The sequence below is a fragment of the Polypterus senegalus genome, chromosome 1 (genome assembly GCF_016835505.1).
Source record: "Polypterus senegalus isolate Bchr_013 chromosome 1, ASM1683550v1, whole genome shotgun sequence".
NCBI classification, from domain to species: Eukaryota; Metazoa; Chordata; class Cladistia; order Polypteriformes; family Polypteridae; genus Polypterus; species Polypterus senegalus.
In genome coordinates, this window is record NC_053154.1 from 69,757,650 (window position 1) to 69,818,829 (window position 61,180).

Sequence of the window (61,180 nt, forward strand, 5' to 3'; positions counted from 1 at the left end):
TATAGCACATTTTCATACAAAAAGTAGCTCAAAGTGCTTTACATAATGAAGAAAAGAAAATAAAAGACAAAATAAGAAATTAAAATAAGACAACATTAGTTAACATAGAAAAGGAGTAAGGTCTGATGGCCAGGGTGGACAGAAAAAACAAAAAAAAAAACTCCAGACGGCTGGAGAAAAAAAAAAATCTGCAGGGGTTCCACGCCATGGGACCACCCAGTCCCCTCTGGGCATTCTACAGTACCTAACATAAATTAAATAGTCCTCTTTGTAGTTAGGGTTCTCACGGAGTCACTTGATGTTGATGATCATACAGACTTCTGGCTTTTAATCCATCCATCATTGCTGGAACATCACGGTGCTTTGAGTATATGGTGGTGGCACAAGCCACCACCAAAAAGACACCGGAAAAGGAAACAGAAGAAAGAGTAGGGGTTAGTACAGATTTTAGAGCCACCATGAATAGTTATTAAAATGAGTTGGATATACAGAGTATCAGGATTTTAATTACAGTGAAGTTATGAGAAGGCCATGTTAAAGTAATGTGTTTTCAGCAGTGTTTTAAAGTGCTTCATCGTATGAGCCTGGCGAATTCCTATTGGCAGGCTATTCCAGATTTTAGGTGCATAACAGCAGAAGGCCGCCTCACCACTTCTTTTAAGTTTAGCTTTTGGAATTATAAGGAGACACTCATTTGAAGATCTAAGGTTACGATTTGGAATATAAGGTGTCAGACATTCTGATATATAAGATGGGGCGAGATTATTTAAGGCTTTATAAACCATAAGCAGAATTTTAAAGTCAATCCTGAATGACACAGGTAACCAGTGTAGTGACATCAAAACTGGAGAAATGTGCTGGATTTTCTTTTCCTAGTTAGGATTCTAGCAGCTGCGTTCTGCACTAGTTGCAAACGATTTATGTCTTTTTTGGGTAGTCCTGAGAGGAGTGCGTTACAGTAATCTAGTCGACTGAAAACAAACGCGTGAACTAATTTTTCAGCATCTTTCAATGATATAAGATGTGTAATTTTTGCTATGTTTCTTAAGTGAAAAAATGCTGTCCTAGTGATCTGATTAATATGCGATTTAAAATTTAGATTACAGTCAACAGTTACCCCTAAGCTTTTTACCTCTGTCTTGACTTTTAATCCTAATGTATCCAGTTTATTTCTGATAACCTCATTGTATCCATTATTGCCAATCACTAAGATTTCAGTTTTCTCTTTATTTAACTTGAGAAAGTTACTATTCATCCATTCTGAGATACAAGTCAGATATTGTGTTAGTGAATCAAGAGAATCAGGGTCATCAGGTGCTATTGATAAATACAGCTGTGTGTCATCAGCATAGCTGTGGTAGCTCACGTTCTGCCCTGAGATAATCTGACCTAACGGAAGCATGTAGATTGAGAAGAGCAGCGGGCCCTGGATAGAGCCTTGTGGAACACCATATCGGATATCATGTGTCTTTGAGTTGTAATTACCACAACTAACAAAGAATTTTCTCCCTGCCAGGTAGGATTAAAACCAATTTAAGACCAATTTAAAGGTATAAAATATCTGGCCATTTCGGTACACTTGAAAGTAACAACCAAACAATTCAGCGGCAGCCATCAACTCACATGCAGAACCATAAGTGAAGGGCTTAAGCATTTCACTCTTCTAGTGCTCCTGTGTAGAATAATTATCTCCTCTACCGTCATCAGTCCACACCTTGAACTTGTCCCAGTCATTCAATACATAAGACACAATGTTCCTCCGGATATCAAGAGTGAGCCTGATATGGCCGTGCAATATGTAACAAAGAGAATGGAAAAGGTAGGTGCCATCTCCGGGCATGGAAACCACTCGGTAAGTGACAGTTCTTTGATCGATAGTGGTCATCTCGATAGACATGGTAATGGGGGTTGGAATGATAAAGGAAATGGGTACCTGAACAATGTAAAGTAAGTGTAAAATACCTATACAATAACTAAATTGTAATAAACAAATGGCAGAGAAGCCGTGGATTAAACAAAAAGGCCGTAGTTATCAGTAGGGAGACTTGAATCCCATGGCGAAGCAAGGAAGGGAATGTAGAGACCAGAGCGAAGGACGTTCTTATATAGGCAGGCAGCCAACAACGTGGGATGCGTTGGGATGGGGGACCCAATGCCACCTCACACGGTGACCGAGGTGCAGGCTATGGACGTATATATGTACGTAAGTAGGATTCAGTTAGCGTTGGGAACCTGTGTACCAAATTTCTTGAAGATGGGCCCATAGGTAACAAAGACTGTTGAAAAGTTCAATATGGCGGCCGACAGTGGCATCATACCACCGAAATAAGTACGTACATTGGTTTCGGTTAGTGCAGGGAAGCCGCCTACCAAATTTCGAGAAGATGGGGCCATAAATAAGAAAGTTCAACATGGCGGATGTTGTTGACCGTTATGACAGTTACGCGTAGAATTTCAAAATGAAACCTGCTCAACTGTTGTAAGTAAGCTGTAAGGAATGAGCCTGCCAAATTTCAGCCTTCTACCTACACGGGAAGTTGGAGAATTAGTGACGTTGGAAAGTTCAATATGGCAGCCGACAGTGGTGTCATACCAACGAAATAAGTACGTACATCGGTTTCCGTTAAAAGTTCAATATGGCAGCTGACAGTAGCATCATACCACCGAAATAAGTACCAAATTTCAGCCTTCTACCTACACGGGAAGTTGGAGAATTAGTGACGTTTGGAAAATTCAATATGGCGGCCGACAGTGGCATCATACCATCGAAATAAGTAAGTACATTGGTTTCGGTTAGCGCAGGGAAGCCTCCTACCAAATTTCGTGAAGATGGGGCCATAAATAAGAAAGTTCAACATGGCGGACGTTGTCGACCATTATCGACCGTTATGACCGTTACATGTAGAATTTCTAAATGAAACCTGCTTAACTTTTGTAAGTAAGCTGTAAGGAATAAGCCTGCCAAATTTCAGCTTTCTACCTACATGGGAAGTTGGAGAATTAGTGATGAGTCAGTGAGTGAGTGAGTGAGGGCTTTGCCTTTTATTAGTATAGATGTGTGAACCTCGGTGGTCAGAATTGCTGCCTCACAAATCCATAAATCTATCAATTCTTGTCTGAGCAGTGTCTATGTGGAGTTTTATTTTTCATCTTTTATCTCCACATTTTTTCTTCTCCTGATGTTCACTTTCCGTTTTGCATCTTACAGATGTACACATTAAGTTGACTGCTTACTCTAAATTCACCCTGCATGGGAGAATGTGGGTGGGTGCAATGATGAGTGTGCTCATGGAGTGGTGCCTTGCCCGGGCTTGGTTCTAGCATTACTCCTTTGGTCTACTCCTAAAATCAAATCGGAACTACAACCTTTAAAATATATTTTACATACTGTATATCCCATTTTGAGATATTGGGAAATTAATATAAGATGTTTGAAAATATGTTTTAGGTGGCACAGTAGTGCTGCGGGTAGTGCTGTTGCTACGTAGATCCAGATTCATTAGTTGGGCTCCTATGTCCATACATAGTCCATGTATAGTTTGCACATTCTCACTATGCCTGAATGTTTTTTTTTAATACTCCACATTCCTAAATATGTGCAGGTTAAATTATTTGGTGATTCCCAACTGAACTGTGTGAGTGAGTGCCCCTTCAAATAGACTGGTGCCCTACCCTACACTATTTTCCTAGCTTATATCCAGTGTTGCTCAAATAACTTCCAGTCTCTTGTGACCCTTAATTGGCTCAACTGGGTTTGAGAATGATATAACATGATAAAAATGTGATTTAGAAATCTCAAATGTATGTTTATGTAAAGATATTTTACATTGCATTTTAAGATATATTGATTTGATTTCAAAATGCCTTGAATACTGAATACTGTGTGCAGTTTTTGTTCTCCAGGCTACAAAAAGGACATAGCAGCACTAGAAAAGGTCCAGAGAAGAGCAACTAGGCTGATTCCAGGACTACAGGGGATGAATTATGAAGAAAGATTAAAAGAGCTGAGCCTTTTCAGTTTAAGCAAAAGAAGATTAAGGGGTGACGTGATTGAAGTGTTTAAAATTATGAAGGAAATTAGTACAGTGGATCGAGACTGTTATTTTAAAATGAGTTCATCAAGAACAGGGGGACACAGCTGGAAACTTGTTAAGGGTAAATTTCGCACAAACATTAGGAAGTTTTTCTTTACACAAAGAGCGATAGACACTTGGAGTAAGCTACCAAGTAGTGGGGTTGACAGTAAGACGTTAGGGACTTTCAAATGTTTTTTGGAAGAAATAAGTGGATAGGACTGGCGAGCTTGGGCTGACTGTTTAGATTGTTCTAATGTTTTAAAATAACAAACCATTTTGAGATATCTCACTATGTACATCTGGACAGCTTAAAATTACAAGATGCCCTCCTGAACAAAATTTATTTATATAGAATATTTTCATACAAGCAATGTTCTTTACAAGATGTCAAAAATAATGTCACAAGAGAAGAAAAACAAATAAGATTAGGTAATAATATTAAAGAATAAGTAACAAAGAAAAACAAATTATCAATATGACCTTAAAAAACAGATAACTATTAAGTACTAAAAAACCCGGGAAATTTAACAATGGGTTTCTGATAAATCACAGTAACAATTTTAGACAATCTTGAAATGTATCTAAGATATTTGAAAAGATGTTGATATTTTGAAATAACCATTCTATCAGATATCTGTAATGGATTTTTAAGATATCATAAAATTAATTTTGAGGTATTGGAAAATATTCACAGCGCTTGCCATACCAGTTAAAATCAAGTATTTACTTTTATTTTACATAATGTGTAAACTTTTTTAAAACCTGGCAGGACCTCCTGGGTGGAGGTTGAATTGAACTTAGTCATGTTACGTTTGACTTGATTGTATGGAATGTTACTTGCTTTTAATAAAATCAGTAGTGAGTAAGTAACTAAATAACTAAATAAATAAACAATGTTCTTAAAATGTACCAGCATACAGTACCTATGAAACCAAAGTGATTACAGAGTTGGAGAAAAGGGTAAATGAAGATTGAGATCAAGGAGTCTAAAGAGAAATACAGTAGGGAACTGGGGGGTCAATCTAGAGCAAAACAACAAGTGGGAGGCGTTGAAAGGAAAGAAAAACACCACAAGCTTTAAACAGTTCAATTGAAGATGATATGTAGGAAGTACACAGAGGACTAATGAGATAAACCAATTCTTTAACAGGCTTGACGGTGGCCTTCCTGCTCACAGTTTAACCACTCAGATGCCTTGGCAACCAGTGAGGTCTAATTCTAACTCCCCTTGTTCTTCCTCTCTAGTTCACATTACTCTACAAAACCACGTACCACAGTCCACACAACCTCCCCCCTTTTCACTTTCTATTTATACTTCTGCATAGCAAATGCCAGTGTCTCTGTCCTCATGCACCAGATACAGCAACTTACACCTGACATTCCGCCAGCCTCTCAGCTAACCAACACTGACCTTCACAGAGGACCATGTGACAAAAGAACTTGGAAAATTAAGGCAAGGCAAAGCTGTCTGACCTCATGGTGTTAATCCTAAAATACTGAAAGAGGGTGCTGGGCATCTATGTTACATTTTTCAGCATATCTTCAATATGAACCTGATGCTACAAAGGGTTCCAGCTATATTAAAACAAAGATTGTGTGGTCCCAGTCCCCAAGATAGTGCAGCCAAACTTCTTAAATGACTACCAATCTGTGGCTCTGCCTTCACACATTATGAAAACTTTGGAAATGCTAATATTAGATAGATAGATAGATAGATAGATAGATAGATAGATAGATAGATAGATAGATAGATAGATAGATAGATAGATAGATAGATAGATAGATAGATAGATAGATAGATACTTGGCTCACTTGCAACCCTTGATCAGAACAGCACTGTAAATTCTGCAGTTTGCCTACCAGGACTTCATAGGACTGCTGAATAGAGTCTATTCCCATCTGTTAAAACAGGGTAGCAGGGTGAGGATATTGTTTTTTGACTTCACTAATCATTCAACATCATAAACCCAAACCGCTTGTTGTGTCCCATGCCTGCAGACTTTTAGTTCAAAAGTGTAACAGAAATTAAAAGATACAAAGAATTAAAGTGTTTAAAGTGCTATAGTGCTTCAATAAATGATCCTTCTTTAAAAAAAAACAAATTGTGCCTTTAAAACAGTGTCTTGGGATACTCCAGTAAATAAATAAAACAAATAAATAAATACTTAAAAATATGTACAATCTTTAACTAAGTATTCCCTTTTTCTTTCATCGGGACATCAACTCGAATCTTCCTCACACAGCCCACCCCATCCCAGACTAGCACCTCTGCCAGTATCCACAGACTAGAACTGCCACCTCAGCCGTTCACTTTAGTTCCCCAGGACGCTTTCCCATATAAACAGATGCTGCCACGCTGTGGATCCGCCTATTGGTATTTTGTTTCCATGACCTCACTTATTCCTCATTTGCTCTACTACTCAAACATCACCAGGCCTTGGAACCTATATACCAGCCCTATCCATCAGTTCTACTCCCTTTACAAACCTCAACAGAAGTCAATCAGGAAGCTGCTTGCTATCCTGGACAATGACTCTCAGCCCCTGTATGATGTCTTGGCTAAACAGAGGAGTCCATTCAGTAACAGACTGAGACAACTGTGTTGCTCCAAGAAACACTATACGAGGTAATTTCTACCCTCAGCCATCAGGTTCTATAATTCACTATTCGTGTGATGAATACTGAGCTAGTCTAGCAGACATCTTAATAATGACACACTGTGCAATATACTGCTCTAATGACTGACATCCTGTACTGTGAAACTGTAACTGATAATTATGTGCAAATAATTATGTGTAAATAACTTTGTTAATATGCATATAGACAGTTCTTGTTATATGTGTTTTTGCACCTTGTTAACATACTTAATATGATAGTTCTTGTTACATGTACTGTACAGTATATTCATTCCTTTTTTGTGTGCAGTAGTAACCTTGTAACTTCCTTCGGGATTAATAAGATTTCTATCATCTATCAAGTGATGTTGCGTATTTGCTGCAATGGATCAGCTTCCAGTTGTTGTGCAGTATACACTGTTGTACTCCTAGACCCTATCCAGCTATGCATTGACTTAAACTAGTACAGCATGTATGTGTTTTGGGCCAACTCTGTGTATTTAATTTGGCACTGAACTTGTTAAGACTCTCCATAAATATCAGTCAGACAATTACAGTGGGTAAAGAAAAGAATCACCCTCTTCAAAATATTCACATTTTGTTGCTTTGCAGCCTGAAATGAAGGCAGACATAAACAAAATTCCAGCTGTATTTTCTCAATGCAGCTTATAACAGCGAAGTGAAAGATATAATAACAACAGTTCAGAAAAAATAAAAAAAAAACAAAATCACTGAAATGGTTAAAGGATCACCTCCCTGTGTTAGTACTTTGTGGTTTCACCTTTTACTTTCATTATATGAGTCTGTAGGGATACTTCTCTACCAACTTAGCACATCTAGACTGTGCAATATTTCCAAACTCTTCTCTACAGAACTGTTCAAGCTCATTCAAATTGGATGGCGACTGTTAGTGGACTGCAGTCTTTAAGTCATGTCACAGATTTTCAATAGGGTTTAAGCTTGGGCTCTGTCTTGGCCACAATAGGACATTCACATTTTTCTTCTTCAGCCACTGTGTGGACGACTTTGCTGTGTGCTTCTGGTCATTGTCATGTTGGAAGGTGAACCTTCTTCCCATTGACAACTTTCTGGTAGAGAGCAGTAGGTTTTCCTCAAGAATTTGCCCCATCCATTTTTCCTTCTGTCTTGACAAGTGCCCCAGTCCTGCCGCAAAGAAACACTCCCACAACAGGATTCTGCCACCTCCATGCTTTACTGTAGGTATGGTGTGTTTTGGATGGTAAACTGTATTGGCTTTCCGCCAGATACACTGTTGGGTGTTAAGGTCAAATAGTTTGATTCTGGTCTCATCTGACCATAACACTTTTTTCCATTTGGCCTCAGAATCTTAAAGGTGCGTTTTGGCAAAGCTTAATCGAGACTTCACATGGTCTTTCTTGAAGAATGACCTTTTCTCTTGCAACCCTCACATACAAGCCACATTTGTGGAGCATTAGTGATATTATTGTCACATTCACACAATGACCACTCTTTGGCAAAAATTCCTGTAACTGCTTCAAAGTTGCCATAGGTCTCTTGGTAGACTCTCTGACCAATTTCCTCCTTACTATTCCATCCAGTTTGGAGGGATGACCTGATCTGGAAAGGGTCCTGGTAGTACCAAACACTTCTTACTTCTTGATTATGGACTTTACTGTTCTCCTTGGGATTGATAAAGGCTTTGAGAGTTTTTGTATCTATCTCCTGACTTATGTCTGTCTACGACTTTATCCCTGAGATCTTTTGAAAATGCCTTGCCACCCATAGTTGATTGTTTGCTTTCTGTTGCATTTCCAAGCACTGGAATGCTCCAGGAATAGCTGGTGTTTATGTTGAACTAATCAGAATGATTACAATTGATCACAAGTGGAAGCCAATTTGCTCCGTGTGCAATGGCGAACGAGATTAGTTACACGCGCCTGAGTGTTTTTAGCAGAAGGCGCTCTTTAACCATCTCAGTGATTGTTTTTTATTTATTTTTTAACTGTTCCTATTATATTTTTCACTTGGCTGTTATAAGTTGCTTTAAGTAAATATTGCTGGGAAGATATTTTATATGTGTCTTCATTTCATGCTGCAAAGCAACACAATATGAATATTTTGAATGGGGGGTGATTCTTTTCTATACCCACTGTATACGCTCTCATTTTACACTTTCATCTCTAAGCCTAGCCTGATATTAAGCAATGGACGTTGCACCCTGATACTTATTCTCTTATTCCAATGTCACTACAGTATGTCACTAAAAACGATGTAGCTGTAAGGTTTGCCGATATATTTTCCTCTTCACAATGTAAGTAAATGAAACAAGGAATACAGCTGCTAGGAAATACATATAAAGTGAAAAATGATAATTATCTTTATCTTAAAAAGGGACAGGGTCAAACAACGCCTTGTGCTTACCGCTCGTATTGCCTTTTCCGTGTTTACTACACACACACTGCACAGTGCACAGAAATCAAGCTGCGCGCGCTGGTCCCTACCGGCCGCTTCTGTTTCGAAGGCGCTCTTCTGTGACGTCACACGCTGTCTTTGAGGTTTGCCGAGGAAGGGTCACTCTCACAGTGTCAACGCGCAGTAAACACACAGTTGGGGATTACCTTCGTGCTCATATATATATATATATATTACTTTGTGTAATACGAAAAAATACAAATGGAGAAATTTGTTCGGGATTGTTCATCCGATTTACAGGTATGAGACGACATGTATCATGATTATATTTCGTTCACGTGCTTATTTTTGACGTCTGCGTGGATACTTTGGGTGCATGTTTGCCGACGATGCTGAACTCCCTTAACTGGGAAAGTACAGCTTAGCACACGGGAGTAGATGGCTCCGTAAGAAGAGAAGTCGATCACGAGCTAAGCACAAAAACAAAACGTGTTTGTATTTTTCATAAATACTTTAGTACGTTGTAAATAGTGCATACAGATCTGTCTGCGATTGTGGCGGCGATCCCTCTGAGACGCGACTCTTAACTGTCAACATGTGCACATGTCTATTGCGCAGATGATTACAGCGGTTTTCGATCTGAGTCGTAATACGAATAAAGTATTTTAGCTGCGTGTTTGTAAAAAGCATGAGACTCGCTGTAGCAGTCACGTGTGTCTTTCTCGGGAGTTAGGAAATGTGTTCCAGTACCGTTTGAATTATTCATTAGTTCTTCGCATGCACTTGGTTTATGTACCAGAAAATAACCTAAGAAGTTTGTGAGCAAGGCTAAAAATATTTGTATATGACTCATTGTGGTAAATCATAATAACAGTAGTACATAAATACGCATTGGTGGTGTTTAGAAATTCAAGAAAATTCTAAATTCAATGGGATGTTGCTTGCATGCGTTCACAGGCACATGCTGGATTTGCTGCTACATTCATATGTGTAGTTCATTCATTCAAATCCTTTTTAACACATTCTTCTTTTACTCAGAGTGATGTATGCAATTCATATATTCACCTGAAATTTTCTGCAATTTTGTAGCTTTTAATGCCAGAACCAAAGCATTTTAAACCACTTTCTTTAATCCTGTCAGTCTGAAAGTTTACAATTGAATTTGTTTTGTTTGGGAAGAATTTTACTTTATTTAAAAACAAAAAATGCATGAAAAACTTCTTTAAACATCCAGGTGTTTGAAATCATTTGAAAATACAAACAACACTATAATAATTGTTTTGTCTCTTTTAGCTGATTTTTATTGTATTCTTAGAAAGACTAAAAAAAATAGCATTACAATTTATCCTTACAATACAAATTAATAACAACAATATAATTAAGCATACTTTACAACTATAACGTAATAATGGTAATTTATAAAACTTACATTAACATGCATAACCACCCAAACTACATTATACACAGTCAGACAGAGCAGTTTCAGTTTGATTAATGTAAACAAATCATCACATTCTAAAATTAATTTTAGCTAAGATATGACTAGCTGAAAAATTATTCAAAATTATTTAAAAGAAATAGTTTTATTACCAATGCCAGCTGGCTGAATACACCCTTATGGGTATTCTGCAAAAATACTTGATGTCGATAATAGGAGTCATGTTTTGGTTAAACTTCCAAAAAATTTTGAAACGCCCATTTGGCTTCAGTTGTAACCTGTAAAAATTAAGTTTATTTTTCAGTAATGTATTATCATTCACAATGTATGAACTTACATTTTCAAAGCTGCATTTGCACTGTAATTTCATAATGCTGCAATGGCCAGAGCTATGTACAGCTTCAGCATAACTGTGGTACTGTAACTAGGACTGATTTAAGTTGATTGTGTTGTATACAAAGTGTAGCTGAACATCATTTCATAAATTATTATATTCCTGGTTTCATTGTTGTTTTCATTGAGCTATTTCACTTTTACCATCCCAGTATCAGCATCATCCTTTTGATCACTCATGGTGGCATACAGTTGTGCTTGAAAGTTTGTGATCCCTTTAGAATTTTCTATATTTCTGCATAAATATGACCTAAAACATCATCAGATTTTCATTCAAGTCCTAAAAGTAGATAAAGAGAAACCAGTTAAACAAATAGGACAAAAATATTATATTTGGTCATTTATTTATTGAGGAAAATGATCGAATATTACATATTTGTGAGTGGCAAAAGTATGTGAACCTCTAGGATTAGCAGTTAGTTTGAAGGTGAAACTCGAGTCCGGTGTTTTCAATCAATGGGATGCCAATCAGGTGTGAGTGGGCACTCTGTGTTATTTAAAGAACAGGGATCTATCAAAGTCTGCTCTTCACAACAAGTTTGTGGAAGTGTATCATGGCATGAACAAAGGAGATTTCTGAGGACCTCAGAAAAAGGTTACAAAACCATCTCTAAAGAGTTTGGACTCCACCAGTCCACAGTCAGACAGATTGTGTACAAATGGAGAAAATTCAAGACCATTGTTACCCTCCCCAGGAGTAGTCGACCAACAAAGACCACTCCAAGAGCAAGGCGTGTAATAGTCGGCGAGGTCACAAAGGACCCCAGGGTATCTTCTAAGCAACTGAAGGCTTCTATCACATTGGCTAATGTTCATGAGTCCACCATCAGGAGAACACTGAACAGCAATGGTATGCATGACAGGGTTGCAAGGAGAGAGTCAATGCTCTCCAAAAAACACATTGCTGCTCGTCTGCAGTTTGCTAATGATCACGTGGACAAACCAGAAGGCTATTGGAAGAATGTTTTGTGGACGGATGAGACCAAAATAGAACTTTTTGGTTTAAATGAAAAGCGTTATGTTTGGAGAAAGGAAAACACTGCATTTCAGCATAAGAACCTTATCCCAGCTGTGAAACATGGTGGTGGGAGTATCATGATTTGGGCCTGTTTTGCTGCATCTGGGCCAGGACGGCTTGCCTTGATTGATGGAACAATGAATTCTGAATTATATCAGAGAATTCTAAAGGAAAATGTCAGCACATCTGTCCATGAACTGAATCTCAAGAGAAGGTGAGTCATGCAGCAAGACAACGACCCTAAGCACACAAGTCGTTCTACCAAAGAATGGTTAAAGAAGAATAAAGTTAATGTTTTGTAATGGCCAAGTCAAAGTCCTGACCTTAATCCAATCGAAATGTGGAAGGACCTGAAGCGAGCAGTTAATGTGAGGAAACCCCCCAACAACCCAAGAGCTGAAGCTGTTCTGTACGGAGGAATGGGCTAAAATTCCTCCAAGCCGGTGTGCAGGAATAATCAAAAGTTACCGGAAACATTTAGTTGCAGTTATTGCTGCAAAGGGGCTTCACACCAGATACTGAAAGCAAATGTTCACATACTTTTGCCATTCACAAATATGTAATATTCAATCATTTTCCTTAATAAATAAATGACCAAGTATAATATTTTTGTCTCATTTGTTTAACTAGTTTCTCTTTATCTACTTTTCGGAGTTGAGTGAAAATCTGAAGATGTTTAGGTCATATTTATGTGGAAAAATAGAAAGATTCTAAAGGGTTCACAAACTTTCAAGCACAACTGTAGCTTTCAGCTCCCTACAACCCTGAGCTGAATTAAGATTTAACAAAAATGTATAGCTTTATGCACACTTTGTTTCTGTTCTTTACTAAAAATGACAGTCATGCAAAGAAAAATAGTAGATCATTATAATTAAAATATTTGAACAGAATACTTAAAGTAATTTGAGATTGCCAAGTTCAGGTGTTAAAATGTTAAGTGCTGCAAGTATTTGGTGAATATGTGAATGATATCTGAAAGCAAAGGAAATTATCCATGTACTATATGTGCTAGATTGAGTTTGTCAGTGCAGACAACATATATATGTGAATGAAGTCTACATTGCATTGCAAAAGTACACAAACCCTTGGAAATTTTTTAGATTTTTTTGCATTCTGCTCACGTGTTCAAATATTAATGTTTCATATGCAAAATAAACACATTACACTATTAGGTGGTAATACCAAGAGTAACAGATGATGACCTCAAGACAGTTGTACTGCCACTATAGCTATAAAACTATTTATTATTTTTACAGACAATTAAGTAAATTACAGAGAAGTCCGGTTGTTTAATGACATATTAGTCTATCCAACATACCTTGGCACAACATCCGCTGTGCCGATTTAACAGTGAGAAGGTGCTGGATGTGGTAGTTAAGTGCTACCCATTGAGAACAATTTTATAGTTGTGTCTATTGAGAAGGATTTCACTGCACTTACATTTATGTTTTGTACCAGACCTGCAATGGTCACACAATGACCTTATATCCATATACTCTAGCATTCTGTCATCTTGTGATACAATCTGCATCTAACTTGTGAAGAATAACTAATATTTTAAACTGGCAACACTGGGAAATCTAGTACAATGCAAATTTAACATTCTTCAATAACAAGGTGCCAGAACAGAAGGTGTCATGTGGGGATGTCATTGTTTACATTAACCTAACTGCTCTGCAACAGTACTTGTTACAGGAATTTTGTCTGTAAGTACGTCATTTTAAGAGCTTTTGCTGCAGCCCTGCCTGGTACCGTTTTTATACAGAAAAATGCCTGACTTCATATATACCATATGCCAAGAATGCCTACATGATTTAACCAACTTTCTTGTCTCCTAGAATGTATATGTAGGATGTTGTGGGGTGCCAACTACAGTCTGCTCTGCTTACTCAGCAAACAATTGCCAGCCTGGAGAAGCACATGCTCAGAGCTTGCTAAGTGCAAGAAAAAAACATGCCGTTAAACTGTAGGGATTGTTGTGCAGTATATGGTGCATAGAACAGTATTGGGTTGGTACCATGTATAAATGTATTTTAGATGTTCAGAGATGTGCTTGCTGTTGTGGGGTTTCAGAGGCAAGTTTATTAATACTTTATGCTGCAACAATAACTAAGTTTATTACACTTTTGAGGTCAGTACCTTTTTCTAATGTATTTTTGTATAGTTAACTTGTGATTCTTTGAACAATTAGTTGTATAAATACTACATACAGGGACTAATGCACCGAGACTTGAATTTCAGCCTGGTTTTTAATTCTAATTGGTTAAATGTAAGTGGGAAAATCCTCCTGCTGTTTCCAAAGGCAAAAAGGACAATTATTATGGCCGTTTATTTCCCACTATGCAATTAGTTCAGAAATAAAAATATGTGATTCATGCATTCCTTGAGAGCACGATAATGTGACCAATCACTGGTTAAAAATGCTAGAGCAAGAATAAACACTTGTTTATCTTCTGAGTCTAATGGATAGGGCTACTGTATGTCCAAAAATCTGTCAGTTTACTAACAGCCTTATTCAATTTGGGGTCATGGAGAGTGTTATTAATTGGCTAATGTCTTCTCCATACACTGATGCAAACATAAATCCCAAAACAGGAAAGGTCACAAACTTGGCAAAGTGACTTGTTGACAAACCGTCTTTTAATGTGTTTTGTTACAAAAGAAGAAGGTTAGGAGCATGTGCTGATAGCGTGTTGCTGTACCCACTACACAACAAACCACCTGGATTGGGAACCAAGTGCAATGGGTGATACCTCAGCACCACACTGGAACAGTGTGAGGTTTTTGGCGGTGGGTGGAGTGCCAGTCCTGCTATCAGCCCCCAAGTTTTCCCTGTAAGTTGGAGGACCTGCTTGCAGGGCAGAATGCAGATTAACATCATACCTAGGACGAAACGATTGCAAGTTAAGGGCCATGTTCAAGGGCCCAACAGAGAAGAGTCACTTCTAGCGTTTACGAGATTGTTTACAAAAGCATTATTAAAAAGTTTGTGTAATGAAAATAACCTGAATAATGTTCGTAATGTGAAATTTTATTTTTTTTGTTCTGATTTTAAGTTGTATTTTTCAGTTAGTGAGCAAAACTTGTCATTGAAAAAATGTAGTACTTACAACGAAGGCTTTGCATTCATCCTCCAGTTGTTATGAACATAGCTACAGTTGAAGCTGGGCTATATGGACTAAAACTGATCTTGGAATTATTTTGTCCTAAAATGCAATATTCAGTATCTCTTGAGATGTTCTCAAAACACTTTAAAGATTGAACATCAGCACTTTATATACATGTTTATGCATGTTCTCTATCCATAGTTCAAAGACTGGTATATGTTCTCACAAAATGTAACAATCTAAAAATTAGCTGTATCTGAACGAAACAGCTCAAATGTGTTCACATAAAATGTATGAAGCATAAATTGTGATAGACAAATTTTGTTGAAATGTGGCACACTTATTCTTCAAGGAAATTTGTTGAGACAGTTCCATTTTCATTGAGATATCTTGAACAGATCAAGTTGTACACAGTTTTAAAATTTCATAATCTCCCATTGAGAAGTATTGGTGATTTTTCTAAACTAGTCTAACTTTAAAAGGGCGAAATGTTCTGTGAAATATGAAATAGTTCACTGTTGCAGTTTTATTTTGAGAGTGGTTACACCATCTTGTATATTTTCCATATTTTCCTCATTGTCACCTTTGATAGACGCTACTGACGGTAAGCAGATCCCCAAACACAAGTTAATAAAAAAGTGGAAGGTTGAATGCAAAGGGTAAGAAGTTGCTTCCACTTGTTGCTTGAGCAAGTGTTGTACTGCAGTCTTCTTACTGCAGTCCACCTTGGTCTGCGCAGAAAGCTCCACGTGCATCTTCCTCATCCTGATGTTTCTATTAGTAGAAAGTAGCTAAATATCTTACTAACTGTAAAAGTATAACATGCAAAAAAGGAAAAAGTTATCTACAGTACATACCAATGAAATACCCTGTGGGTGTAAGCCATTGTGCACAGAGCAAGTAAACATTTAGTCAGTACTATTTACCTTACACTAAACCAAGCATTACGTTTGCATTATGCACACATTATATTGATTCACCATTTCAATGTTACTATAATTTACTTGGTTGGCCAGATGTCCAGGTGACAGGTACAGGCCCTTGTGGTAGATAGGGGGCGCTCTCGCTCCCTTGAACCCCTGTCCACAATTCCAAACACCAGGTAAAAGTCCTCAAATTGACTTTATTTAATTGCCACAGTGGACAAAGCACACTCTTCTCCACAATACTCATATACTACACAATAATCACTAACAAACCAATCCTCCAGCTCCCAGACGCGTTGCCACCCCTCCACCCAGCTTAGCTCGCCGTCTGGGAGCTCCCACAGTCCTTTTATATATCCTGACCCGGAACTGTTCCCAATCCCCAGTCCATGTGATTCTCAATCACTTCCAGGTCAGGTAAAAGTTTTTTTCTTCAACCCGGAAGTCCGTCGTTCTTCCTATGACGAACTTCCAGGTCATAGGGTGCAAATGAGTCTTCGGTCCTCCCTGCAGCACCCTCTTGCGGCCCCTAAGGTATCCAGCAGGGCTGAGGATAAAAACTACATCGCCCATGATTCCCTGCTGGTCTTCGGGGCACCTCCATACTGCAGGGAGGGCTCCATCTGGCGGCCTGGGGGTATTGGCCAGGATGATAAGCCAGCCAAATATCACAGTACTCCTCCCCCAGCGGAAAACCGTGGTTTTTCGCGGCGTGTCCCCCGAGGGACATCTCCCCCCAAGGTGATCCAAAGACCGGGTCCCGTCGATACAGTTGACACTCCCGTGCAAACCTAGGAGGAACAGTATAAGTATAACTATTGCGACTTCCTGCCCTCCTAGGACAACCTTTCTACTCGTGGCCCGGTCTGCGGCATTCATAGCACAGCCGCGGTCCCCTTGGTAGTCTCTCTCGTCGGGACACGAAGCACCTGGGCACTTCTGGCTCCGCCCTTGTCTCCGCGGAGGAGAATTCCCCGGCCACCTTTGCGCTCTTATGGCCCTTTTCCACATTGTCAGTAGACCTCTGTTTTATTTGAGAAGCCTCCTGTTTCCTCTGGGACTTATATACAGTCTGGGTCTCTCTATTGCAAGCAGAGAGCCCTTTTACTGTTTGCACCCCTTTACTTTTACCCATGACCGGTGGCGGCGTCTTGAGGGCTGCCTCGCTCCGGGAGTCAGCACTGTCTAGCTGCCCCTGATCAATTAGCCCTTCCGCCGACCACTCGGTTAATGTACCGACCTCACTTGTAGGGCACATAGTGTACTGGCACCCGCTATTTATTAAAAGCGGGCCCGGTTTACACTGCGTCCCTTTTGTTTTATATACGGTACGGGTTTCACATACCTGTACCGCCACATCAAGATACACGGGAGGCTCTCCACCAAACCGCCGCACGTAATCCCTCAGCTTCTCCAACGGCGCTTTGGCTGCAGCTCCTAACTCCCCGACAATCTTTTCAGTGCTCGTCAGGACCTGTAGAAAACTACTTACGGGCTCGATCAAGCGCTCGAGTTCCCGCAAGTCAATCTTATTTACTTCGGTCGGTATAAGACTTACTTCCACGTCTGTCTTACCTTCTGGCCGGGAGCCAATGAGCACGCCCGCTTCTGGCACGTGCTCTGACAGGTCTCGCGGAGGCTTCTGGGACTTGGAGTTCTCTAAAGCTGCAGTCGAGGATCGGGTTGCTTCCTTCAGCAGACTGTGGTCTGCCCTTTTCCCTTTTATGACATCCCGAACAGCCATTTCCCGACCCTCCTTACCTTTTTGAGCGGTGAGGAGTGCTCCGCTTGCCTCCCCCTTCCCCTTCGGAAAGACCGAGTCCGTTCCTCCGAGCTCGAAGGCGCAAACAGCGGGACGCAGACCTCCTCCTTCCCAGAAAGCACCGGGTTTGCTGCCGTCATGCGGAAGTCTTTTCCCCTGTGCTCAGGTTCCGACAGGAGCGCGCCGTTGTCTCCAGGGCAGTCTTCCTTTCCCTGCGGAGCCTCCAGGTGATCTTCTCCGATGTACATGCATGGGACAAAGTGAGTTATAACAAAAGGTTTCTCTATAATGTTCCCAGCACGTACCTCAGAGCGCTCGTTGAATCCTGGAGGTTTCTCCGGACTTGAAAGGCCGCTCTTTAACTCCTCCCAAGCGTCGGCCATTACACACAGGTCACTCCCGCTGGTGATATTACTCTGCTTGCCCTTCCTCTTCCCCATTTTGGACTTGGCTTTCTTTATGGGTTCTGGCGATGCTGTGGTGATTCCTGACGCCGTTGTCTGTGCAGGGTTCGTTTACCACAGAAATTTTTGTTTCAGGTCCTCTGCAAACGACGCCAGAGTATCCTGTCGGCTACGCCACTTTGGTAGATAGGGGGCGCTCTCACTCCCTTGAACCCCTGTCCACGACTCCAAACACCAGGTAAAAGTCCTCAAATCGACTTTATTTAATCGCCACAGTGCACAAAGTACACTCTTCTCCACAATACTTATATACTATACAATAATCACTAACAAACCAATCCTCCAGCTCCCAGACGCGTTGCCACCCTTCCACCCAGCTCAGCTCGCCGTCTGGGAGCTCCCACAGTCCTTTTATATATATCTTGACCCGGAAGTGTTCCAATCCCCAGTCCATGTGATTCTCAATCACTTCCGGGTCAGGTAAAAGTTCTTTTCTTCAACCCGGAAGTCCGTCGCTCTTCCTATGACGAACTTCCGGGTCATAGGGTGCAAATGAGTCTTCGGTCCTCCCTGCAGCACCCTCTTGCGGCCCCTGAGGTATCCAGCAGGGCTGAGGATAAAAACTACATCGTCCATGATTCCCTGCTGGTCTTCGGGGCACCTCCATACTGCAGGGAGGGCTCCATCTGGCGGCCTGGGGGTATTGGCCAGGATGATAAGCCTGCCAAATATGACACCCTATTTCTGGGTATCTGGTCCAATAAATAACTGAGAAATATCAAAATATTTTTTAACATACTCCCTGTTTTATGAAGTGTTGCTCCACAGAAGCTAACATCCTTAAGATATGTTTAGAACAGTGCATCCAAAACTCTAAAACCCCAATTTGATGTAATATACAGTACATCTAATAACTTGTGTTAAACTTGAACAGCATTGCGAATACGATCAAAAATTGGAGACAAACCAACAGTACTACCACTTATTACTTTCCACTTCAGGCACTGTAGAATCATATGTGTTGATTTGTGAAGTTTTTTTTAAATAATTTTTGGCCATATTTCCCATCACAGTGCCACTTTCACTTGATATCTATAATGACTAATTGCTGCAATAAAGTTTGCCTTTCACTTCTGTTATTCCCTAACAGTTGTCATAGCTGAAAAGCTTTGCAAAGCATTTCATGAAAACTACTACAGCCAGGCATGCTCAAGCAAATAAGGACTTAATTACAGAGATTTTTTTTTTTTTATAGGTTATGTTAATTGCCAAATGCAAATTGTCAGTGTGTATGAATATGGTGTATGTTTGTGTTTATGGTTATATGTGTGTGAGTGTGGACTTTGTGGTGGACCTGTCCAGGCCTGTTTTCAGCCTATTTTCCCAATCCTGATGAGAGTCTGTAAAGGGATATTCTGCAAAAGAATATGTTGGGGCAGATTTAAGTCTTGCAAATTTCGAAACTGGGAAGTGTATCTGTGCTGGTGTCAAGCTTAATCAAAATACCAGAAATCAAAAAAATCCTGGAAATCCAAAGAAAACAAAACCGTACATTGAAAACAGAACATTGGTAAACAAAATGCACTTACCACTAAATAGTTTTATCCATGTAGTTTTTTGAACACTGGCAAAATATACAGTGCATCCGGAAAGTATTCAGAGCGCATCACTTTTTCCACATTTTGTTATGTTACAGCCTTATTCCAAAATTGATTAAATTCATTTTTTTCCTCAGAATTCTACACACAACACCCCATAATGACAACGTGAAAAACATTTACTTGAGGTTTTTGCAAATTTATTAAAAAAAAAAAACTGAGAAATCATAGCCTTTGCCATGAAGCTCAAAATTGAGCTCAAGTGCATCCTGTTTCCCCTGATCATCCTTGAGATGCTTCTGCAGCTTAATTGGAGTCCACCTGTGGTAAATTCAATTACATGGACATGATTTGGAAAGGCACACACCTGTCTATAAAAGGTCCCACAGTTGACCGTTGTCACGCACGCGCGCATGGGAGGCAGCTAAAGGGCTCGGGAGAAGGCAGTTCTGAGGCACGCCGGGATGTGGCAGAGTGCACTAACTCTCTTTCTCACTTCCCTGTAGACCAAACCCGGGAGGCTCCACCTGGCTCTCTTGACATCATTTCTGGGACCGAACCAATGGAAACAGACCTTACCAGCTCCGGCCCCCCTGATGTCACATCCGGGCCTGATCCAAAGAATAATGAACACGTGCCTGATCCTTATGACCTCATTTCCTGTCATCCCCTTTAAAAGCCTACCCTTTTCCCTTCTCCTGCAGTCTGGTTTTGGACTCCATTGTATGCACTTCAGTGCTAGTTACTTAAAAGAACGACTTTTGCAGCCAGGATACCAAATTATATGGATACTGCCCCAAACCTTTATCTGTCTTTGTCTCGTTTTGTGACAGTGGCGTAGTCGGCAGGATGGAGAAGTCCCAGAAGAGAAGGGGACAGGACATGCAATACACCCAGGCGGGAGCGTACCGGGGCCGAGTATTCAGGCGGGAAGGGTGCCCCATGGTTCGGCGAGACCCGGTGCGGGCTCCGCTCCCAGCACGCAGAACTAGGCCACCTAGAGAGGCCAGGGAGTGTGCGGGTGAGGCTCACAGAGTTGGGCTGCCCTGGAGGGGGGAGGCAAGAGGGACTCGGTATGCTCTCTTGGGGGAGAGTGCCTGCCTCCCTGTGAAACCAAAGCCCCATTTACCACCTAGGGGTGCCCCAGACTGGCAGGTGAGTGAAATAAAAAAATGGAGGTTGGACCCTGAGCGGCCGACCAGTAAACAAGCCTGGTCCTTATGGGCAAAGGTATGGCAGTGGCTACGGCTGCTAGAAAACAAGCCCTACCAGGTAATAGAGCAGGTAGCTTACTATCTGCTCCTGAAAGCGCTTTCCCATGGCTTCACCCAGCCGGTTTGGGGCAAGCAGTTTACGAACATGTCAGGGCTCATAGAGCTTCTGGAGACACAGAGGGCGGCCTCACACTCTGGGAGAGCAGAGCCGTCCTTCTGTCAAACTCAGCCGGGGTACGTCCCAAGACCTAGCCCCTCCCTGTACAACCCGGAGCTCGTATCGGCGTCCGCGGTGCCGTGGATGCGCAACCCGCTTCGAGACAACGAGGAATGCAGGTGGAGGGGGAGGAGGGGTTGGTGTGCTCTGACAAACCCGTTGACGGTCCCACAAACAGACGTGGTGATCGTTTACAGGTTTAAAACTTCCGCTCTGCTCGATTCCGGCAGCAGCATTTCCATTGCCCGCCGTTTTGTGCTACCGCGACAATGGCTAAAGTTCAAGACCAGTATAACCTGTGTCCACGGGGAAACCCGCTGGTACAGGACCGCCGCTTGTGTCATCAGCTACGGAGGATCTGCCCAGAAAGTAACTGTAGCAATCCTTCCTGATCCTCCACACCCGGTGATACTGGGGCGGGACTGGTCTGAAATTAAAAGCGGTGAGACACATACCACTCCCGGGGTTAATTTGGGCCTCGTTATGGATGGAGATGAGCCGTCTCAAGCTGCCTCCACGCCGTGTAATCAGCCGGCAGAGAGAGACGAAGCGGCCGTCCTAAGTGACGTGGCAACTCCCGGGCCGTCGCAGGCTGACACGTCATCCACCAACGCCGCGGCGGAGCGGGAGGAAACCACGCCCATTGATGTCGACGCTGACCCTCTCTCCATGTTGTGATTTCAATTTAAAAGGACGCTGGCTTCTTTTAGAAGGGAGCAATGGAACAACGACTCCCTGAAGTTTGCAAAAAATGCAGTGGTCCTTGTCGATGGCCAGTGCACTGATCAGTCGATGCCACAGAGCCCCTACTTTGTGTTAGATAATGACCTCCTTTACCGTGTAGCAATGCATGACGGGCAGGAGACGAGGCTGCTGCTAGTGCCGTGTACCTTCCGGCGGCAGGTCTGCGAGGTAGCACTCGCCCACCTCCTAGGTGGCCACCTGGGCACCGAGAAAACTCTGGAGCGGATAAAGCTCCGTTTCTACTGGCCGGGAATCAACGAGGAGGTTCGTCGCTTTTGCGCTTCCTGCCCGGAGTGTCAACTGCGACAAATTCCTAGGAAGGACCGTGGTCCTCTCGTTCCTATTCCCTTGATTGATGTTCCCTTCCACAGAATCGGGGTCGACCTAGTTGGACCCCTAGAGCCCTCAGCCCGAGGACACAAGTACATTTTAGTCCTCGTGAATTATGCTACATGATACCCCAAAGCTGTTCCATTGCGCTCAGCTACCTCTAAAGCCATCGCACGGGAATTACTAGGGGTATTTGCGTGTGTGGGGATCCCCAAGGAAGTCTTGACGGACCAGGGGACCCCTTTCACCTTGGAGACGTTCAGGGAGACTGCCAAGTTACTGAAAGTAAAGCATTTAAAGACCTTGGTGTATCATCCTCAAACCGACGGGTTAGTAGAGAGGTTTAATCAAACTCTCAAGCAAATGCTGCGTAAGGTGGTCAGCGAGGATGGAAGGAACTGGGACCAGCTCCTCCCCCTCATCCTTTTTGCCTATCGGGAAGTCCCACAAACTTCCACGGGGTTCTCCCCTTTTGAACTACTGTATGGGCGCGACCTCGGGCATATTAGATATTTTGAAAGAAGGGTGGGAAGAAGAGGCTCTTCCCTCTACAAATATACTAGAATATATCGCGCAGTTACGCGATAGATTTGGAAAGATTCGGCCTCTCCTTAAAAGTCACATGGAAGAGGCTCAAGCAGCACAAGCCCGTTACTACAACCGCGGCACGTCTCTTCGGGAGTTCCGCCTGGGAGATCGAGTCATGGTCCTAGTACCTACCTCCCACTCTTAAGTTGCTTGCCCACTGGCAGGGCCCCTACGAAGTTAAGGAGAGGAAGGGACTGGTCGACTATTTGGTGAGTCAACCCAATTGTCGGCCGAAGGAGCGGGTTTATCATGTGAACCTGCTGAAACCGTGGATGGAGTTGGAGGTTCTGCAATGACTTCCGTTGGCTTAATCAAGTCTCCCAATTAGATGCCTATCCAATGCCACGCATGGACGACCTCCTCGAGAGGCTTGGACAAGCTCAATATCTGACCACGCTTGACATGACAAAAGGGTACTGGTAGGTTCCCTTAACAGACTCCGCAAAGGAAAAAAACGCGTTTAGTACCCCTAGCGGACACTGGCAGTATCGTGTTCTTCCATTTGGGTTACACGGGGCTCCAGCCACCTTCCAGCGTCTGGTGGACAAAGTGCTAAAGCCTCATAACTCATATAGTGCTGCCTACCTGGATGATGTGGTCATCTATTCCAGCACATGGAGGGAACACCTACAGCATGTCCAAGCGGTATTACGGACACTTGGTGAGGCCGGGCTCCGGATTAATCCCAAGAAGTGTTTCTTTGGATTAAGCGAGGCCAAATATTTAGGCTACCTGGTGGGCCGAGGTACCGTAAGGCCACAGTGCTCCAAAATTGATGCCATTTTGAAATGGCCCCATCCGCGAACCAAGTGGCAGGTACAAGCCTTTCTCGGGTTAGCCGGGTACTACCGCCGGTTTGTACCCCGGTTCTTGGAGAGTGGCGCCCTTGACTGATTTAACAAAGAAGAGGGCCCCGAACATTGTGGTATGGACTGAAAAGACAGGCACTGCATTTGGTGACTTGAAGCAGGCCCTTACGTCCACACCTATTTTGATGGCACCTAACTTTTCTTTGCCTTTCATCCTCCAGACGGACGCTTCGGACACAGGCCTGGGCGCCGTGCTGAGCCAAAGTGTCGATGGTGTGGAACACCCCGTCATGTTCCCGAGCTGGAAACTGTTGGACCGGGAGACCAGGTATGCAGCGGTGGAAAGGGAGGCTTTGGCGATTAAATGGGCAATTACTCAGCTGAGGTACTACCTGTTGGGCCGGGAATTCACCCTTGTCACGGACCATGCACCTCTGCAGTGGATGGCCCTGCACAAGGAGTCGAATCCACGGGTCACCCGGTGGTTTCTTGACCTGCAGCCGTACAAGTTTTCGATCGTTCATCGTCGGGGTGCTCTCCATGCCAACGCTGATGCTCTTTCTCGGGTTCAAGACCTCTCGGTTAGAGTCGCCCGACCCGACGGGTCTGGGCTGAGGGGGGGGGCCTTGTCACGCACACGCGCATGGGAGGCAGCTAAAGGTCTCGGGTGAAGGCAGTTCTGAGGCACGCCGGGATGTGGCAGAGTGCACTAACTCTCTTTCTCACTTCCCTGTAGACCAAACCCGGGAGGCTCCACCTGGCTCTCTTGACATCATTTCTGGGACCGAACCAATGGAAACAGACCTTACCAGCTCCGGCCTCCTGATGTCACATCCGGGCCTGATCCAAAGAATAATGAACACGTGCCCGATCCTTATGACCTCACTTCCTGTCTTCCCCTTTAAAAGCCTACCCTTTTCCCTCCTCCCGCAGTCTGGTTTTGGACTCCATTGTATGCATTTCAGTGCTAGTTACTTAAAAGAACGACTTTTGCAGCCAGGATACCAAATTATATGGGTGGCTGCCCCAAACCTTTATCTGTCTTTGTCTCGTTTTGTGACACCGTTCATGTCAGAGCACAAACCAATCATGAAGTCAAAGGAATTGTCTATAGACCTCCGAGACAGGATTGTCTTGAGGCACAAATCTGGGGAAGGTTACAGAAAAATTTCTGCTTTTTTGAAGGTCCCAATGAGCACAGTGGCCTCCATCATCCGTAAGTAAAAGAAGTTCAAAACCACCAGGACTCTTCCTAGAGCTGGCTGGCCATCTAAATTGAGTGATCGGTGGAGAAGGGCCTTAGCCAGGGAGGTGACCAATAACCCGATGGTCACTCTGTCAGAGCTCCAGAGGTCCTCTGTGGAGAACCTTCCAGAAGGACAACCATCTCTGCAGCAATCCACCAAAAAGGCCTGTATGGTAGAGTGGCCAGACGGAAGCCACTCCTTAGTAAAAGGCACATGGCAGCCCGCCTGGAGTTTGCCAAAAGGCACCTGAAGGACTCTCAGACCATGAGAAACAAAATTCTCTGGTCTGATGAGACAAAGGTTGAACTCTTTGGTGTGAATGCCAGGTGTCATGTTTGGAGGAAACCAGGCACCACTCATCACCAGGCCAATACCATCCCTACAATGAAGCATGGTGGTGGCAGCATCATGCTGTGGGGATGTTTTTCAGCGGCAGGAACTGGGAGACTAGTCAGGATAAAGGGAAAGATGACTGCAGCAATGTACAGAGACATGCTGGATGAAAACCTGCTTCAGAGCGCTCTTGTTCTCAGACTGGGACGACGGTTCATCTTTCAGCAGGACAACGACCCTAAGCACACAGCCAAGATATCAAAGGAGTGGCTTCAGGACAACTCTGTGAATGTCCTTGATTGGCCCAGCCAGAGCCCAGACTTGAATCCGATTGAACATATGTGTAGAGATTTTAAAATGGCTGTGCACCGATGCTTCCCATCTAACCTGATGTAGCTATAGAGGTGCTGCAAAGAGGAATGGGGCAAAAATGGCCAAGGATAGGTGTGGCAAGCTTGTGGCATCATATTCAAAAAGACTTAAGCAAAGGCTGTGAATACTTATGTACATGTGATTTCTCAAGTGTTTTTATTTTTAATAAATTTGCAAAAACCACAAGTAAACTTTTTTCACGTTGTCATTATGGGGTGTTGTGTGTAGAATTCTGAGGAAAAAAATGAATTTAATCCATTTTGGAATAGGGCTGTAACATAACAAAATGTGGAAAAAGTGATGCGCTGTGAATACTTTCCAGATGCAGTGTAATTAGTTTTAGGGCGCATGTTAAGTAGGCAGTGGTGTGTTGTGCAATACGGTGTGAGTGAATAGAGGGAACCATCAATGGATAACATAGCTCTTTGTAAATGAACAAACTAACATTATAGTAGAGTAAACAGATAAAATGCCCTAGATGATTTAAGAAGTTACTGTCATGTGCCCAGGAAGACTTGTCAGTTGTCATGTAAACAGTTTTCCATAAAAAATAAGAGCTGAACTTGAGATATTTAAGGACAAGAATGTAGTAGAAATGAGACTTTTATTTGGGTAGGTCTATTTGGCCAATGATGATTGATTCAGCCAATCAGAGTGTATGCAAGGAAGTGAACCAATCAGAGTAAGCATTAATTCAGCACTGTTATGCAAATTCAGTTATCTACTGTATAAGAATAACTCTCTGTCTTTGTTCTGTGACCATTTTCTGACAACTTCTGCACAGTACTCTGTCCCCTAGTAGATTGCTGTGACAGGGCGCTCCTTCTTCGTAAAGAGAAATTACAGACACACTGAACAAGTTTCCTTCTGTATCGTTCCTCACTCAAAGTGGTCCTAGTTTAGGACATATTTCATTTTTTAATAATATATTTCCAAATTTATTTCTTTTACTTAAGTCACTTCAGCTGTTATCTTCTTCCACCTGCTGCTTGTCCTCTATTATAGCATACAACAGAACTGCAAACATTTTATGGAACTTTGCTTACTGGGAATTTGTTTTGTTGGGGCAGCAGGAGATTATGTTGCAGGTGCAGCACTGACTTGCCCGAGTGACCGCTCCATATGCAGTAACATGTTTTATATTAAGATATTGTACTGCTTCAGTTGTCATCTCAGGTAAAATCAGTAACAGTACTAACCATACCTGTTCTAAATGATTCCTCTTCTGATCCTTACTCAGTTTTTTACTAAACCTCATCACTACCATTTATCATTGGTGGAACTGACGTACACAGGCTTAGAAAGAGTGCTGAGGATTTTGTGGAATTTTATGTAACTTTCAAAAGAAGTACATCACGATATTGGCTTTTGTATATTGATTCTTATTAAATATTGAAAATTCAATATATTGCCATGTTCTAGCTGCAGTTGTCCATTCAGTCCTCTAACGTGCTTATCCAGTTCAGTGTCTCTGGGAGATGGTGCTCATTGCAGCTGCACTGGGCCCAAGACAGGATCCAACTTTGGAAGGGCATTACCTTTGCTTAAAACAGTGACAAATTTATTTTATTAGTTTTAGAAAGCTTCCACATTGGCCAGATATTTTTTGTTGCTCAGCTCATAATACTTTGAAGCATGAGAAAAATCCTTCCATTTACAATATAGGGCATTGTGTTAATGGAAGCACATAATCAAAGAGGTACACAGTTAGAGGGGATACTAAAACAGCTTACTTCATTACTGAAAACGAATCGACAAATATTAAATTTCTATCATTATTTGTATTTTTGTAGCCAGTGTAATGTTTACAACTAAACTCTTAATGTTTCATAAGCACATGTAGTAGATACCTAAACAGAAATACAGAATGATGTTCTGTCTCCAGTTTGAAGTAATTACTGCTCTTACAGTCCAATTCGATGGCTAATGTTGCATTAGTGCACAGACATAAGCAGTAGCAAAGTCTGACTACATAAGTGAGATAGATTGAAAAGAGCAGTACAACGACTGTTTTTCAGGGATTCTAAAATAAAAAAAATAATGTTAAATTGACAGGTTTGATTTCACAAAAAAGTTGGGACAAATCTACAATAGGAGGTATTGATTGGGAAAAGTCCTATTTCTATTTACAGACTTTAAAAAAAACAATTTATATTTAAGGACTCCAATTATATGTCTGTTTTAAAGTGTGTATTATTTATTTTTTGTATACTTTTTATAACTTATTTTTTTTCTTTAATTTTAGTAACTTTTTTCTTTGCATACTTCTTTGACATCTTGTAAAACACTTTGAACTACATTGTTTGTATGAAAATGTGTTATAGAAATAATTGTGGTATTACTCTTAGAACATCGATGGCTGGTAGAGTGAGTGCAGTTGTAAATCCAAATGCTTTGTAATTTGGTATGGTTGTGTCATATTTGCCCAAGTGCTCAAAATGCACATAGGCAATAATCACTTTATATTTTCCTAGAGCTGTGTTCACACTAATTCTAACCAAGAAAAAGTAATGCTGACATTAAGTATAAATGTACCCTAAACTGCTACTGGACTTGGTAAACAATAGAAAAACATGTAAAAGATACTTAAAACAAGGGGGTGTTATTAAAGAATTTCGTAGAATTAATTTAATTTTTTTCATATGTAGAACTAAAAAAGTGTACATTTTGATTGTTTAACAACTGTACAATCAATCAGTAGAGGACTGAGTGAAATTTTGCTCAGTAATTTATTTTGAAAACTGGACATTAATTGTGGTCTTAGATGTTCTATTTATTGCATACTGAAATATGCAACCTTGACAATTGTTTTTCAATACCTGAAAATGGTTAAATGAGTACATATTTTTTAAAATAAAACTTTTATATGTCAGTTATTCTGCCCTGTTGAGCATCAAGTCAAGGTGTATTTAACCTGCCTGTTATATCTTGGCACTTTGGACACATATATTATTTATAAGCCCTGCCAGGCTGATTACTCTCCTGAATCTTTGTTTTCACCTAGTTGCTTAAAGAGCAGGGATTAATATTGCTGTAAGCCACTAATTTTCAAATGACTATATGTATGAAGAGATAAATTAATGTAGGCTGTAATCAAGCATGTAAAATACAAAACATATACATTTTGTAGTGCTTTAAGACTAGCTTATGGTATGTGTTTGGTAACTGACAAGTTGAAACTTTAGATGAGGATAGAAAAGGTTGATTATTCAGGCCAAACCTAATTGAGAGTTGCAATAAGAAGCAAACATTGCACGGCTGTACACCAGTATAGCTACTGACATATGGTGCTTTACTTTAAAAGGCACAGAAGAGAGTAAACATGAGGGTAATGGAAAAATACCTGTTAAATGGGGGTTATCACTGTTATTGCTGTTTTTAAAGCATGACTCTACCCTAATGTCTTTAAACAGTTGATAAGAGAGATGTGCTGGATAATACATTCAAATGCTGGACACTTCCGGCTTTGCTTCTTCATGCCTCATTAGAGATGATTAATCAGCACACCAGTGACAGATGACTTACTGAAGAAAATGTTATATTTCATCCATTAAACAGATAGTGTACAAATGGATTTTAAAACATTGGCATTACCAGTAACTTGACATGTAAATCCTGGCTGAAAATAAATAGTTTTAAAATCTGCAAATTAATGAAATTAACTATTTTAGATTATAAATTAACATACATTTTTGTTAAACATTGAATTGCCAACATAACTGGAATAGAGCTTAAAAAGTCATTAACAGCAGGCCTGCAAAGCACATAAAAGTAACGTATTGTGGTAAAAGTTAATAATTCTGGTGCTGGTTAAATAAAACTAGACTAAACCCCATTAACACTAGACAAAGTTTCCTGTGATTCACTTACTTCACATATATCTCATGTTAGTGTTCACTTCACTTGGTGCTTGGTGCACCACTTCACTTGGTGCTTTACTCACACTCCATGTTACTTGGAACTAATTGACTTGCCATCTGTTTCAAGGGAGCATTGGAATGACAACTCCCTGGTTTGTGCAGCCCACAATCTAGGAATCATTTTTGACTCTAACATGTCATTTAAAGAGCATATTATAAAGTTGTCCAAATCGTGTTTCTTCCATCTTAAAAATGTTGGGAAATTAAAGAGCTTTCTAAATAAACAGGATACTGAGAAATTAATTCATGCATTTATTTCTAGTTGGATTGACTGTGCTACAATGTGGTGTTCACTGGATGTTCAAACTGTTCTTTATACAGCATCCAGTTAATCCAAAATGCTGCTGCAAGAATTATTACAAGAACAAGAAAGTATGAACATATAACTCCAGTTCTTAAATCCTTACACTGACTCCTGGTTAGGTTGACAGATTTCAAAATCCTCCTTTTAACATATAAAGCATTAAATGGCTAAGGTCCGGCTTACTTGTCTGAACTTATCATGACTTACAAAGCAGAGTGCACATTAAGATCTCAAGATGCCGGTCTGCTTATGATTCTAAGGATTAATAAAATAACAGTAGGAGGTCGAGCTTTTAGTTACAGGGCCACTAAACTGTGGAATGGTCTGCCTGCTACTATAACAGATGCCCCTTCGGTCTCAGCCTTTAAATCCTGGCTGAAGACTCACTACTTCAGTTTAGCATATCCTGACTAGAGCTGCTGATTAACCGTACATACTGCATCTCTGTTGTTAGTCATTAGCACTAAAAGATAAGTAACATGATAGTTATAATTTGATACTAACCCTCACCTATTCCGTTTCTCTTCTCGGTACTCAAATGTGGCACTCAGTGCCACGGCCCACCTGCCAAGTTGTTTTGCCTGCCTAAGGTAAAGTCATCCCTGATGGAGGATCGCAGGAATCGTGGGGTAGAGGGGTCCTTTCATCGGATTGGCTGGCCCAGCAATGTTTCAGCTGTGAAATGGCCAAATGGGGGAGGCAGCTTGATGGCTGAGGTCTCCAGGACTTTAAACAAATCCAAATCATACTATGTGATACCATCTACTGTTCAATTCTGGTCCGTAATTGTAAAATTTTTATTTTTATACTCTATTGAGGATTTGTTCTGATCTGTGTATTGTATTGTATTGACCCCCTTCTTTTTGACACCCACTGCACGCCCAACCTACCTGGAAAGGGGCTCTTTTGAACTGCCTTTTCCAAGGTTTCTTCCATTTTTTCCCTACAAGGGTTTTTTGGAGTTTTCCCTTGTCTTCTTAGAGAGTCGAGGCTGGGTGGCTGTCAAGAGGCAGGGCCCATTGCGGCACTTCTTGTGTAATTTTGGACTATACAAAAATAAATTGTATTGTATTGTATGTTAGGCTGGATTTAAATTTCCATTTGTCTAGTGCAGGGAAAAGCCAAAATATGTACTTGCAAAAGTGCTCTTGCTAATTCAGTTCTTAAACATAAATTAAATTTTGCTGATATACAAAGATTTACAAAGACTGACTCTAACAGCGACTGATGAGATTTAAATGCATGGCATTTAAATTAGAAGTCAGACAGGAAGAGACAGAACAGATGGGCAGAAATTATGTCAGGCAGAGCAGTTAATGGGAGGATCCAAAAATGAGGTTGACTGAACCGGAAGTCAGGTTTCAGGAAGTCCTCTTTTTTGAGGATCTGCAGATGAAGAAGAACAGGCAATACTGCACTTCACCAACACCTCTCTGGACACACCCCTTTGCTCAGTTAAGACCTTTGACTGCCTCCCAAGCGTACGTGTGTGACACCATATTCTGATGTCACATTTTTGAAAGTGACATAGTTTATATAAAAGAGAGTTTGGTAGTGACATTACATATTTCTAGTTCTTGGCAGCACATAGAGAAGCCTATGCATGAACAACAAAATGTACTTAGGTCAAACCTGTTAGAAACATCTGCTATTTTCAACAGTATTGCCTATGTTTCTCCTTTCCTTTAGACTAATTTATTGGGCACACCAACTAGAATGGGCCCATGGTGTTCCTGTTTCCCTTTTGTTTTTTTTGTCATTTTTTAATGTGAGGAACAGCCAAAATTCACCTTCTCCTAAAGTATGAGAGCAATTGGCTTTTTTATAGCACTGTCACTTTTAGCTGGAGCAGTGATATTAGACAGCTGCATGCTATCTTGGTCTTTGAACTGGAAAGAAATGTGGCCTTAACGCAGTTCACAGTAAAGATGCCATTGGAAAGAAAAAATACTTTCTCTCATTGGGTCAGTTTTATGTAAGCCTTAACATTATTGTACCTTGCACAACACAACATGTATTTTTGTCAAATGTTATATTTTAGGATCACCCTCACTAAATTAAATTAATTTTCTTTGGCTCAATTATGTTTTTGGTAGGTCTTGTAGTATTAATTGTCACCCCATGCCACCACTGATTTGTGCTATTTCTTGAGAAATGTCTTTGCTTATTCAAGTTACTGCTTTGAATTGAAAAAAATCCAAGGACATTTTGCTTCAGAGTTTATTCTTGAACAGACATTGCAGTCAACTGTGATTTAAAGTAAAAGATTTTAAGCAGTAAAAACATGACACCTGTCTAAACATTTTATAATACAGGTGAAACTTTGCCTCATTTGTGGCCTGCAAACAGCATGCTCCTTTTATCTTGCCCCCAAGAATGTATCTCAGACATCCCCTGAAGGCAGGATTTCATTTGCATGCCTTTTGATAAATTTTATTCATTTACCTGGTGGGCCATGACTGTATGACCTTTCCCTTTCTGTCTTTTGAGCACCTGCACTTTCACCGGGCTCCTCCATTCATTTTGAACATTTTTAAAATCAATTCATTTAACTTTCATTGCTTAATATACAGTAAACACTGCACCAGCTGAAAAATTCAATAGAGCTTAACATATGGAAGTATGGATTGAAGCATGACACTCATGCACAGTAGAATGCTATAGTGAGTGGCTGATGGTGATGAGTGAACCTCACAGTCTTCACTTTCTGTGAATTCAGCAAAATCATGCAAATGTTTGTGAACTTTGTCAGACTCCACAAAATGCATTGAAGTCAATGGGGAAAGAGAAACTAAACTTTTTTGAGTGGATTATATAGCTGCAATTGCCTTTTAAGTATCCCTGAGAGCTATGCAAGAGACTGCCAACTATGCTGGACCGATTATTGAGATCAAAAATGTGATCAGAGCTGTGAGGGAGCGGTGCTAACCACTGCTCCACTGTTCCTCAAACAACGAAACTCACTGACAAAATGTATACCACAAACAAAATACAACAAATGCCAAAAAACTAACAATAAGTATATAAAATATAGGTCATTCCACCCACAGAGTTCCAAGCTTGGGGCACACATTGGCCATGCCATGAAGTGGCAGCATTGGAGCGGCTTGTTTCATTGTTTAAAGTTGTGGCTCTAGGTCCATCTGGAACATCTTTTTTGTTTCCCATATATCTGTGTAGGTGCTCCACACTTTTTTCTTCCATCAAGAAGAAACACCTTGTATATAGTAATAAATCATTTGTTATTATTATTTCACATGGTCTCCTATGTTTTCTGTTCAAGGGAGGGGGAGGGCTCCTTTAAGGCTTGTTTTGAGATTGTAGCTGGGCACATGACTAATTTGTGGTGCTTCTGGGAACAGTGTTATAATGCCTGTCTGTCTGTCCATAGAATTCGTTATGATCAGCTAATAAATTCCTAACTTTTACGGCCTTGGGACCCAGTTTTACCTTTTTAAATTCACTGACGACCCACAGACAGCAATTGAAGAGTGGTTCTCCCTTCATGTAGATAGATAGATAGATAGATAGATAGATAGATAGATAGATACTTTATTAATCCCAAGGGGAAATTCACATAATCCAGCAGCAGTATACTGATACAAAGAAACAATATTAAATTAAATAGTAATAAAAATGAAAAGAATTAAAATAAAATTAATGTTCGCATTTACTCCGGGTGGAATTGAAGAGTCGCATAGTGTGGGGGAGGAACGATCTCCTCAGTCTGTCAGTGGAGCAGGACAGTGACAAAAGTCTGTCACTGAAGCTACTCCTCTGCCTGGAGATGATCCTGTTAAGTGGATGCAGTGGATTCTTCATGATTGACAGGAGTTTGCTTAGTGCCCGTCGCTCTGCCACAGATGTTAAACTGTCCAACTTTAATCCTACAATGGAGCCTGCCTTCTTAACAAGTTTGTCATGGCGTGAGGCGTCTTTCATCTTTATGCTGCCACCCCAGCACAGCACCGCGTAGAAGAGGGCACTCGCCACAACCGTCTGGTAGAACATCTGCAGCATCTTACTGCAGATGTTGAAGGATGCCAACCTTCTCAGAAAGTATAGTCTGCTCTGAGCTTTCTTACATAGAGCATCAGTATTGGCAGTCCAGTCCAATTTGTCATCCAGCTGCACTCCCAGATATTTATAGGTATGCACCCTCTGCACACAGTCACCTCTGATGATCACAGGGTCCATGAGGGGCCTGGGCCTCCTAAAATCCACCACCAGCTCCTTGGTCTTGCTGGTGTTAAGGTGTAAGTGGTTTGAGTCGCACCATTTAACAAAGTCTAACGAGTGCAATCTGAAGAACAGCTTTCAAGGAGTTCCCCCTTGGGGAAATGAGTGCAGTTAGAAATGGGGAAAATATCTTTTAAGACTGTTGATCATTTCGGGGGACCTTAGTAGCTGAAGTGGCTTTTTTTATCTGCAGGTGTGTTTGCCACCCAAGGACAGCCACTCAGAACCCAGTATATTTGTTGCAAAGAACGTTTCGGCGTATTTCGTCAGTCAACACTAGTGGCTAATAAAATTTGGTAAATATGCTTGAAAGTTGTTTGGATTATTGGAGCAGCTCCAGTAGAAAAGAGATGCATGCCTTTTCCACAAATCACTCCCTGCCTGCCTAAACATGTATTTAAATGGCAAAATTATTGTACATTTGGAATTTTTTTAAATTATTGGTGAAACATTGTATAGACAACCTTTATTATCATGCAAATACAATAAGTACTGTGCACTTGGTAACAATGTTCTTTCCTTTTTTAAGCTTATTTTCCTTTGCTTTGCACATACTAATTTGCCTAACTTTATTTAAAAACAAATCATTTTATTTTCCTATAGTAGTCTTTTTTTTCCTTTATATATCATTTAGGTTACAAAATAAAGGTACTGCATAATGGTTTAGGTATGAGATTCTACATTACTTTTGACAAATGATGTAATTCTGGCTTTCAGTCATCATCACGGCTACGACAAACTACGAACAAACATGATGGTAAAGTAAAATAAGGATGAAAATTAATACATCTATTTTTGATGCGTATACATACTTTATTAGTTATGTGTCTCTAATTTTTTTTGCAACATGTGTAATTTTTAAATCAGTAATGATGCCTTCTTGTTCTAACACATCTGACTTAACTTGAGATTAATTCAGTTAATTGATATTTGCCATTACCTTTGTGATATCTAGATAACCATGTTTGTATAAAGATGTTGGGAGTATTTCAGTATTTATTAAAATTAATAATACTGTTTTAATATGTAGTCAACATTAGATACAAATTATTTTAACAAATTTGAATTTCAATTAAAAATTTTCAGTTTACTGTAACTGTAATTCTAGTAACTGAAATAACTAACTTGCTTTTTTAGCCAGTTTTTTTCAAATGTTAGAAGCGGTTCTTTATAAAATAGTAGCATTTCATCTCTATCACAGATCAGTCTGTTTTTCTAATTCTTGAATCTGTACTGAAAAGTTCTTCACCAACCACACTGGTACACAGTGCTGACATACAGTAAGCTTTCGTGCTAAAGTAGCTAAGGAAGGAAACCAGGCTATATTGCTTACTTAGCAGTGGAGAACACTGTCTGATCTTGGGATATTACATTCAGCTACTGTAGGTATGTTTGCACTGTGTGTTCATGTTTATTGTCACATTTACAAACATGTAGTAGAATGTTTTCTCACAATAGTGACAATTCTACACTCCCAACAAAAGGCACACACTTAATTGCTTGCACTGTTTGTGCTTTTTTTTTTGTATTATCAGTATTTCTTTACTTTCTTTGCTTGCTGTGTCTGTATAGCATGACATATTTACTGTATGATTTGAAACACTTCTTTAATGAGACACAGGTGAAAACTATAGCTTCAAAGAAGTTGACATTTGAAAACGGAATGCATCACAAAAATGGCATTCTCTGTATGCACAATATGACTTAAACAGAACATGTTCAGAAATTTTATTCTAAAGTCAGAAACTGTTAGATTTACTCTGACAAAAGGTTTTTTTCTTAATGAAGCAATAGTTGTGCATACATCATGCATTAAGTGCATGGCGCTTCACAAGGTAGGCTATGAGACACTGTAAAAGCCATTTGCTAGTTAGTTAGGTTATGTTAAATTGATTTAAATTGATTTTTACTTATGTTAAAATGTTTGCCTATATGTTAGTGCATAGTCTATGGCAGGTTCTATCATAACCTCCACAAGCTAAACTATAAATGGAATATTCTAATTATTTCTTGTCCCTCTGACTACAGGTTAGTCCCAGTTTACAATATGTTCTGCCTTGCAGTTGATCAGGCATGGAGGGCAAACTGTTTCAAACCATACTGTACATACTTACAGAATGTACCGAATATATTAAGTGAAGACAGTTTATGTTTGCCATAGAGAAATAACACAACTTTTAAGTATAGAAAGTAACTGAAGTTTAACACTAGAAATAGAAGTTTGTAGCAGAAATCTTTTTTTTTTTTCTTTTTTAACTTTCTTCTGAAATGTTGTGATTTTTTTTCCTTTTTTAAAATTTTCAGTAAACTTTTAAAATTAACTTTATTGGACTGAGACATTTATTTTGTTACACGTTTGACTCACACTGGATCCTACCTTGCCAACTCAGTAGCTGCTTGATTTTGGGAACCAATAAAAAACACAGCTACAGACAGCAAGAGTCTTTGTGTGATTTACAAATGAAATTTTTGGTCTGCCTCACAAACGAGCCTTACCCCCAGGAAGACTGTCCCCAAACACAAAACAGAGGTCAAAATGAGGCCCAGGCTTCTTAAATGTTCAAAATATACAAAAATGCCCTTCAAGGAGGGGATTTCTGTAAGCCCCTAGCTGAAGATCAAAAACAAAACAATGTTCCTTAATGAAATAATTAGAAGAAACACAAATAATGGCAAGGTAAGAGAGAAAGGCAAAAATAATGAAAAATGGTTTGCCTAAAACCCTAGTCTTGTGAGGCCAGTCATGATTCTCAAACGAGATTTATACCTGAGGACAAAAACATTTGTAGTGAATAGCAAAATCCACTGCTGAAATGGCCCTGTCTGCATGGTTTCTTATTCAATTCCTCCTGTCCATGCACTTTAAACCCTGGGGTTTTAGAGAGAACAAAAGAAACTGAAAAAAAGACTTCATTCTGACAGAAAATAATAGGCTATAATTTAAAGAAACAAATATTGGATTTCATAAATATCAAAATACAATGCTTGAATTTTAGTGTATTGCAGGCATGGGAATCCCCCCTAGTGCAAAAACAAATGAAAGGTTTATTATCTAGGGGGAATTTCAGTACAGGGGTTATAAATAATAATATTTCATGAACTACCTAATTTAGTTTAGCAGGTGCACATTCTAAATTTATTTTCTAATATTTTCTGTCCAGTAACAGAAAAATACAACTTATAACCCATGCTAAATATACAGATTCATACATTATTATACATGTATTGTAGAATTAGTGAATTTGAAAGAAAATTCAGGATATTTCCATTTAAACTGTTAAAAGCAGTTTTTTAACAACATGCTTTTAAAATATCAGTAGTCAATGAACCAATCTATTAGGTTTGTAACATTTGCTTTTGTAAGATTTATATTTCCTGCATCATTAACTGGTTAAAAAATACTACTAAAAAGTGATATTTAACAGATTAGTCAAATTTCAAATGTCCGAAATTCATGGTGCTTTAATTTTCCAAATCTGCCCCTCCTTTTGTACATTTCCCAACTTTAAAGCTTCCTGTGTGAAATCAAACTTGTCAGTTTTTCATTAATCCTTTATTTCAGAACTCCCTCATAACAGCCTTTGTTTTGCTGTTTTCACGTATTTTATGAAAGTTATCAGACTTTGTTATTGCTTATTTATGCCTTTGTACAAATCCAGAATTAGAAAATTACTTGGGCTGTTGTTACCTGTAAACAATAAGTTTATAACTATGAAACACCATTAATTTCTTCATGTACCATTCAAATATAAGGCATGTGTACGTTCACTTATAGATTATACTTTTAAATATTAGTTTGCCTTCAAAAGCCAAATGAATGACACCAATTCAGTGTTTACGGATTTGTATTTAGCAATGAAGTATGCTGTTTATCTTGTCCTACTAATTGTATGTTTTGACAATTATGCATCTCTTTTAACGTAGTACATACTATTTTAATAGAGAAATGTGGTTTGCCTTTCGAAGCAATTAAACACTTAATAAATTTTATTTTGGTAATAACAAATAAAGCAGCAAAGCCAGTTCATTTGAGTCTTGCCTCAGCGTTTACTTGCTACAACTATTCTTCGCATTGCCAGTCCTGCCACAGTAACTGTGAATGTGTGTAAGGTCCTCCCACAAACCTGAGCTAACTGTACTGGTTAGAAGATAGACGCTTGGGCTGATGTGATTGTTTAAAAGTGTTCATTTAAATCAGAGAATGAACACAAAGCCTCTGTTCCCTCCTCTGGAGCCTCATGTATAAACGGTACGAACGTTTCCATGCTTAAACCGCGATGTATAAAGCCTAAACTTGGCGTAAAGCCACTCACATTTTCACGGTAGCTCCAACCCTGGCATATGCAAGTTCTCCACTCGGTTTTGCAAACTGGCAGCACCCAGCGTCAAAGCAATGCTACTGTTCCAATGTGGTTTCCCTTTCTTTTTTAGAGCCACATCCCTGAATTTTATTTATAAATACACTGAAATTAACCGCATACTGTTTATTAGTTTAATGCATCTGATTGTAATTAACCTGTAACAATATAATGGTCCACAGAATAGTCAAACTATTCTAAATACCATAGCTGCTTTAGCATTGTTACTCTCACTGCATCTTTTTCTTCTTTCAGCTGCTCCTGTTAGGGGTTGCCACAGCGGATCATCTTCTTCCATATTACTCTCACTGCACCACTCGGAGTGTTTATATCACTGTATCTGAGTGGGGAATTACAGCTCTACAGCAGCTGACTGGAAAGAGAATTATTGGTATACAGCATCTAGCACACGCTGCCTCAGCCATGCTGTCTGTTAAACTGCTCTCATACGGCAAACGCTTCAGAGAATTTCCTTGCGGTTCAGAAACAGTTTCATCCCAAGAACTATAAGTGCACTCAATCAGTCCATCAATTGCTCGTTGTAGAATGCTGTGTACTTATAAGTACAATTACCTCGCTGTAAACTTGCGATACAGTTATAATATTGCACAACCACTGTATAAAACGTGTATTTACATATGATAACAATATCATTTGTAAGATGAAATTCAGCAAAATATGTTTATTATATTATACAGGTAAAACTTTAACTTCATTTAAATAATCTATATTGTTAATAATTAAACATGTGAGAGCACCATGCCGCAACGCTTGCGAGGAGCTGGTGCTCCGTTCACGGATTGTTCCTACCTCGTGCTGTATTCTTGCTGGGGCTGGCACGACAAGGGAAGGACAGATGGATGGAATAATTAAACATGTACTACGAAGATATTTCAATGTTCCTTAAAAGTTTTGAAGAATCTGCGTTCTAAGCTTACAGATGGCTTACAGAGAAAGTTGGCGTTCGCATAGATTTATGCATCTGGATTTTTTTGTGCGTAAGCACATTTCCGCTTTTGTCCGTACGCCATGTTATAGTGTGAATACTACACACGTCGTTATGCATGAGGCGCGTGGACATTGTTTTCAATAACAATTAAACTTGTTATCCCTTCATCCATCTCCTCTTACAAATGTGTGATAGTGCAAGTTAAGTGGTTACACCTGATTTGATCAGTAATGTTATTTTTGCACTCCAAGCACGCAAATACCTGTTTCAGAGTTAATTTTATAAACGAATGAAAGTGACAATAATGCAAGCTTGTCTGTGTGCTTTTTTTTAGATAGCAAGTACAGTATAATTTCTTCACAGTAAAATCTTGATTTTAATTTTGAATTTAATTTTGAATTTTTCCACAGCGTAGTAAGCGTAGTGCCTCTGAAATACATGTGGTTCTTGGAAATGAAGCATGTGACCTGGATTCCATGGTGTCAGCAATAGCCCTTGCCTGTTTTCTAGCCAAGGTATGTTCACACTTATATTTGTCTGTCACAACCCCGTCTGTGTCATGAGTGATGTCAGAGCGTAATATTTTTAATGTGTTTTTCTGTATATTTAGATTTTTTCCTGTTATTAGCAGCTTGCTAATTGTGTAATAATGATGGCAGTGTATTGGTGAATCATAATAATACACAGTATTTATCCTTCTTGGTTATTTCCATAGTATTTAAAATTATGTAAATATAATTTTTATTTTAATTGTGAAAGGAAATGCTTTTGACATTCAACATTTAATTTGCCATAGTTATCAGTTTGTATATATGAGTTGTTTGGCAGACAACCATATCCAAGATAGTGTTGTTTTGTTTGCCATATGATTAGTGTAGATTTTGTCCAGATAAATTTGATCATTTTTAAGGGTGCTTCTTTTTCTTTTAATTAGAAAATTCAAAAATTCTTTCTAGCATTGAAAGTGCACATTTGTTTCATGAGTCAAGATAGTGCAAATTACTGTCTTCGTACAAATTGCTACAGGTGATTCCTCAGTGGGGAATTCCGGTGACATGGTCGAACTTTGTAAGCTTTTTCCGAAAGGTAGGCAAACAGTAATTGAAATCCTTAAGTAGGGAGGTGTTTTTGCCATTTCTGGGTTGAAAACAGCAAATGGACATCCTGTAACATCTACATCCACAAAGACAGTCTATTGCTTTCCACACAACAAGCCTTAGATTGCTAGGAAGCAAACGGTCTCCTGAATAAGAAAAGAGAGCATTCAAATCTGGTGACAAATTGGCTCTAAAGGATGTACAGCGTGTGCTAAAGAAAAAGCAGAGTGAATGAAAGGAAGCTTACAAAGCTAAAATAGAAAACAAACTCACTAAGAAGCATGACTGGAATGGACTCGGAATAACAAGACAAGGCAGTGAGACCACGTTTAAAACAAGTTCAAGGACATCTAACCAAGCAGTTGTTGAAATTCCTTTGACAGACGAACGTCATGTGCTCCCAGCTCTTAAAAAATGACAAGCGACAAGTAGAACATGCAGCTTGCCAGCAGCAGCAGAAAGCCAGCAGATGATCCGACAGCTTTTCCTTAGCGTGCGTTCAGCCCACCCCTGATAACATGAGCGGCAGAGATGCGATGTGGCAAAAGGACACCTGTTGTACAGGCTTTTAAATGATCAACGTGCAGTGCGACAAAAAGCTTGCCAGCAGCAGAAAGACAGCAGATTATCCAACGGCATCTCCTTAGCGTGCGTTCATAAGCCCCACCACAACACGAGCAGCGTTATATGTCCTGCGAGAAAGATTTAACCACACCCGGGGCTGGAAATAATGGAAGTTTTAAAGTAAAAGTGAAAGTAATGCTTATGTAACAATTCGCATGAAAATAACAATCTCTTTAAATTGTATATTTAGTAAACCAAATCCGGGGTTGGGTGAGCGAAGCGAGCAGGGGGCAGAGCCCCCTAGTACTATTAAAGTTTCAAAACGTTAATAATCTTGGAAGAATAATATTCCAAGAAGATACTAAATGGCCCTAGGAGTCTTGCAGTATGACATCCCTGGAACACTATTTTGTAAGGATCCTTAATGTAACTTTTCAGAAATCCCATTAATTCTGACAGAAAACATCAGACCTCTTTAGGACTTGACACAATACCTTAGCCCAGATACAAGCTCTGATCATCACTCCATACTGACATATACAATTATACGGTTAATTACTGCAATTCTTTTGGTTAGTTCCTGTTTGTTTGAGAAAAGGTACAGTATGTGCATTACATTTACATTTCTTTTTAAAATCATTTGACCACAGAAGTGTTTTTATTTTTTTACCCTTTCTGTCTGGAAAATTTCTTAAGCAAATAAAGAATTTTTTTTTGGATAGTTCTAAAATTCATGATGATAATTATTACAATCGACTTTTCTGTCTGTATTTAATTGTATGACTTATCCATTTTCAGCAAAGCTACAACCAAAGCATGAAATAAATAAAAATCATACAGCATCTTGAATATGAATGGATTTTGTCTTTTAAACAAATTTTCTCATTAGTCGGAGGAGCAGGCTGCTGTGTACACAGGAGAGCTTACCATAAAAAATAAACCAATGAATGCTCATCTGGAAGTACAATGCATAGAATGTAGTGATGTGGAATAAGAAACCTGCATGTTTTGAACCTCACTGAAAGAAGATAAACTTGTCTGTCTGATGCCTCATATAACTTAACAAAATGGGGAAAAAAAATTAAAGGGCAGATATTGCTGCTGAACTCGCTGAAGCTATAACCCTTTGTAAAGCATCTCACCATTGGGCCACATGCACTTTACTGTCAGAAAAATGGGCGAGCACAACTGCACTGGAAAATTGGTGCTCGGATGGTAAATGTGACATGAGCTATGATTTTCTGTAATTTGACATGGTGCAGTAATGTGATCATCAATTTCTATAGTTAAATCTGACATGCCCCTTGACAATAACTCATATGATGTGATATTGATTTTAGTTTTAAAGGTCACATAGTTGGTTAAATGGAGATTACCTATCTGTAGTCAAGGGGTTTCAATTGATTGTAGTATAAATAAACCTTATGTGGAAGATCCAGCTTGTGGTGAATTAGCATTGTTGCCTAATCTACATAATGAAGACACTGAAGGAACACTGTAGTGAATTCCATGAAAAGGTGATTGAAAATCACAAGTCGGGGATAGATACAAGAAAACATGCAAATCACTTAATATCTCTCTTTGGAGTGCAGTTAAATCAATCATTATGAAATGGAAAGAGTATGGAAGAATCTGCCTAGACCAGTCCGTCTACAAAATCTGAGTAATCGTGCAACAAGAATAATAGTGAGGAAGGCAATCAAGAGTCATGTGTTAACTCACAAGACATTACAAGCTACAGTGGCTGAAATTGGAGAGACTGTGCTTATGGCTCCTGCCTGGGTACTTCACCAGTCCCAACTTTACCCTGAAAGGTTTGTGAGGGTAAGGCTAAAGGGATGCAACAAAATACAGGGGAATCCTGGAGGAAAACCTGATGCAATCTGTAAGAAACAAGTGCCTTGGAAGAATATTAGTTTTCCAGTAGGACAATGATTCCAAGCATAATGCCAAAGATACACAGGAATGGCTTTAAAGCAACAATGTTAATGTTCTAGAGTTGCTGAGTCAGAGTCCAGATCTCAGTCCATTTTAAGAATTTCTGGATGGACTTGAAAAGGTTGTTCCCTCACAATCCCCTTTCAAATGTACAGAGCTTGAGCAGTTGTTCAAAGAAGAATGAGGAAAATTAGCAGTGTCCAGATGTGCAAAATTGATATTGACTTATACACACAGACACAAGGCTGGATTTGCTGCCATCTACTAAATGCTGACCTGAAGGCGAGAATACTTATGCATTCAATTATTTAGTCTTTTATAATTGTAATATGCCCTGCGGTGGGCTGGCACCCTGCCCGGTGTTTGTTTCCTGCCTTGCGCCCTGTGTTGGCTGGAATTGGCTCCAGCAGACCGCCTTGACCCTGTAGTTGGGATATAGCGGGTTGGATATTGGATGGATGGATGGATATTTGTAATAAATTTAAATCACATGAAAAAGATCTGTTTTCACTTTTACATTGAAGGATATTTTTCCTATTGATTAGTGTTAAAAAAAAGTCCAATTCAATCCAGTTTGATTTAGTATTATATAATAATAAAATGTGTTAAAATCCAGCGGGTGAGTATATTTTATTGGCACTGACCTTTGAATTTCAGACCTTACTTGTTTGAGTAGGTAATCTTATACAATTTTTATGAGCAGTTTTAGTGCTGTGCTAATATCAGAATATATACTCACTTTATCTGAAGAGCAAGTTTCATATTTTTTAAGTTAGGGGTATATTTTCACATTTGAGTTAGGCTGTCATTTGACTGTTTTTTTTGGGCAACACTATGTTAGTAAGTTAAGCAAACAATGTAATACAAACTTGTAAAGTATGAAACTGCAAGGAAAGTTCAGTAGTTTTGAGGAAATTTGTAAGAAACTGTTACAGGTACCAAGGAAGAAGTAGCCATCAATAGTAGTGTTCGAGAAGGAGTTTCTAATCAAATACTGTGTCCAGTACTTTGGGCTTCTAACCACTAAAGATACACAGCCTTTTAACTGTATTGCTTGTAGAGTATATACAATCAAAATAGTAACAATTTGATCTTATGAATCAGTAGCAAAACTACAGCTGATTCTTTATTATAAAAGTTGCTCTTTCCACTGAACGTAGTCGGTCGTCATCAAAGCATATCGATATGATAACTGAGTTAGTTGGTCCTAAAGTCAAATTAGCCTTTATTGGACAGTTGCAATGACAAAACTTGAAACACTAGGACAAGTCAGTGAATGATAAGCAAAGAGGTAGAAAAACAGAAAAACAATATTATAGATTAGTGGTTTAGTTTACTTGAAAACAATGCTTAATTGAGAAATGAACCTTTTTTTTAAATAACTTTTTAACAGTTAAAAGCAAGAACTTTAAATGAGGCATTTCTTATTCTCTGATTTTTACCATCAGATGGTAAAAGGTTGATATTTCTGTACTGTAGGTTTTTTGGTACATTTTTTTTGCTTCATAATGTGCCAGTTCCTGCCACCTTCTTTTATATTTGCTTTTATACTGTGTTTCATTACAAGTTGAAGTTTCCAGGCTGTGTTGAGGACTGCCAATAAATGCTGTACCTTTATCTGTGGTACAGTTCACTTTGAACAACATTTTGCACAGGATTCCACATATTTCTTACATACAGGAGGTGTGTGGTAAACCACAGTGTATTTGAGTGATCTATGCTTATGCTCAAAATGATCCAAATTAAAACTCATTAAAAGGACTAACTTAAACAAATTAGATATGATTATACTACTTTTGTCATGTCTTCTGTTAAAAGTCTTGCTTTTACTTTTGAAATGGATATCTTTGAGTTGCCTTTCCCTTGTTGCTATTTATATACTGTAAGTTTAATAAAATGAATTTTATTTTTACCTGCAGACAACTAGGAAGACTGTTATCCCAGTGTTAAACATCCCACGCTCTGAGTTTGCTTTACGGACGGAAAACACATATTTTCTCAATGAGAACCAGATTTCAGAGGACTGGTTGATTTTCAAAAATGAAATTGACCTCCACGAACTTCATCAGTCTGGTCTGTTAACTTTGACACTAGTGGACCATCATGTGTTGCCTAGGTAAAATTTGTAATACATGAACTCTTGAACCATAGAACCCTGTTTTTGTTGTGTCATTTTTATTTTAATAACTTAAATAAAGTATTTACCTGTATGACCTTTCTTCAGGTTCAGGAGTATTTCTTTTAAATTGTACAATTTTATAATGGAATAGTGAGACGTGAAGCTAATTCTTAATCAAAACTATCCCTATCGAGAGAAAGAGAGGCGAGCCAATAAAAAAATGCTATTCTATAAAAGGAACAAGAAAAGAAGGATATCCTTTTCCCCTAAATGGAGGCTTATTCCAAAAAGTTATTGATAAGATCCCACCATTTTTTTGGAAAGTTTTTAGCAGATCCTCTAAGTGAGAATTAGATTTTTCCCATTTTCAAATTTTGCTTTGCCTCATTAAGTTTGACTTGACTGTATGAAATATTTGCTTCTAAATAAAATCAATACAATTAAAAAAAAAAAAAAATATATATATATATATATATATATATATATATATATATATAGTTACCAGTTGGCTCAGGAAATTTTAATTAAAGTTTTACATTCAGGAAGGACCAGATCCTGGAGGAGGCAGTTGTGGATGTGATAGACCACCGCCCTTTGGAAAGGCTAAGCTCCCTCTCCTGTGGCCTTACATCAGAGTTGGTGGGATCCTGTGCTACTCTCATAACAGAACGAATATTGAAGAATGCACCAGAGGTGCTTGATAAAAAGTTGGCAACACTGCTGTATGGTAAATTTAAACAATCACTACATGTAACATAAATTCACTACCTGCATCTTATTAAAGATAGAATAATTTGGTCTACTACCATTCAATACAGTTCGTCTCTGTAGTTACGTGGACACACTGATCATTAAACAGCCTAATTTAGAACTGTGTAATTCCTATTCCTTAAAGGTAATTTTTTACAAATGTCATTTATGATCAATATTTAAAATGTTTTGGTTGTACATGTAGATACATGTATTACTCTTTACAGTAATATAACAAATAAAATTAACAATATGTATAATAATTCACTTAAGCTAATTATATATAGCCAAATAAATTGATTAGATTTTCTTTCATTTCCAGTTGAATGTTTTATACTAGAACATAACTCTGATTTTCTAGATTTTCCCTGCTATGAACACTTAATCCTTTGCACTGTTAAAATCTTACATTTTGATATGAGTCTCTGTGATTAGATAGTTGATGTTTTTTTTTTTTGTTTTTTTTACTGTGTATAGGTACCATTGTGCTAGACTGTGTAAATATGGCACCAGAAGCAGGAAAGGTCACTTTCAAGGACACAGAATATATCTCCAAATTAGAGGCAAAGTTTCCAGATCTGCCTTCAAGACACCAACTCTTTGAGTCTCTGCAGAAAGCAAAATTCAATGTGTCAGGTAAATGGGCTGTCTCATTTGGAACAGACTTGGCATTAATCTATCTTACTATATTCCAACATATGCTATAAACCATTTAAAAATTCTTGTTCAATACATATGTTACTGCCTACATTTTTGCTTTGTTTTTTAAGCAACTAGAGACTTTATTAAATGTTAAAACTATAAGGTACTAAAATATTTAGTATTGACAAAAAGTAGAGTTCTATTTTGACCATTACTTAATCTCCATTTCCATCATTAAGGCCTTTTTGATTAATTATTGTTTTCTGCTGTTAAGAGACGTTACTGACAATTTTTTCTAAACTTAAAATTAGTATAATTTGTTGTAATTTTTATTAATATTTATTATATATATATATTGATATTGATATCATATATATATATATATATATATATATATAGGTCTTACTACAGAACAGATGCTTCTGAAGGATATGAAGGTTCTATCTGGAGGAAATACCAGACTTGCTATTAGTGTGGTCTACCTGAAACTTGAGGTAAAGTGAATGGAATTCATGGTTCTAGGTTCTAAAATATGTAGGTATAATTTGTAGTGCTGTGCTTTATTTACTAATAACCTGTTGTCATAGATGTATGTTTCACTATATATTATGACGAAACGTTAATGAATCTTGTATACGATAGATAAAACCCCTTGAAGAGACAAATATTCTTTGTGAAAACATTTGTTTATGTACAGGGTTATTTTATGTTATTTTCTAACTCCAGAATTATACTGTTTATGTTTTAGTTTCCCTGAACAAATAAGAATATATTTTGCAAACTATGGTCTATGTTTAATTTGGCATTGTTGTTTGTTTGTTATTTCTGAATGTTAGGTTTTCATTTTTGTAAAGTATATTTTGCTATTTTAAAGTACTCCTTGGATTTTGAGAAATGATGTGCTTTAGCTTATGTGTTTATCCCCATCAGCAGTGAAAAATTCTTATGTTACTTATTTCTTGTAATTCTTATGTCAAAACATCCAGTCATATGTTCACAACTTGCAAAACACATGCATGTTGTGCTGAAATATGTTTTTATAAATACTTTTGGAAAATCAGAGTAGTGCACACAAAGGAAACATGTTCACACAGGGACAAGCTCTGCCTCTCCCCTCTTTCATTGGTCAAGATTCCTGATTCAATTCTAAAGCTCTGGATTTCCTATGATAGGTGCAGGTAATGCAAACTATGTAGTAGCATGCAACACAGTAGGTCCATCTACAGTATATGTAGGAGTATACAATAATTTTACTCTGAAACACAGAGCTATCTCCCTACCACTACAATACTATTTTTCTTTATAGTTGTCTGCCTTTTTGGTTTCACTGCAGGTGCTATTGTTTTTTCCTGAAGGCAAGGCTTCTGGGTTTTGTGAATACATCTTGAAATTCTGTTTTGCTGTCTTTTTGTAAATATTTTTATTGAGATTTAATGACCAGCAACAAAACAGCATGCAATGTCATAATTAGACCATTCAATGAAATCAATGACAGCAGTGCAAGAATAAACAGTGGGAGCTCTAGTGCTGTGAACTTTATTCAGTTTATCTAAATAACACTAAACCTACACTTTTTTAGAGAAAAACACCTTAAAAAGATATCATTTAAAGCTTGAAGCCCTAAACAGGTACCTCAGTGTGTATAAAGTGCCTTAAACTTAATTTAGAGCAATCAAACACCTAATGGATTTATTAATTAACAAACCTTAATGAATTAATCTTAATTAAACAAATATAAGTTAAAAAAGAAAATTAAAAAAAAAACTCAAAATACAAACACAAGGCTAATAAACATATACTGTACTTAATAAACATAATTCTGCACTTAACCTAGAATAAATGAGAAACCAAGTAATTAAAAAAAGCATAAAAATAATTAATTGTAACTATTGTGATTAAACACTCAAAACTCAAAAGCCTTTAAAGACATTTTCAAAACACAAAGAGAGGACATTTCAAATCTATCTAATAATATAAATCAGAAGGCAGAGCACTAAAACAATAGACAGAACACAAATACAGGAGCTATCATAACCTGGGGCTATGCCCTGAGCAACCCAGAGAACTAAAACACTATATATTAAAAGAAGTAATGCTAAAGCAGTCATGCTCAAGAGACCTAAGTATGCAGTGCAAATGGGAGAAATGCTTCAGAAAAAGGCTTAATTTAGTAAAATTCAGAAGAAGAACACCATAGATATATCAATTTTCAGAGTATTGCTCTTCAGGTTATACCCAGGGTAACAGTTACCTTTCTAGTCATAAAATAAAAAGAATGCCTTTGGTTTTAGTGGAAGCTCAGGTTTGCACAAGAATCTTACTGCGATTATTCTTAAGGCTTTGTGGGTATTTTTATTGTATTAAATAAAATTAATATTATCTTCCGTGATGCGCTCAAGTTATAGAGAAACATTTCAGAAAGGACCAAAGGAAGGAAAACAACATGAAGCTCAGTTACGCCATACGAGCCCCAAACACCATCCTCTGTGATTCACTGATGAAAAATGGTGGCTGTGAAGTATTGTGACCCAAATAATGTGGTCTTGTACTTCAAAATCTCATCAAATTTATAGACATTAAAGGACTATACAGATTCAGATTGTCAAAGTCAATTTTTTTTTTTACAGAAATACTCCACCCAAAAAAATTTATTTATTTATTTATGTATTGTTTATTACTTACAGTTTATTTTTGTAGTGATGGCCAAGGTAAAAACTTGTACAACAGAGATCACAACATTTAACATCAAATGGGCTTCAGTTTAACCGGAGTGAAGCTGGGGGCAATACTGATAAACAATATTTTATAATAAAATGTACAGTGGGTACGGAAAGTATTCAGACCCCCTTCAATTTTTCACTCTTTGTTATATTGCAGCCATTTGCTAAAATCATTTAAATTAATTTTTTCCCTCATTAATGTACACACAGCACCCCATATTGACAGACAAAAAAAAGAATTTTTGAAATTGTTGCAGATTTATCAAAAAAGAAAAACTGAAATATCACATGGTCCGAAGTATTCAGACCCTTTGCTCAGTATTTAGTAGAAGCACCCTTTTGAGCTAATACAGCCATGAGTCTTCTTGGGAAAGATGCAACAAGTTTTTCACACCTGGATTTGGGGATTCCATTCCTCCTTGCAGATCCTCTCTAGTTCTGTCAAGTTGGATGGTAAACGCTGGTGGACAACCATTTTTAGGTCTCTCCAGAGATGCTCAATTGGGTTTAAGTCAGGGCTCTGGCTGGGCCATTCAAGAACAGTCACAGTGTTGTTGTGAAGCCACTCCTTTGTTATTTTAGCTATGTACTTAGGGTCATTGTCTTATTGGAAGGTAAACCTTCGGCCCAGTCTGAGGTCCTTAGCACTCTGGAGAAGGTTTTTGTCCAGGATATCCCTGTACTTGGCCGCATTCATCTTTCCCTCGATTGCAACCAGTCGTCCTGTCCCTGCAGCTGAAAAACACCGCCACAGCATGATGCTGCCACCGCCATGCTTCACTGTGGGGACTGTATTGGACAAGTGATGAGCAGTGCCTGGTTGTCTCCAAACATACCGCTTAGAATTAAGGCCAAAAAGTTCTATCTTGGTCTCATCAGACCAGAGAATCTTATTTCTCACCATCTCAGAGTCCTTCAGGTGTCTTTTAGCAAACTCCAAGATAGAACTTTTTGGCCTTAATTCTAAGTGGTATGTGTGGAGACAACCAGGCACTGCTCATCACTTGTCCAATACAGTCCCCACAGTGAAGCATGGCGGTGGCAGCATCATGCTGTGGGGTGGTTTTTCAGCTGCAGGGACAGGACGACTGGTTGCAATCGAGGGAAAGATGAATGCGGCCAAGTACAGGGATATCCTGGACAAAAACCTTCTCCAGAGTGCTAAGGACCTCAGACTGGGCCGAAGGTTTACCTTCCAACAAGACAATGACCCTAAGCACACAGCTAAAATAACAAAGGAGTGGCTTCACAACAACTCTGTGACTGTTCTTGAATGGCCCAGCCAGAGCCCTGACTTAAACCCAATTGAGCATCTCTGGAGAGACCTAAAAATGGCTGTCCACCAACGTTTACCATCCAACCTGACAGAACTGGAGAGGATCTGCAAGGAGGAATGGCAGAGGATCCCCAAATCCAGGTTTGAAAAACTTGTTGCATCTTTCCCAAGAAGACTCATGGCTGTATTAGCTCAAAAGGGTGCTTCTAATAAATACTGAGCAAAGGGTCTTAATACTTCGGACCATGTGATATTTCAGTTTTTCTTTTTTGATAAATCTGCAACAATTTCAAAAATTCTTTTTTTTGTCTGTCAATATGGGGTGCCGTGTGTACATTAATGAGGGAAAAAATTAATTTAAATGATTTTAGCAAATGGCTGCAATATAACAAAGAGTGAAAAATTGAAGGGGGTCTGAATACTTTCCGTACCCACTGTATATAGTTGGTTCTTCAGTTCCCATTTTTACACAATAGCATATTATTTAATGTTTGCAACTGACCACTTCCCCATTCTTACATTTGTTTTATTAAGGCCTTCCTGCAACGTCCCAATGTTTGTCAGGATCTTTGCGAGTTCTGTCACAAGTTCAAGTACAATATCCTGGTAGCTATGACAATATCCTTTAATGAAAAGAATGAACCTTTCCGCCAAATTGCTGTATACAGCCAAAGTGGACAACTGAGAGAACAGGTAAGCCTGGTTGCTGAAAAAGATAATAATTTAAATTAAATTTAAAATTAAATTATAAACCACAATTTTTTCAATGCCTTCTGTTATTGCCACGTAAAGTTGTTTGTGGTGGATGAAATTTTACCATAACTTTTATTATTATTACCATATATTTGGCTAAAGCATTTGTAATTGGTGACTTATACTGTGTTGACACATTTTACAAGTATTTTTTTCATTTGGCATACTGCTCAAAGTCTCACTGTAATACATACATTATGTGGAAATTGAACCAGCACACTTTTTGATTATGCTCCCATGCCGTAGCCACAACATCTAACTTCCAGAGTCTCTTATGAAAGCTAAAATCACTTTAAACTTAAACACTATTACATTTGTAACACAATTAAATAACTACTGAAAGTACTGTTTTTTCTAAACAATTCAGTGTTTTCTTCTTGGTTCTCTAGTTATGCCAAACATTGGAGAAGGCCCAGAATCCACATCTTAACTTGTCATCTTTTAGATGTCCTCCTCCTGAAATTAGAGCGTACCTACAAGGCAACACTTTAGCATCTCGTAAAAAAGTCCTTCCAATTATTAAAGATTTTCTTAATAACCTTGACTGTAAGGAAGGAGCAGTCTGTGCTGAAAATGGAGAATGTGAGCTGGAAGATCAAGGTGAGCAGTTTGAACGTTTTGATCCTGCATGCAGTGTTTTGTATGAAGAGGAGCCACAGTCCCGATGTAGCTCTGTGTTACAGTCCAGACACCAGGTAACTGAGGACCTTGCAGTTGAAGAGGATGTCCGCCTGCCGCCTACTCCTATGAACAGCCTGGTGGAGGGCTGCCCCCTAGATGGTGGCCTCCCCAAACTGACTGCAGAGGACTTGCTTGAAAAATTTGGACAAATAGCTGATGAGGAAGATATGGAAGAAAGCAACTTAAATATGAGACATTAAAGAAAATGAAAATATTTGCTTGTGCACTATTTTCTCTAACTGTTTAAATTAAGCCTTGTTTAATTTTCTAGTTACAGCAACAATAACAGAACAGGGATTTATGAATAAATAACACTGTGTTATGGTAAGTCAGGGTTGGTCTGGACATTCTCTCACTCTCCACTTTACAACAATTTCTTTTTCTTTCTGTTTGATAGCAATATTTTCAGATCTATGCACTGGGCTTGTGGAAACAATTTACTGTGTCATACAATAACTTATCATTATTAATATGAACCGGTAGGTATTTGGTTAAAAGTCCACGTGTAACACTTGTTTTCATTAAGCGCACAATCCAGTCACATCCACAGTTCAAAATTAACTGCACATTGTAGATTTGTCCAATTCTCCTTCCTGCATTGGTATAAGATACTAGAGGCCAGTCACTGTTTTGAGACCTCCTACTATAGATTTGTGTATAGATTTCACACATTAACTGCATATTATGTATTTAAAGGCAGGAATTAAACCACAATTGTTGTGTTAAATGACCCTACATTTAATGGAATGCCCAATTTAATTTGCTTGAAAGTTATTTTGTTTAGTGCCTTATGCATTCATATTTCATGCATTTTTCACTTATTCCAAATGCAGTATTGGCCAAGGTACTGGTAGTGATTTTGCAGTTTCCAGTGTAATGTAATTGTCATAACAAGTTTTGTACATAATCGTCATACTTATATTAGATTGAAGACTGACTGAAGGAGAGATAGGGATAGAGTTAAAGTAAGCAAGTGTGTGACATAAAATTAAGGAGAATGGCAAAAGGGAAAGCAAATTATATAATAAGAGACCCCTATTCAGGCATGTTTCATCAGTGGCCAAAATACTACCGGACAATCAACATATTTTTTATGTGTTTCACACAGGCAAATCACCTAGAGATAATCTGGTTGGCCAGTCCATAGCAGAGAAGAAAAATTAGCTAATTCCAGTCACTGTACAATCGTTGCATCTTTTCTAGCATAGTGAGCTGTTGCAGAGCATCTGGCAATGTTTATCTTCCGCCAAGGCCCTGTTATTTTAATTTGTGTAAGTAAAGTTTGAATATTATTTTACTCCATTTTAGAATATATGCAGGTTTTGCTTTTAATTCTGATTCATAATTATAATAACTTAGTTGTCATTTTTTCTGTGATTGGTACACACTTTTTATTTTAATTGATTTTGTTCAACTTGATTAAATGCCAATGAAAAGTTAAATTTACAAGGAATTCTTTAGTTGCTGATTTTCATTTTGAATGCCTTGCCACCATCAGCACGTTTCAACCAATAAATAATTGAAAACAATTTTACAAGTACTGAAATCACCGTCAGGTTTTAGTCCTAGAGTATCACTTTTTTGTATGGCAAATCCCATTGGTTAAGACATGAGATCTTAGTGGAGACTTGGCTGTCAACTCCTATAGTTTCATCAGCTCTTTATTATCAAAATTAGGTAAAAATAAGAAACTATTAAGTGTGATACTAATTTTTAAAAAGGTAAACCTCTAGTTAAAAAAGTGTATCCAGCTCTAACTATAAACCCCTAAGCCTCTTTCAACCAATATTTGTTTTATTTACCCTTTTTTCTGTTAGTTCTGTCTTAGTTTTCAAACAGAATATAACTTATTTCTCACTTTGTTTTCTGTTGACTTAATCATCTCCACCTGATCACAGTGAACCTTTAAAACCGAAATATAAAACATTTCATAGAGCAAAGTATATGTTAATTTAGAAAAGAACTTTTCCATTTTAAAGTTTGCTAAAATATGGGTGATGTGGTACCATACCATTTACCAAAGGTGCCTAGTTCATTTCCACCCTTTTTTGAATCTGTTTTAAGAGTTGTGTGAGATCAGAGCATATCCCAGCAGCATCAGTCGCAAAGCTAGACAAGGTGCCAGTTCATCTCAGGACACTGTTACACTCAAACATATTGCTGGAATGAACTTTGTATGAACACTGCCATTCTTTTGTGTTCCTTCAGGCTTTCTGATGCCTCTAATGTTTGTCCAAAAGTCCGGACAGCATACTTCTAGTTTTTTGTCAAGGCTGAATTGCCCCGTTATGTTTATGTGGACACTGTGTAATGAATTAGATATTCTGCTTAAGGACAGATTCTTCCTTATGCTTATTGGTTCAAAGCTGCAGACTGAATTTACCATGACTCCAAGTGGATTAACAGCTTTAAAAACATGATTTGGTACATAGTAGCATTTTAAAAAGCTATGTCTTGAAAATAATTATGAATATTTCATTATCTATGTTTACTTTAAATGTTTTACTATCTATGCTTGCTTTTTTGAATGCTTGTTATGAAAGGGATGTTTTATGAGTGCTGCTACAATCTCTTCAGATCTTACTTTAAAACAATGCCTGTATTTATAGAATGGCTTGTCATCTAATTCACTGCTGAGTCATTTGCAGCAGTAATGATGGCTTCCTCTAAAAACTAGTTCACTGAATAATTTATGACATACTCTTGTTTATAGTCTGAAGGATTATTACTACTGCAGTTTGTTCAGCTTGTTGTGCTTTATCAAAAAAAGCACTTGCAGCTTCATAACATATATATTTATTTAGCAAGGCTGTGCTGCCTTTGTAGAATGATGCTTACTTGATTGGCGAAGTGAAGGTGATGCATTTACAGTATGAAAGTGGATGGGAGCACAGCAATTATATTGGAGGTGTCCTGTGCCACCCAAAGCACTTATTGAAAAAGCTGATTGATAGTGGCTTTACAGCCCTCTAGTGGTGGGAAAATTAATACCTCTTTTGTATCACTGTCACAAATGTAAATGTGTTTGCATGTCTTTTTCTCTAGCTCTTTTAGCACAAATTAAGGACATTTCATTGAAGACTTTAAAAGCTAGGAATCCTAGTTTCAAGCATGCCATTACTGAAACTTGATGAACAGTGTTTTTTACTGCCAAATACCCAATAAAATGTGTTGAATATTGATATGGTAGAATTTTAATATATAACTGTTTTTTCTATAGAAAGTTATTTCTGTTGGTTTCATGAACAGAACTGAGTAAAGCTAAAACCAGCTCTGTTGCAGGTACGTTTTTAATGCTAACAGAAATGTCTGTGCATAGATATGTCTATTTATCTTCCTAAAAATACAATTTTATTAGTCATAAAAATGTAAAACCTAAATGTAATGAATATTCTAGAAAATACCTCATATTGCATGTTAATTTATTTTTGTTGTTTGGAAGATTATTATAGCATATACTGTGGGGAAAAAAAAAACTGGTACCTTGATTGGTCCATTCGTTATATGCTTAATAGTGTTAATAAAATTTTTATGATTGAATTTCAAGAATATGCAAGACTGTGCTGAATTGCTCAATCACTTTCTGACACTAATTGTCTCAGATCTACTTAGACAAAATCGTTCTGTAGAAAAAATATTGCATTACATTAAAATATTTATTGCTCCATCAAATCATCCAGAATGCAGAGATAAATTAAATAAAGATTGAATATAAGATGACCAGTTTCAGTGTGCTGTAAGAAAGAAGTGGATATTCAGTCTGCATTTAAATTTTGAAAGCAAATATTACCTGTTGGACTGTTTATCAGAAAGCTTATGGAACATTTAGAGAGAACAGAGGAGAAATTTTTCAAAAATGAAGAAAATGAAGGTCTGAGTATTCACCTAGTTTTAGAAATAGTAAGAAACTCTTTTTTCCCCTAAATCCTTCTGTTTGATATTAACATTAGATGTCAATAAAACATACTTAAAGATATGTTTCTTTTGCCTTTTGGATGTTAAGATTAAACCAAATAGATTTTTTATTATTGTTTTACTTATTTTCCATCAATCTTTTTTGGATATTTCTTGTTTTTTAAATATCTTTTGGATATTTAGAATACCACCTGAAACATTCTGTTCAGCTGTTTTAGGGTGATTTAATGCAGGGTCCCTTCATAGAGTTTCACCATTGCACAAAGTTTCAAAGTTAATTCCTGTGGTGGGCTTTTCAAGAGAGGGTTATACTAGAAATAAAACATTGCTCCAATGCTTCATTTAACATTTCTTTTGGATAGTAGGAATACTTTGACTTTTCCTTTTTTCCCAGAAAGCTGATAAACATTTCCCTTTCCTGTTCTTTGTTTTCCATGTCTTCTGTTCCTCCTTTGTTTGATGATCTTCTTTCGACTGCTCCTGTTAGGGGTCGCCACAGCGGATCATCTTTTTCCATATCCTCCTGTCCTCTGCATCTTGCTCTGTTACACCCACCACCTGCATGTCTTCTCTCACCACATCCATAAACCTTCCTCTTTTCATCTTACCTAGCAGCTCCATCCTTCGCTTCCTTTTCCCAATATATCCAGCATCTCTCCTCTGTACATGTCCAAACCAAACCTCCTTTGTTTAATCTGAATTTCCCATAATGCAGAGTGAGGCAATGTGCAGGAGTAGCATATATGTGATTATTCCGTTAATTTTTGCAGAAGCAAGCAAGAGCAAAAACATGATGATATAGCAGTCATTTTTTAAGTATTGGGCTGTTTTTATAGTGTCTTTCCTGTATACAGAATTTCTTTAAAGGAAATGCTAATGCTTTTTAAAGACTCTTCCCACTTTGGGAACCTGTCATGTGTGATAATTCACATTGTATAAAAGAAAGGTGGGCCAGTTTTTATTAGTACTTTTGTACACTTGTGACTACACAACATTAAAGTAAAAAAAGACCATTTAATATTAAAGTGATAATCACATAGTCGAAATCATCATATACTAAATACAAGGGTAGTATCAAAAAGACACCTTTAAACAATTGATGTTTAATCTTGGGCAAACATCTTCCTAAAATAAAGCAATAACTTCCAACCTATAGCATGAATTGCGCTCCTCCACTATAGGTTTTTTGTTTCTTTTCTTTTTTTTTAATAGACGTAATGCACAATGAAGGATATGCTTGGATAGTGTACAGAAAATGTGCACTCCCAGTCCCAAAAGTACAATGTGCATACCCAGAAGACTGACCCTATGATTCTCCAGCACAAGCTTCTGTGCTATTCTGTTTCTCTCTCATGACTTTTAAAATTACTTGAGGTGGTTTGCCCTATTGCCTTTTTAACGTAGTTATTTCATTTTTGCTGGCTTAGAGTCTTCTGGCATTTTCCCGTGTTGGCCATGCTGTCTGGTCAGGGCATTTTATTTGCTTTAAACCTTTTTAATCATAACATAACCTTTTGTTTCAATTTTCCAATTATTTATTAATTAAAAACCCTGAAGCTACTAGTGTTGTCATCTGATCCAATAATCAAGACTTATATTTCATCTTAGAAGTATATATTTGTTTGAATGTGTTGAGTTTTATCATTGTGCTTCCACACTCCATCCATCGTGCCTGTAATTAAGACTCTTTAGTTAAGGTCAGCCCTTGGAGCATATGGAATTTCATTTTATTCCCCTCTTTCTCCACATACTCTTCTTGTTCTTTCCACATCCTTTTTCTCTGTTAGAAAACCTGTATCCACTCTATATATTGTTTTATGCAAATCTACGTACAAACAAATTTCTATATATTCTTACCTTCCACATAATCTTTCCCTTGCAGGAAATATATTTTCTAGTAACATCTCCTGTTGAAAAAAATTTCAGCCACCACAATGCTCAGTTCCAAAGTGTACAATACGTTACTACACAAAGGTGCTCTGCAATGGGTCTGTCTTCAGGCCTTCTCTGTATGTTTTGTTCCCTAAATGGTTATGGAACTTTTTCACAATGCAGTATGTTCTGGGACTGCTCCACCATCTTTAGATGCCTTATCTGTATTGACAGATCTATTGCCATTAGGATCCTCTTTTCTGTAAGTATTTTTTCTTCATTTAGATAACTTCTGTCTTTCTCATACATTCCTCCAGCAAACAACTTTATCTAAGATTCGTCTAAACATCAAATGTTCTCTTGCCGGAAGGTTCTCAACTCTCTCTCTCTCTCGCTCTTTGCCAAGAAATTTTCCTTTCATACTGTAATGCCCCTTTGAGCTGTCTGCCATGAAAATTAATTGGGTTTCTAGGGATAACATTAAAAAAGTGGTCTTCAATGGTGGAAAAACAGCATTGGTCCCTCCACTGTACCGCAAGAATATGCGCCCCTCCTATACAGGCTATGATATTTACCATTGTGTACTTTTGCTGCAGTCTTGACAAAGGTACTTTTGAATTTATTTTTATTAACAAAAGCATATTTACAACTAGTACTATTTCATTGCCTGTGTTTGTTAAAGCATAATTCAAAATTAATAGGCCATTTCAAAAACAGCCTGCTTGTTTTTTAAATAAAGGTTTTTTTTTTTACTAGTGCTTGAATTTCTAAATCATAACTTTGAACAAGTAGCAATTTTTAGTGATTAATAATGACGTAATAATTACTAAAATACAGAATTTGTCACTGCAGATATTTTTGATAACTAAATCTGCTCTCTACTCACTTGGCTTAAGTATTACCTTTTTAATTAATAAACAACTATGCATTTCTGAAAATAAATATTCAAATGTAAGATTTAAAAATGCAGATTAGTCTCTGTAGACATTTTTTCATAACTTAGTTACAGAAGCTACTTTGTTATGCTTTGGATTCTGCACTTCTGTGTTTCCATCAGCAGTAGTCACATTTAACATGAGTGGAAATTCACATGCATTTTCTCCAAACATACAACAATCAAGTTAGAAGAAAAGACACATTGTGTGGGACTTTCAGTCAAGTAAGCAACAGAAGGGTGATCATCCCTGACACTTGTACAACAGCATGTGAAGTTGACCTACCATGTCATTCATGAGACTGTAAAATTGTTGGTATTGTGATAAAGCACTAGAGTTCTTTATGGTGTGATGCATGTCACCACTCTTTCACTTTTTCTTGTAGTGACCTTATGAGACCCTGGTTACTATTCTCACTACAGGTTTGTAGCGATACATCATGCTGCAGTACAAAGATAAAAGTGAGTGACAACAAAACCCCCAATAGCTGTATCTGGACATGATGCGAACACTGGAGATGCATTTCAATGCCAGATGTAAATGTAAACCAGTACAATGTGGTTTAAAAAGATAAGTCTGAGAACCACTGAATACAGTATTTTATATCCTCCACCTTTTTTGTGGGAAGGCCTTGTGTGTTTTCTTTTCAATCCCATAGGTGTCACGCTTTCATAGGGTGGGCTATGGATGGATGGTTGTGGTGTTATGGGTCCACAGCTCGTTTAGCAAAGGCCATTTAAATAAATAATCACCACTCTCGAGGCGGCTTAGCGAGGGGGCGTTGGGCCATAGCAAGCCACGGGGCGATCTGCGGTGTGGCCGTTTCTCACCGAGTGCACAGGTCAGGGACTGCCCACATCCGTGATTGTTCCCGTGGCTAATGCGCTGCAGCTGCTATGGCTCCTCGCTGTTTAAAAGAAGCGCAAGTCGGTTAGGAAGAGAGGAAAAAAAAGAAAAAGAAAGACGGAGGTTGCAGAGAAGAAGGCAGGAAGCAGGAGTGAGAAAGTCGGTTGAGAGAAAGAAGGAGAGCGAGCAAGCGCAGGCTCACTCTGTAGACGAGCAGCTGGGAGAGGTGAGCCCAAGTGAGGTGTTTGGCCGGCACCTGAGGGCCGAGGGTAGTGGTCGCCCCTGCTGAGCGATTGTTTGGAGCAGGAGTGACCGAGAGAAGGTTGGCTCGCCGCAGCAAAGACCGGCAGCGGGAGTCGGAGATTGGGAAGAGAAGCCCCAGTGTGAGCATCCTGGTTTCTGGGGAGCCCAAGTCTCGGTCTAGGTGAGCTGAACCAGAGCCAGGAATCGGAAGGCCACCAGATCAGTTGAGTAGGAGAAGGTCAGCTGCAGGTATGGCGACTCTCCTGTTGCAAAGCCCAATGGGAGAAGCAGGGGAGCCGCCAGGTAAAAAGACAGCGGACTTTGTGTTTTTAAAGGATTGCTTCCAGCGTTGTTTTAACCTCGTTTTAAAGGATTGTTTTTTCTGTTTTTTGATTTTACCTCCACGTTCTTTTTATGGATTATTTATTGAACTTTATGAAAGCACTGCACTTTATTTTGAACACCTGTTTTGTTTGGATTTCATTTTAATAAAAGCACTTTTTCACTTTTTACCATCCCCTTGCTCAATTGTTGCCTTCACTGACTAGCTCATTGGTGACATTACCGACGGTGTTGGGTTCAAGGGCTCCTGAACAGCGATGGGAGCATGGAGCAGAACCCGCATCGTCACAATGGTATGGTAGGTGTGCATCACTGGGGAGGAGGTGCTGTAATTTTTCTTCTACCTTTTTATAATTCTCTAAAAAAATATAATGTCACAATTTTCATGTTTCAATAAACAATTGTTGAAAAAATCTGGTTATTCTATACAGTATTTGTTCTAGTACTGTAAACTAGTATTTCTTTGAAACTTCAGTTCTCCCCATTATGCTGTTATTAAACAAGTAAACATGCTGAACATATTCTGTTTCCCAATTCTTTATTATTTTAAGTAATTAGATAGTTTAACTTTTCTATTTGCTCATGAAGATTCATTGTGGGTAGGTGCCCTTTTTTCATCCTAGTCAGAACGCAGAGATTAACACCAAATTACAGTTCAGAAACATTAGCTGCTCTGAATGCACAAAAAAGCAACCTACAAGTGGAAGTGAAGAGGTGCATGCTTTGTGCAAGAGGTCATTGGTTATTAACACTTTAAACTGTGTGGGAGATTTACACTGGCTGGCCAAACAAAAAGTTGCTACATGAAATGAAATACGTAAATACTTAAGAGCCAATGGTTGGATTCTGAGGTGGGCTGGCGCCCTGCGCAGGGTTTGCTTCCTGCCTTGCTCCCTGTGTTGGCTGGGATTGGCTCCAGCAGACCCCCGTGACCCTGTAGTTAGGATATAGCGGGTTGGATAATAGATGGATGGATGGGTGGTTGGATTATTATTGTGCTGTTTAATATGTTTCAGATGTCAATTATTTCCTTATCTTTAACTAGTGCAGTGTGTAGCTTTTCATCTCTTAAACAACCATGTCAGAAGATGTTTCCCGTGGTTGTGGGAAAGATGTTACAGTGTTTCAAAAG

The 61,180-nt window shown here is 38.6% G+C and overlaps 1 protein-coding gene across 2 annotated transcripts; it reads left to right on the forward strand.

The window, feature by feature from the left end:
- The first annotated feature begins 6,583 nt into the window (after positions 1–6,583).
- On the forward strand, positions 6,584–55,441 carry prune (prune exopolyphosphatase). 2 transcript variants are annotated; one of them, XM_039750432.1, is made up of 8 exons: positions 6,584–6,702; positions 39,766–39,870; positions 44,874–45,070; positions 45,616–45,800; positions 46,301–46,459; positions 46,865–46,959; positions 50,996–51,154; positions 51,604–55,441. In XM_039750432.1, exons 2-8 carry the CDS (start codon positions 39,832–39,834, stop codon positions 52,093–52,095), a joined length of 1,326 nt encoding a protein of 441 aa, XP_039606366.1. In that variant the 5' UTR covers positions 6,584–6,702; positions 39,766–39,831; the 3' UTR covers positions 52,096–55,441. The 2 variants fall into 2 exon arrangements, with proteins under 2 accessions (XP_039606366.1, XP_039606356.1); XM_039750422.1 differs by lacking the exon at positions 6,584–6,702 and adding an exon at positions 9,224–9,385.
- Positions 55,442–61,180: the final 5,739 nt, after the last annotated feature.

Bases quoted from the DNA above. Each gene is read 5' to 3' on its own strand.
- prune (XM_039750422.1), top strand. From the start codon at position 9,347: ATGGAGAAATTTGTTCGGGATTGTTCATCCGATTTACAG. The intron at 39,871-44,873 runs GTATGTTCACAC...TTTTACCTGCAG, and splicing joins TTGCCTGTTTTCTAGCCAAG to ACAACTAGGAAGACTGTTAT. The intron at 46,960-50,995 runs GTAAAGTGAATG...TGTTTTATTAAG, and splicing joins TGGTCTACCTGAAACTTGAG to GCCTTCCTGCAACGTCCCAA.